A 72,089-nucleotide genomic window follows, 5' to 3' on the forward strand; every position below is an offset into this window, starting at 1 on the left:
CCTTATACAACCCAGAGAGCAAACATCACACCCTTATGTCTCAAAAATGCTTTCTCTCCTTAAAAGAAAAGTGTGCTCTTGACACATGGTCCTCTGCTACATGATTAGATTTTGGGTTTTTGGTGTTTGTTTTTAGTGGTAAAAATGATTTTACTTAACTAAAATGTAACTAGATAAATTTAATTTTAAAAGGTAACCAATAAAATGAATGACTAAAAACAGATTAATAGATGGTATTGAGAGTCACCCTAAATAGATGAAACCTTCATTCTCCCTGAAATCAAACTCTGTGGGTATAGGATGGTAATCTTTATGGATATGAAAGAAATATCAAAACATTACCTGATTATTTCAGATCAAAATGATCATCTTAACTCATGAAAGTTATAATTTCTCTGTACCTATAGTATCCTGAAAAGATAATTGTTGTATAATTGTTTAATATATTAAGAGCCATACTATTAAAGATGGCTCGTGTTTTATATACATATTCCTTAATATATATATATGTTTTATATATATCTATATATATATGTTTTATTAAAATATATGTTTTATATAATTTTTTTCTTTTTTTTTCAGTTTCAAGCTCAATGTGACTAATGGTTCCAGGACTGATTTACTTAATCCTATTTTATATCTGTATTTGTTTGTGTTAGAAATAAATTTACTAAACAAATTTATGGATCTTTCAAAGTTCTCCGCCATTTAAAAATATTAAAATATCTAGCAACTAAGCTTTGCATTTCCTTTACTATGTAACAGTATCACTTTAACCCAGACCACTGAGATTGTCCCAATACTGTGGAATTAGTTTGAATTACTTAATCTCATGCTGTTAAATATTTATTCAAATGTCTTTTAACTTTCTGCCCTAACACATTTAAATTTCAGGTTCTGTCCCTTTTACCTTAAATCTTTCATATTCTATTATCTTTCTTAATCTTTCTTATTCCAGGATGTAACTCATCAAGTCTCACTTAAATATTAACATTTGGGATATTCAATTACTTTGACAGACTGCATAGATTTTTCATCACAATTGTCTATAATTATTACTTTTGGGGAGGGTATTGGGGATTGATTCCAGGGGTCTGTTTTACCACTGAGTTATATCCCCAGTCCTTTTAATTTTTCAGGCTGCCACACCTAGTTTGTTAATTATTTTTTAAACTTCACTGTCTCTGATACTATTATGGCACATATTTTCTTATTTAGTGTATTTCTGGAAGAATGCATTACCGTCAGTAGAATATTTTGTAATGATCCATTCATCATCTTAAACATAACTATGTGTACAGGAAATAAATAATAGACTACTATATATTGATAATTTATAATCATTTTGATAACAATTATGGATTCAAATAATAGCCACATAAAATTAGTTCATAACTCAGTAGTTTACTCTTATTATAAACGTCAGTACCAATAGGGATATATCACTAAGTACAAAATTTTAGAAATATAACCAATGTCCTAGATAACTCAGTAGCAGTGGCATTTTTATCCAGGATCTTGGATGTTTTTACAACAGTTTCTCTGCTTTGGTTGATCTTGTGTGTTTGTAGTTGTATATTTGAAATGATGAAGTCAAGCTATAAAAACAAGCAATGTGTGACATTGTAAATCTCTACTGGCTTACTTCCCCACTCCCCAACAAAGTTAAACTTCATTTCGCATCAAACTCTGGCAATTCAGCTATCTTAATCATTCACCTTTTGTACAAATAAAATTGACTCATAAAATGACAGAACAGTTTGTTTCACAGCGAGCAGATGTGGGCATACATTACACGGCTTCCCATCTGTGACCTTCATATATCTTCATGACTCATAAAAAATCATTGGTTCTCCTAAAGAACTATTCACCAGTTTGAGATTTTTCACTAAGAATCCAGGACTGAGCTGCTGTTGAAGATCAGTGCCCTTAACACAGTTCATATACTGCTAAGGTACTGTGTTAGGAGCACCGAGTTTTCTTTGCTGAATACTAAGGACTTATTGAAGAACAAAAGAACTCTCACAAGTATTCTGTTGTATGTTTTAGAAAATTTTTTCAGTTGTCGATGGATCTTTATTTTGTTTTTATTTATATGTGGTGCTGAGAATCGAACCCAGTGCCTCACACATGCTAGGCAAGTGCTCTTACCACTGAACTGCAACCCCAGCCCTCTGCTATATTTTTTTCTGCTGTATTTTAATCAATACAAAAATAAATATTACAACATAGTATATGTATATATGTATACATGTATATGCATATATAAATCAAGTAAAATCTGTCAGATGAAAATTGAAAAGCATGTTTATAAAACAAAACATTAAGTAAAATACAAATTGCAATGAATAAAAATAAAAGGTTAAAAGAAGCCAGGTGCGATGGCACATGCCTGTAATCCCAGCAGCTCCCGAGGCTGAGGCAGGAGGATCTTGAGTTCAAAGCAACCTCAGAAACTTAGGGAGACCCTAACAACTTGGGAATACCTTTTCTCAAAATAAAAAAATAAAAAAGTACTGGAGATGTGACTCAGTGGTTTACCACCTCTAGGTTCAATCCCTGGTCTAAAAAAAATTGGTTAAAAAGAAAGCAATGAAATGTCAAACCAAGCTTTGTTTCCTTCAAATGAGTCTCCATATTGAGAAAAATTCTCATATTGAGAAATGTCTGATGGACTCAAAAAGTAAGAAAACAGAGTTAAAATTTTGCTCCTCTGTGGTAGGTTGGCTATAAAATCATCAGACCTCTTAGGTAAGAGTAGATTCTTATTTATGCATGTAGTAGGTGCATTATCGCCCCATTGATGTGTGCCAAGTTACCTAAAACACACACACACACATTTGCTTAAAATGCTAGGACTGGTGGCTGGGGTGTGTCTCAGTACTAGAGCACTTGCCTAGCATGTACGAGGCACTGGGTTCAATTCTCACCACCAAATATAAATAAACAAAATAAACATCCTTCAACAAAAAATAATTTAAAGAAATGTTAGGACTGTAGCTTATAACAACGTACCCCTCTAAATGTTTAGGAAGAAGTAAGGCCACAGATATTTCTACTCCCTGTATTTAATAACACAAATGAACACTTTCTTCAAAGGTACAAAAGAGAGAATGTTGTAGGAAATGAAGAGTGAGAATACAGTGAAAAAAACCACACACTTGTATTTCAGTTTCTGTGAGTCAAAGATCCGTAGATGCTTTAGTTGGATCTCTATATATAACTCATGGTGACTCATGAGGCTGAAATCAGGGTGTTGTGTCAGGGGCGGGCTCTGAGGGCCCCAGAGCCACACCCTGGCCTGATCTCTAAGATGGCGCCTGGCAGCTTGCCAGACATAGCTGCACTTATAAACAAGTTTTAGGAAGTAACTCTGGTTGGCTGTTGTACATGAGGTGATCCTGGTATCTGCCTGGAGACTGTTCCTTGATAGGCTGACTTTCCTGGTAGTCTACTCTCTGATAGGCTGATGTTCTCAATATAAGTCTGAGACTTGTGGAATAAAGCCCCTTTTTGGTTCCTGTGATCAAGAAGAGCGTACGTGTTGTGATTGCCCACTGCCTGCGGGCGGTGGGCGATCACAAGCGGTGCCGAAACCCGGGACCTCGAGTTATAAAGAAGAAACTGATCAGGTAAATACAGGGAAAGTAAAGTACAGTCTGGCCAGGTTAAAGTTCGCTGGATAAGTGACGAGTTAAAGTTCGCTGGGTAAGCAACGAGTTAAAGTTCGCAGGGTAAGCGACGAGTTAAAGTTTGCTGGATAAGTGACGAGTTAAAGTTCGCTGGATAAGCGACGGAGTTAAAGTTCACGGGAAGCAACGAGTTAAAGTTCGAGGGAAGCAACGGAGTTAAAGTTTGCAGGAAGCGACGGAGTTAAAGTTCGCCGGTTAAGCGATGGAGATTGTTTGTAAGTGCTTTCGCTTTTGTTTTGCTAGTTAAAGTGCTTTGCATTCTGTTAGTTTAATAGAGAAATATGGGCACTGAAATGTCACGAATGCGCATGGAAGGTCCCTTAAAGGATTTGCTCTGGGCCAATGGAATTCCTCTTGAAACTAAAACAGCCCGAACCAAATGCAGAGAGGCCATAAAACAAGGGGAAGAGGTTTTGGAAGAAATAAAAGAGGAAAGGTCTAAAGCACCAGAAAGGGCATCAATAAGATCAGAGACAGACAAGGAAAATGAAACTGGGTGTGAGGAACAACTTGTTAGGAAGAGGGAAATCAGTTTAGGGGAGGGTCCCCCATTAGGAGTCTGCCCTACGTTATCCGCCCTTAAGGCCTGCTTCTCTCCAGGACCTCCCAAAGGAGGCTCCAAGTTTCTCCCCAAAGAGCCATTGCCTAAAGAACCGCCGGCTCCTCCCCGTTGCATCTCCTTCCAGAAACTTACAAACTCTAACCTCCCCCCTCCCTGTAGGGCCTTCCCGGTAAATGTTAAAATGTTAGTTTGGGAAGGAATGACTACCAATAACAAATTGGCCTGTGCAGGGATGAAAGATGATTCCATGGGAAGGTGGATTGTGGCTACCAAAGATATTGGTACACAGCTTCTGCAAGTGAGTGGGCAGATGGAAAGGGATTCCTTATCTTCAAGTCTCTTCTTTCTTGCACTTCTATGCTAATTCCTTCTCCTCCTCCAACTTCGCCCCACCCAGCCCACCTAGTCCTCTTGCCATGAGGTCCCACATACACCAGTGGGTAGGGAGTAACCAGCCCAACCATCAGTGGCATGTCCTAGTAAGGAGTATGATATAGTAGCCCCAGGCCCCACAAGTATTGGGAGATAATTGTTTCACAATTTTCTGCTTCCAAACCTGAATTGATTACTAACCAGGATTAAGGATTAAAATGCCCTAGGCATCAAGTTTCTGCTGGAAAATTTCATCCCCTTTCAGATCCAAATCTCAGTCAAGGCTTACATTGAATGTAAATAGAGAAAGCCTGAAGGCTCAGTAGGAGACCTGTCTCAAACCCCCCCCCCAAATAAAAAAAGAGCAAAAAAAAGTCTTACCAGAACTCCAGCAACAGTAAATTTTATGGTGCTTTACTAAAGTAATTAACGGCCATATCACTTTTCCCGTATCATTTTTCCAGGACTCTTGTTTGTTTTTGAATTCTACATATTTTTTGAGCTAACTTACAACCTCTTTTCAGTTTTTGATCAGTTCTACGTTTTTATTCAACTAAAGTTTTGAACATCTGTTACATTGCAATGGAGATTCACCTATAAAGTTTCAAGGCCTTTGATTTTGTTTTATTTGTATGTTGTGTTGTCCGATGTCATGTTTTGTCTGTATCAAAACTGAGCACTCCTAAAATTAAAATTTAAAAATGGATCCAAATACTTTTAATTCACGTGATTTAAAGAGGTTCAATTTAAATTGGGTAAACTAAGAAAAGTAAAATGTCTTGAAAATAACTTGCAAGTCTCTAGGTGGTCAAACTAATAAAATGTTGATGTTTATAAAATGTCTAACATCAATTTTTCTAGGACTTTCCTCCAACAAGAAAAAGCTGGCAAATACTGTTCAGGACACTTGTTTAATATCTTGGGTTTTTTTTTAAGAAAATAAGTGAATTAGAATTGACATGCATAGGATTACTCAAATGTGTTTGTACAGAAAATCGTTTTGTGTCATCACTAAACTAAAAACAAGGTAACTAAAAGTTATGTCCTAACAAGTGCAATTCTGTATACAAAGGGTCCCAAAAGTTTCAACTGTGTTTCAATTAGAGTACTATAAACAACAAAATATTTAATCTTATTAAAATAGAGTAATTTATCTAAATTCAGAAATTTCATAAGAGTTGTTTCAGAATGTGAATAAAAAGGGGTCAACAGGAAAGAGAAAATAAAGGTTCTGGGTATGGAAATATATTTAGTGAAAGGAAAAGGAAATGTTTCTGGGTAAGAAAGTGCTTATGTGATAAAATACATGAGGGTCTAAATAAGCGCTAAGAAAGTCTGTAAATAAGCAAAAAGGGGGAATAGAGGAGACCTTCAGGTCCCCTAAAGATAAACTTTCTCTTTGCCTCTTTATTTTAAATTTTTTAACTCTGGATAATGAGGGTCGCTCTGCCGCTGAGAGTCATGGCAATCATAAACAACATGATAGAGCGACGGTAAAATGGAAGGATGTTCTTACAGGACAATGGAACGGCCCGGACCCGGTGCTTTACTGGAGCCGCGGCTCGGTTTGTTTGTTTCCACAGGATAAAACATCGCCTATTTGGGTTCCTGAGCGACTAACTCGACCAGTGCCAACGCTACCAACAAGTAACTCAGACTCCTTATGACCATGATGCTTGTAGCCTTTCCCCCCTTGAACTAACTTACAACCTCTTTTCAGTTTCTTAGGAGGAACAGTTCAATTATGTACCTTTCCACCTACCCCAGTTTGTGTGTTTCCCCCTTTTATGTTTCTGAACTAACGAAATAACCGCTTCTCTCAATTGTACTTCAGATTTATGCTATCCCTCTCAATGTTGGAATGCTTCTAGGTTCCCGCTGGCAGTCTTAATGTGTGTTCCTACCTTCCTACCAGTCCCAGTCTCTGTTACAGATGCGGAATTGCCAGTGTTACTATCAAGAAACAGGAGAGAATTTGGCATCACAGCAGCTATGGTCACTGCAATAGTGGTTTCTGCAACAGCAGCACTAGCAACTGCCATACCTACAGCAACAGCAATCACTTGGCCGAAAATACAGCTACAGCCTTACAGACTAAAGAGACCCTAAACCAACATCTAACAGCAGGCATACTCCTTGTAAATCAAAGAGTGGACTTACTACAAGAACAAGTGGATATCTTGCAAGAACTTTTGGGACTGGGATGTGTTTATCCTTTAAGAGCAGTGTGTGTCACCCCTATTGCTTATAATAACCTTAGCTCTGTGGTTATGTTATCTAAAAATCTCTCTGTCTACCTTACTGGTAATTGGTCATCTACGTTTGATAATTTAACCAGTCAGCTATGAGTTGAAGTACTCAGAGTCAATGCCACCAAGGTTCAAGTTGCATCGGTATCTAAAGCCCTGGGATTGACAAAACAGTGGGCTGGAACAGTAGCTGTTCTGATTATTATCTGCTTAGGGATAGCCTATGTTATACGCAGCCAAATCAGAGCTCGCCAAGATGCCCGACATCATCGATGGGCTATAATACAGGCTTTGACAGCCATTGAGACAGGCACATCCCCCCAAGTATGGCTAAGCATGCTGGACCAGTAGTCAAAGACGGGTAAGATCCGTGGAAATGCATACCAACCTAAGACAGGGTTCTGACGCCTGGAGGTCAGAATTCCAATGACAGGTAAGGATATAATTTGCCACGGACAACCTAAGACAGGCATGGTCCCAAGTCATCTTTTCTTTATTTAAAGAATAAGGGGGAGATGTCAGGGGCGGGCTCTGAGGGCCCCAGAGCCGCACCCTGGCCTGATCTCTAAGATGGCACCTGGCAGCTTGCCAGACATAGCTGCACTTATAAACAAGTTTTAGGAAGTAACTCTGGTTGGCTGTTGTACATGAGGCGATCCTGGTATCTGCCTGGAGACTGTTCCTTGATAGGCTGACTTTCCTGGTAGTCTACTCTCTGATAGGCTGATGTTCTCAATATAAGTCTGAGACTTGTGGAATAAAGCCCCTTTTTGGTTCCTGTGATCAAGAAGAGTGTATGTGTTGTGATTGCCCACCGCCTGCGGGCGGTGGGCGATCATAGTGTTGGTCAGGGCTAAGGCTGAGGTCTCTACTGAGGAAGGTCGTCTTCAAGCTCAGTCAAGCTTATATGATTGATAGCAGTGGCTAGCTCCTCACAGACCATTTGACTGAGGGCCTTGGTTACTTACTGCAGGATGGGTGGAGACTTTCTTCAGTTTCTTGATATCTGATCTTCTCCAGTATGGAAACTTACTTCATCAAAGCCCATACCAACATACAAATCTGTCTGTTATCAAGAGAGAACCAGATTATCTTGTAACCTAATCATGGAAGTGACATCTCCTCAACAGTGTCACATTCTACTTCTTAGCAGTGAGGTCCCTTACAGAAAGGAATCACATAAGGTATGGAATGCCCAGAGGTTGGGATTGTATAAGGTCATCTTAGAGGTTGCCTGCTACAAAACAAAAACCATATTATAAGAAGTCAGAGACTATTTGTTGATAATTTATTAAATACATTCTTTATTTTTTCTCCATGCTGCCCTCCTCTTGTTTATGCAACTGCTTATTATTAATTTACTATAATTTGGGGGATTCTTCAGAATAAAATTCAAATTAATCAAGGGTTATCCCTGTTAGAATGTTTAGGGAAAAACCTGAATTTTACTTACAAAATAGAAAATTTGTTAAGGACAAGAATCACAACTTTTTCTAACTTGATTTTTTTTTGTTGTTAAATAACTTAGAGTAATGTTTATCATTAATATTATGCACCAAATTAAATGGCCAAGGTTTGTATATTACATGTAGATTTGATTTTTCTTTTTAATCCTTTTTTTCACAAATGCATTAGAAAAGCCAAAATCAACTGTAGCACTGTAGTCTTACGGTTTTATTTTCCTTTTTTGATCAGTGGGAGTGGCAAAGAAATTGTCTTTTTCTTGTGGGGAATGTAATTATAAACTTAATCACCCTTTATCCTCAAAGTTTGAAGATATTAGTAATAACTAGCCAGGATGTGCTGAAGCCTGATCTCTCCTTCCCTGAAAGAGAACCATGCATATATTTTTAAAATTTCATTTTTGCTTTAAGTCACAGAACTATGCAATGGCACGTTTTAAATACAGTGATGCAAATCTTAATGTGAAAACCAACACCTTATCAAGCTACAAAAAGGCATTGGGCTTCCTGAGACTTTTGTCACAGCATAAGACAAGTTAATATCTAAAGAGTAAAATGGGAATGAATTATTTCTTTAGCTAAGATCAGCTTTTGTGCTCCCAGACTGTGAGACCATGAAGTAGCTACTGAATAGCCTCCTTGTGGCTTCACAGGTGCCCATTATTTTGTTCAAATATTTAAAGAGAAAAATATTAAGATAATAAGTTGTTAAAGATGTAGCCTATTGATTTAGGTTGACACTAAGATTAAATATTTATATTAAAAGTAGATTAGATGATAGATTGATAGGTTGGTAGATAGGAGAAGAGAAGATGATCTTGTGAACTTTAAGCGATTGTAAGAGATTGGGTGTGATAAGGAGAAGGAGGGGAAGTTGTACAAAAACTCTTAATTCAAGCACAACAGTGGTTCATCTGATAGACTCCATTTTTTCATCTCTGCCAATGCACTTTCAGGTGTTGGAACTGCAAGTCCAGTTTCCATTGTCTTAGTCCTGGAATATTAGTTAGTAGGGGATTAAATATGAGAAGAACATCTTACCTGAGAGAAGAAGCAGTGTTTCTGAAAGAGGAAGAAACTCATTATAACCAGAGCACAAAAATTAATGGAGTTGTCCAAATATTGGAACTAGTGTAAAGGAGGTGAAAAATAGAAACATGATCAGGGGACAAATTACATATCACCATCATATGACTTAGATTTTTATCTTACTTCTCTGGGAAAACACTGGAGGTTTCTAAACAACAACAAAAAATATTAGAATTTAAAACTTGAAAAGACACTAGGGCCTGGGAACTGGAAAGGAAATCCCTCTTAGGTGTTGCAGGAGGAAGCAGTATAACTAGTCACAACAGGAAGTCACATAGGAAGAGGTTATGTCAGCAAAAATGAAGGTTGTCCCCACAGACCTGGAAGATGTTGATATGGAGAATATTTTGGAAGCAGAGTGACAAAAGTCACTGGCTGATTAGATATACATGTGATAGAAATTTTCAACAACCCTAAAGGATTTATTTAGCCTGAGCAAGGGTAATGATATTAACTAATTCACTGTTTTATCTATTAAGATATGAGAGAGACTCAGCTTTGGCAAAAGGAAATGAAATCTAGAATTCTGTTTTACACAGTAACATTTGAGAATCTCATGAAGCATTAACTGTAGACCATTTCACAAAAAGTACATCATACTAAGGAATTGGGATTGAAGTCAGCTTGTGAGGTAAAGATTATATATTTTTGAAAGTCTCATAAAAATACCAATATTGAACACAAAAATATTTTTCTTAGCTACATTAAGCACGGCTTTTTCCAAAGTATAAAAATATTTTACTTTTTATTTTTGCGGGTTCCAGATAAAATATTTGACTTTTCATTTTTATGCTTTTCACATAAGATGTATATATTTCAAACAGTAGAATCACTCAGCAGAGTGAGATGCTTTTGTTTGAAAAGGCACTCAGAACCTAAGAGCAACTGGGGAACAGCTCCCTTACATTTCTTTAGTCATATGCACTCAGGATTTATGTTCATTAAGAGAAAAGACTGGCAGTATGTCATCTTCCATAACTGTCATGTCATTTTCTGATGTTCTGGTTATCCAGGGTCAACCATGGTCCAAAGATACTCAATGGTAAATTCCAGAAGTAAACCATTCATAAGTTTTAAATTGTGTCCCCTTTTGAGTGGTGTGATGTTGTTCTGTGCCTCCTTGTTCCCTCCTCCTCAAAACGTGAATGCCTCTCTGTCCTGCAGACCCATGCTTTAGAACACCCATCCTCCCCGACACTTCATTAGGCTCTGAGTAGTGGGCCTTAGAGCAGAAGGAAATGTTGGAAATCTGCAGTAACTTCTGTTCAGGAAGAATCAGGATGCATGAAGCTACATATTGCAGGAAAGATTCTGATCGTCCTAGGGATCCTAAGGCCAGACAGTTGGAGGAGAATGTGGGAGGACCAATGGAGGGAAGATGGCAGCCAAACTCTAGGGGAAGTACAGCTATGGAGAACTTTTGAGGTAATTAGTTAAGGATACTATAAAAGTTACCCCTGAAGTTAACACACTAAACAATAGACTGGTTACAGTTATAACAAAAGGTAAAGCTGGGTGGTATGTATGAATAATGTAGAAAAATCAAGAAGGCTCTTCATTCACTATTTTTATTTTTTCCTGATGTAAATGTGAAAAGTTAAAGAAAGCATTTTTAAAGGATTATAAGGATATAATTGTAGCATAAGGATTAAACATAATCCTTACATCAGAAAATTCTTTCTGAAAATAATATATGAACTCAGCATGTCTTAACAGTATAAGATTTTGAAAATCAAAACAAAAGGTAAAAGAGTAAAGATGGTTATTAACATGTATGTGACTACTTTCTGGGGGACTTGGAACACAGTTGGTCGTGCTCTGAGGCTTGTCAGCACTCATGGTCCAATGACCTTCCTTCAAGGGACTCTCCATGGGGTCTTCTTTAGGCACCTTTGCCAGCCCTCCTAGAAGAGCCCCTAGGAAGTGGGGAATCCCACTTCCCCTAATAAAGAAGACTTTGGAGAATGTACTTTTCTACTCTGACTGAGAGCATTTCTTACCTGTCCAATGTCTCCCAACCTGACGGAATCCATAAAACTGAAGGACACTCTTGACATGGAGCCACTTCCCATGCCTGTTCTGGATAAATTTATTCTAAGAACGCTGGGTTCACTTAGCATTTAAAAAAAATCAATCAATATAAACCATTATATTAACAATGTGAAAAAGAAAATATATGATCAATCTCAATAGATGGAGAAGGATCATTTGACAAAAACCTGAGGAGGAAAAAATAGATTTTGTAAACTATGTACAGAAGAGAAAATTCTCACCTGTCAAAAGGCATCTGTAAAACAAACCTACAGCTGACTTAATGTTTTGCCCCTAAGCGAGCGAATAAAAGATAAAGATGTCCACTCTTACCATGATATTTGTACTCAAAATATTAAGCAGAGTGCTAAACTAAACTAAGAAAAAAATAAAGAACTAAATCCCTCTTTATTCAGAGATGACATAATGTCTATGTAGGAAATTCTTTGTAAAATGCAGAAAGCTACTATAATGGGTAATTAAGAATAATTACAGAATACATTATAAACATACAAAAACCAATTTATATATACTGAAGAAAATCAATTGAGAATTGAAATGTATTTTAAGAAAACATCAAGTATGAAGTAGTAAATATAAACAAGACAAGATGTGCAGGGATGAAATTCTTCAGGTTGCCCTGTAGCTGTTATGAATTCTAATCAAAATCTCTTTAGACATTTTTGTAAAATTAAATGAAGGGATTCAACTCATCATTTGATATTGCTGAAGGACCTAGAACAGTCAAAACAACCTTATAAAATAATGACACACTTGGAAACTTTACTTGTTTCAAGACTTAATGCTAAAATAAGAAGAAAGTGTGATATTTGCTTAAACAGGGATAGACAAACCCACGAAAAAGACTAAGGAGTCTTAAAAGATTCGCAAATACAGGCGAATTTTGACAGAGATGGAAAGGAATTTCAGTGGACAAAACTCTTTTGCAACAAACCGTGTTGGAACATTTAGATATCTACATGCAAAGAAATCACTGTTTAAAGCTAACCTCACCATTGAAAAAATTAAATTAAAATTTTATCAATGTAGATTATAGACCTAAAAGTAAATTAGTAATACTAAAAAACTTCTGTAGATATAACAATCGTTTTGGCCATGGGATCATACAAACATCTCTTAGATATGACACTGAAAACATACCATAAAAAAATGATGTTTGATTTCATCAAAATTCACAATTTCTGCTCTTTGAAACACGTTATTGAAGACAAAAAGATAATTCACACAATAATAGTAATAATAATCTAAAAATCAAGAAAATTTAATTAAAATATAATGGATGAAAGATTTGAGCAGAACTTTCACCAGAGAAGATATACAGATGGCAGATCAGCACACAGAAAGGTGTTCACCACCGTTAGTCATTCAGGAAAGAAAAAGTAAAACATCTCTTGGAGAGAATGACAGATTATTGGCATGTGTAATGAAACTGTCATACCATACCAAGTCTTGGCTTGCATATGGGGTAACTGAGACTCTCAATTGCTGCCATCAGAATGTAAAATATAACAACCACTGTAGAAAATATGTTGGCATTTTAAAAATTTTTTTATTTCTTGTTTCTTTTTGTTGTTGTTGTTGTTGTTTTGGTTTTTTTGAGACAAGGTCTCAATATTTTGCTCCAATTGACCTCAGCCTCATAGTTCTCCTGCCTCAGCCTTCTGAGTAGCTGGGATTCCAAGCACACATCATCAGGCCTGACTGACAACTTTTTAATATGTTAATTATGCACATATCCTAGGACCCTGCCCCCTAATTTCATGGAATTTTATGAAAAAATATATCCACAAAGACTTAGCAACTTTATATGTGACAGCCAAATACTGGAAACAAAATGTTCACCAAGAGGTAAACAGATAATAAATCATGGCCAAAACCTTATAATGGAATACTATTCAACCATCAAAAGAAATGAATCCTGATATACAGAACAACATGGATGTATCTTAAAATAAATATTATGAATAAAATAAGCCAGAAAAAGATGTACATGCTGTGTATTTCCACTGCTACAGTAGTCAGTAGAATATAAACTCATCAAATGAAAATGAGTCACTATTTTACTGTTGATGGGGAGATTATTAATGGGGAGGGTAAGAATTATTAAATATTATGAGAAAGCTTTTAGTGATCAAATTATGCCAATTATAGTTATTTGGGTTTTGGCTTCATGAGTGTGTACATGATATCTCTTACCAAATTACATACTATAAATATATTCAGTTTGATATGTGAGAATTGCAAGTGAATTGATGCCAAAGACAATATAAAAATTAATTTTCTCCATGATTAAAGATCCCAAAATATCAAATTTAAAATATTACTTGCACTATAACTTTAGATACTTTTTAATTGACACATTAAAATTATACATATTTCTTTATCTCCTTTAATGTTTATCATTTCTTTGTGGTGAAAACATTCAAACTTCTTTCTCCCAGATTTTTAAAAAATATACACTTCATTGTTTTTATTAATAGTCACCCTACTGTACAATGCACACCAAAACCTTTTCTCATCTCTGACTATAAGTTAATACCATTGATCAAAATTTATTTATCTCTACCTTTCCCCTACTCTCTCCAGCCTCTGGTAACTACTAGTCTTCTATTTCATGAAATTAACTATTTTAGATTCTGCATATGAGTGAGATTATGCAGTAATTGTCTTTCTCATTTCCCTTAACACAATGATCTCCAGTTATCTTCATGCTTTCAAAAATGGCAGGGTTTTGTCTTTTTCATGGCCGAATAGTATTCTGTTTTGTATGTAGAAATTTTCTTTATCCATTATTCTATTCATAGACACTTAATTCTTTTCTTGGTTATTGTGGCTAGTGACTGCAATAAACATGGGAGTGCAGATGTCTCTTCAACTTACTGGTTTCATTTCCTTTGGATATATTCCAGTAGTGGGATTATTGGATCGTATGATAATTCTATTGTTTTATTTTTTGAGCACCCCTATACTATTTTCCAGAACAGCTATATTAAATTTATATTCTCACTGCTGGTATGTAAGGATTTCTTCTTGCATGGTCTTACTAGCACTTGTAATTTCTCTTTTTCTGAAGATAATCATTCTTACTGGTGTGAGTTGATATCTCACTGTGGTTTTAATTTTAATTTCTCTGATAATTGGTGATGTTGAGAAATTTTTCATACACCTCTCGGAAACTTATATCTTTTATAACTTTTATGATGCTTACAAATAAGCAACACTAAATAATATGGGGTTTAAGGATGCATATAAATGTGACCAAGTTATAAAAATATTAAAAAGAGAATGAAGAAAAGGAAAAAATACAAAAGCAAAGAAAATGGGGTAATAAAAAAAGTTCTGAATTGTTTCTCTCTGGCAATATTAGAAGGCAGTACAGAAGCAGGGCTCAGTGGCACATGCCTGTAATCCCAGGAGCTCCGGAGGCTGAGGCAGGAGGATTGGGAGTTGAGTCCAGCCACAGTGATTTACTGAGACCCTGTCTCTAAATAAAGTATAATAAAGAGCTGGAAATGTAACTTACTGGTTAAGTGCCCCTGGGTTCAATCCCCAGTGCCAAAAAAAAAAAAAAAAAAGAAGGCAATAGAAATATGGATTAAGGAGTAATCTATACATAGAGATATAACTATTTAATATTAATTTTTTACATTCTATTATGGTTATTTATAAATACAAAAGTAAAGGCCACCATAAGTTGTGTCATGAACTAAAGACTATGATTAATTCAATTATGTTTACTTGAGACCCTCTTAATAAAAATTTTAAATAAGTCAGAGAATAGGCAAGTCACAAAAAGAAAACATATTTCTACTTTTCAAAGTTCAATAACAGGCAAAACTAAACTAGATCATTTAGAATTGCTTACAAAAGGTAGAACTAGGTAGGGTAAGGATAACAAAGGAAAGGGTAAGTTGTCCTATAATTAGAGTAAGTATTGCCCTAGGAGGTGGGGAATGTGTTTGGGAAAAACAATGTAAAAAAAATTTTTTCCCCTTTTTTCCAAAAATGTTACAAATAAGAATAAATAGTCAATGGTCAGGAGGTCAGGGTAATGGGCCCCTTCAAGGTCCTTTTCAAACTGAAAGATCATGAGTCTGACTGGTGGGAACATTACAGCCAAATCTTTTGTCCCAAAGCTGAGGGAAAATGGAAGATGAGGGATGAACTCAGATGGGAGTTTCAGGAAGGGTTAAAAGTCAAAGGCTAAAGGGCACAGCCAGTAACCTTGAGACTTCTTCAATTCCTGTTTAACACAGATTGTTTTTCATAATTTTTTTGATTTTTTTATTTTTACAGACTGCATTTTGATTCATTGTACACAAATGGGGTACATCATTTCATTTCTGTGGTTATGCAAGATGTAGACTCATACCATTCATGTAATCATACATGTACATAGGGTAATGATGTCTGTCTCATTCCACCGTTTTTCATATCCCACCACCCTCTCATTTCCCTCTATGTAATCTAAAGTCTCTCCATTCTTCTCTCACCCCCAACCCCCCACTCACATTATATATCAACATCCACTTACTAGGGAAAACATTCAGCCTTTGGATTTTTGGAATTGACTTATTTCACTTAGCATGATATTCTCCAATTCCATCCATATATCTGCAAATGCCATAATATTATTCTTCTTTATGGCTGAATAATATTCCATTTTGTATATAGACCACAGTTTCTTTATCCATTCATCTGTTGAGGGCATCTAAATTGGTTCCACAATCTAACTCTTGTGAATTGAGTTGCTATAAAATTGATGTGGCTGCGTGGTAAAATTGATGTGGTATGCTAATTTTAAGTCCTTTGGGTATTAACCGAGGAGTGGGATAACTGGGTCAAAAGGTGGGTCCATTCCAAGTTTTCTGAGGATTCTCCACACTGCTTTCCAGAGTGGCTGCACCAATTTGCAACTCCACCAGCAATGTAAAAGTGTGTCTTTTTCCCCACATCCACACAAACATCTATTATTGCTTGTGTTCTTGATAATAGCCATTCTAATTGGGCATGGCTTTGGTACATTTTCAATAACTGTTTTGCATGAATTTTTATCAATACCCAGAAGCTGTGCCTCTAGACTAGTACATTAAAGTGGACACACTTACTCTCAGGTCCCCTCCTGCCTTGTGGGAGTTCTGTTTCTTATTACTTAAATAAATACTGCTCCATTCACTTCTGCATTCTGTTATTGTCCATAAATTTTATTCTGCAAATTTGGGAGACAAGAACCCAAAAAGAAATTGTTGAAGTGGGGAATCTAGTTTCATCTTACAACTCAGGTTTCAGTTTGCTAAGTCAAATCTGTAAATTGTGTTGTTCAAATTTTCCGTAAGTCTGTTTATTGTTGCTTGACCATTAGTAAAGAGAATGAACTTGAAATAAGCTCATTATGATGGAGAACTAGTCAGTTTCTCTCTGAGGCTCTTTCCACTTTTGCTTTTTATATATTAAGTTTGCAAAATTAGATGAATTAAACCTTTCATCATTATTTAGTGAGTCTATCCTTAAGAAAGTAATTTATTTTTTTAAATTTTATGTAGATACACCAGTTCTTTTTTAGGTTAATACTTGACTAGTACACATTTTACACATTTTTCCTTTTAAACTTTCTGTGAAGGGGTCTTAAGTGGCTATATTAATTTTCTCAGGCTGCCATGACAAAATACCACAGGCTGGATGGGTGGCATCAACAACAGAAATTTATTTTCTCGAAGTTCTGAAGTTCAAGATCAAGATGCCTGCAAGGTTAGTGTCTGGCAAAGTCTCAGTTCCTATCCCGCAGTTGACCCCTTCTTGTTACTTTCTTCATATGGCCGCTCTCTGTACGTGCATGGAGAAAAGGAGCTTCATTTTACAAAGGCATCAGTCCCATACAGTTAGGCTCCCACCCCTCTCACCTCAATTTCCTTCTTGAAAAACACTATTTCCAAATACAGTCACATTAGAGTTAGGGCATTGATATATGAATTTTGGGAAGAAACAACTCAGTTCACAACAGGATCCTTCTTATACATGGGATTATGAATCATTTTACTTCATATGCAGATTATTTCAATCTTTAATTGATGAGTAGAGTTCATTTAAATTTATTGTGATCATTTTCATGTTTTGACCTATTTCTGTTTATGCATCATTTTTCCATTCATCTGCTTATATATTCTTGCAATTTTGGACTCATTTTTTTCTATGCATTATTTCCTTTGTATTGGGTTAATAATAATACATTCTGTTATGGTTTCCTTGAGTCATTACTATGATAACTTAGGGTTAAAAGTCTAAAGTTGAACCTGGGGATAGAACTCAGTGATACTCACTGAGTGTTCACAAAATCCTGGATTTCACCCTGCACTGCACCCAAAATAAATAAATAAATAAGTTTGAAGTTCAAATAGTTCATTACTCTATAAATAACATACTGTCAAATATATTTAATTCCAAATAGATTTTATTTAAATGGTAGTCATAAAATATGTCTAATGTGGAATATTTATAAGAGAGATCACAAAAATGAAATAAGAGAGATCACTACCAAATTAACAATTAGTTTTAAAGAGCACAGACACTAGTACCAGATCATAGTTAAATTCCTGTGTTTAAATACTGGATTTGCGACTAGTAGCTATGTAAACTTAGAAAAAGTGCATAAATGCCTTCTGTGCCTCAGTTTGTAAAGTGGACATAATTTTACCCTCTATCACAAATAATTGGAAGATAATACGATGACTATATGTAAAATGCTTAAAATTTTGCTTACAATGAAGTAAATTTTACTTTAAATCTGAACTTGGGAATCCATGAAAGTTCTACTTTTTTGGAGTATCATCAATGGGTTGCTGACTCGCTACTATTTTTTAAAAAATGACTTCCTACATGGAATCTGAATTCAAAGTGTATCCCCTATTAAGTATACAGCTATGTATAATGACACATTCTGTACTAGAACAATACTGGCTCAGAATAGCATCTCCCACTGGAACTTGGGAATGGTTCAATTATTACTTGTGAAAAAATTACCATAGTCAAGCACAGTTACTCTTCTAAGCAAAAAGTTCTTTTTTAAGACATTTTATTATGTAGAACTTGAATACCTAAAGTTCAGTCCTTGCATGCTGTGGTTCTCAAACTACTTTAAGCAGAGAACTCCCTTTTCACAGGATATTGTTAACCATAGAAGGAATAGTCCTGTGTTCTGACAGTGATTTGATAAGTGTTGGTTTAGGTCATCAATTTAGCAAAGGCTCAGTAAGTACCTAACTTGTCCAGGACACCAGTTCTAAGTCCTGAGGATATAGTAGTAAACAGACAAAACTCCCAACTCCAAAACAAGCTTTTATTCTTGGGAACATAATATGATTTCACTCCCTAGGCAATTTAAATGCTTAATAACTGAAATTGGATATTCAATCCAATGTTCTGCAATTTAGTATAACTTTGTCATTTTTAATTGAAACAGAAGAATAAGTTTTACTCTGGGGATTTTTTTCTTTTTAAATATTACCATGATAGTTCCTGAGAAAAGTAAAATGACCTAGTAATATCATAATTCCAGGCCTGGCATTTAAAACTGTGACCATAAGTAAGATAAAGTAATAAGATAATGAACTTCATTTCTGTGCCCTTTTTTATTTCTACCCCCATATTTTATTTTTTTCGCTTTTTTTCTTTTCATCGATCAATTCAACTATTTTCTACTAACATATGTGTTATGACTCACTCTCACAGTATTTGATACCATTGAGAATCATTCTGAATCTGTTAGACTTGTTTCTCATGTGGATTCTCTAGTGTTTAATGTTAAACAGGGTCACTTTTTTTTTTTTTTTTTCAGAGAAAGGTATCTTATGTAGGGAAGAGAAAGTACAAAATGGACCTGCAGCCTTAAAAACCTCAGAAAGGTAGCTCTCAAAACATATAACTTACTAACAACCATAAAAATGAAGAATCTGCTGAAAGGTCAATGCCGCTCTAAGCTTTCACCTGTTCAAGGAGTAGCCCTGTGGGAACACTGGAATCTTAAAAGACAGTAATATCTTTATGACTCCAGGAATTAGGCTGGAAAGTGAAAAAAAAAATAAGAAACACTATAAGGACATTAGATTCACACTAAAGCTGGATATAAAAACAGCTATATGCTTCAGAACTTATGGAGTACCCTTAAAGTATGAAGATGTGAACTTATTGATGACACTAGAGTCTGGTACTTTCCAGGGTAGAGAACAAAATCTTCATTCAGATGACAGAAAAGATGAATGATGTTATGAATTAATTCCCTAAACATATTTCAGATCTATTTGATCAAGAAAGAATTTTTCATAGACTGACCAAAATGTGTGTGTGTCTATGGGTGGGTGTGTGTGTGTGTGTGTGTGTGTGTGCACGCGTGTATGATTTCACTAGTTGAATCAAATTCAATGTAAGGAAAAAAAAGATACTGATTTTCTGTTATGGTTTTATTTCGTTTTATCTTTTTGTTTTGCAGCTGTAACAGTAAGAAATACATATCTCATCTTGGCCCCCATTTCCTGACATATAACTCTTCAAGTCCTTAGAATTTCCTAGGTAATAAGCATCATTTTGTACAGTGATAACTGGCCTCCCCTAGGTAGCTTTTGGATGGTGCCTGGTCATAGGAAAGACTCAAGCTGGATTAGGAGGTCGGAACTTTTAGCTCTACTTCCTGATCTCCTGGAAGAAGGAGGCAGAACTGAAAGTTAAGTTGCTCCCCCTTGGCTGATCACTTAATCAATCACAACTATGTGTTGAAGCTGCCATAAAAACCCTGAAGGACAAGGTTATAAAATTTCCACATAGCAGAGCACATGGATGTCCCTGGAGGGTAGCATTCCTAGAGAGGTTATGAAAACTTCCACCCCTTCTCCTATATGGTCACCCTGTGCATCTCATCTTGTTATAAATACTCTATCTATTAATCAATACACATGAGTGTTTCCCTGGGTTCTTTGAGCAGCTTAACCTGATCAAGGATAGGGTGGTAGGAGCCTCAGTGTAGCAGGTTGGTCAGAATCACAGGTAAAATAACCTGGGGCTTGAGTCTGGCATATCAAAGGGAAATCAGTCTTGAGATTGAGCCCTTAACCAGTGGGATCTGACACTATCTCTAAGTAGTGTCTGAATCAAATTTGGTTAGAGGACACCAAGCTGATGTCCATTGCATAAGTAATTGTTTTCTTGCCAGTGGGTAGAAATTCCCACACCTCCTGAGGTCACAAAAGTGATCTGGGTTGTGAAGGAAAACGGAAAAATCAACTCCAAGTCTGAGTTTGTTTTTCTACTCAGAAGTCAAACTTTAAGTTTGTTTTATGTGAATCCAAGTGAGATGGTTAATTGCTTTTATTCTCCTTAATGCTTAATTCTCCTTTAATTACTTCAGTTAACATTTAAGCCAGGAAATCAGGAAGTAAAGCAGATATGAAAAGAAATGGAATTGTCTGTAAGCAGAGATGGTTCATTTGAGGGATTTCTTCACAGTTTAGTTCCTCTCCCACTAAAAGAAATGAGAATGTGCTGGTTAAGAGCTTCTCTAGTATGAGTAGGGAAAAGCTAACTGATAATCATATTGGATCACCTTCTTATAAGTTGTATAATTAAAGTCATTTTCATTCAGAAACAGACTGATATTCAGAATATGGCTTTTATTTGAACTGAATTAATCATTGAATTGTAATAGCAAAGCGCTCCTTCAGTAGCAGGTATCATGGTGGAGGTGGGGGGCATGGACAACGGAGTTAGCTCCTGGTACAAAAGATCCTCATCCTCCAAAACTAATCCCATCATAAGCAACTTTGAATTTCCACTTACTATTTTCTGTATTCTTCTTTTAAACCATAACTCCTAGGCAGAATGATCCATGCAGGCTATAATAAAAAGGGTAAATGTATGGAATCTTGGAATCTATGTGATATGATCAGAGGACACAGGAACAAATGACATAAAAAAGAAGAAAAATATCGGAAATGGAAAATCATGTTAAACTAATAGGCTAGAATTCCTCATTCATGATCTCATGTCTATCACTAACTTCTGTGTGATTTGAACAAAGCCACATATTTTATTCACATACAAAATAATAGGATGGAATTTTATAAACAAAAAATCATTTTTAGCCTAAAATGGTATGAAATTGGTCTACTTATCTTCCCTGGGTGAATTCTGCTTTCTTCAAGTCACCTAGGTAAATTTGGGATAGATAGAAGTACCTACCTACCCTGAAGAGAGGGGCAGTAAGTAGACAGAAATAAAGTACAGTAAAAGCTCAAATGAGTCTCTCCTCACATGGAAACTCAGATAAATTAAATTCTGTTTCTTTCTCTAGAAGAAAGAGAAATATTTGGTATCTACTAATAGGTATTAAGATGAGTCTCCAGCACCCTTCAGAGGGCCCTGGTGGCCTAACAAAGGTACTACAGATTCTAACTGCAGTTTCATAGCAAGCAAAAAACTAGCACATTAGAAGAAAGAGCCTGGCTCAGTGGGTTGCAAAAAGCTGACCAACATATTTATATAGAGAGCATAAATGCAAACCTGCTGATTTCAGACTGCTGTCAATCTCACCAAAATTATTCTCCAGATATTCTCTTTGTTATCACCAAGAGCAAAAAGGAACAAAAAAAATAAAAAAATAGAGAATTTTTTAAAACAAATTAATCATCTCTCTAAAAATATAATTTCATATGATTATGTCAAGTTAAGTTTGAGGAAGGATATTTTTGTGTTTAGTCTGTGTCAACACAAAAACTGCACTTCACAAATTTAGACAGGCAAAGATTTTTTTTTCAAGTTTATTGACATAGTGGACAGAAGCTAAAACTCAGTCTGAACTCAACTTCACTAAAATAAAGGGCTGGAGAAATTTTCTTTTAAAAAGTGGGGTAGTTATAAGGCATCTATGTTTTATTTGAAAACAAAAGCAACAAAAAAAAAAAGAGGGAAAAGGAAGTCTTAGCTATTTACTGTTGAGTACTTTCTCTCCACCTTTTCTCTCCTCTCCTCCCTACTTCACTTCCATTGTAAGTATGCAACCTCAAGCAAGCTACAGGCTGAATTGTCTTAACTGTTTTCATTTAAATGCCAAGGAATGTGAACAATCATACCACAGGAGTTTTCACATTTTGAAACTTTTGTTACAATGTATAATTCAAAACAATGACTCATTTCCACAGTCATAAGCACATGACTTTCAAACCTGTAAATGGAATCTTCCAACAAAGTTTTTGTATCATCAGAAACTTTAAACTGATGTTTTCCTTGACTAGAGAGTATGAAACTGAAGGTCAAAATACTCTCTTCAGACTTGATTTGAGAGAACCCAGATCTGCTTACCTTCAGAATTAACTTTCAGGCATGCCATTTTTAACTGATTTATCTGATAAGTGTCTTAATCCATTTTCTGCTGCTGTGACAGAATACCAAGGTCTAGGTAAAAAAATAATAGAAGTTTACTGAATTTGTATTTCTGGAAGCTGAGAAGTCCAAGAACAAGGGGCTGAGTCTGGTCTGATGATGACTTTCTTTATGCTTTTTCATGTGACAGAAGTTACCATGTGGGGAGAGGGCATGTGTGTGTGTGAGAGAGAGAGAGAGAGAGAACAAAAAGAGAAGGGGTTGAAACTCATCAGAATTTATCACTAACTCACTCCTGTGGTAACAGCATTAATCCATCCATTTAGGAAGGCAAACCCTTACAACTTAAATGCCTCTTAAAAGTCCCAATTGCTAATACCATCTGTTCAACCCCAGGGCTGCAAATGCCCCAATGTGCTATTTTCTAATCCCCAAAAAAGAACTCAGAGCACTCTTCCCAATGGTGGCAAAGCCAGGACACAATGGAAAACCATACCACTCCTCCAAGCAGGGGGATGTATAGGATAGGTTGCATGCCCACTGAGCAGTTGGATTTCTGCAGATGTTTTACAAGGACATTCTTCCACCATAATACCAAGGTCACTTTGATTCTTTGATCTGTTTATCCTAAGAGTGCAGATAAGGAAAATGACCAACTTCCTTTCTCCTTTTCCTTCCTTACCACATTTTTTAGAGACTTTCTTATCTTGCTAAAAGCTTTCCTAGACACTGATTACTGTTTTCCCCTATATCCCACTTCTTCAGTGCCTCAGAAACACCTTAATGTCTCTCAAAATCTCATACTATCCCATTCTTCCACAAAGTCCTTGAGATAGGGATCTGGAGGCACATTACATCCATACTCCACAACAGAGGTACTAATTCCAAAAAGCTCTCAGCAGGCATGCTAAGATTATTGGTACCATGTCAAGGGAAGGGAGGTTAACTATTTAGAGAATGGAATAATCTAATGGGCATCAACAGCTTTGATTTGTTTAGATACTTGGGTTAAAGCATGAGTGATATTGTATTGATTATCAGGTATATATACAAATATTCTGTCCCCAGGACTGTACATATTCCACCATCAGCAAACATAAGCATATCCAGTGCCATCCTATTTTATAAATCTATTTTTCTTACTTGAGTAGTTTCTGCAGTTAACAAGGTTATAGCATGTTTAGTCTGAATAAGAACAGTGTGGTGGACTGAAGCCAAGACCTGAGCTTCCACATCAATCCCTAAAGGCTATGGGGAAAGAATAGCTAATGGATAGAATTACTAGGGGGCACATGGCTGCCTTGTGTGAATCTCCTTCATACCATCCTATTCACCAGGTGCAACTGGTAAAAGAGGCAGAACTCTGGCTGGGATATAAAAACATCCCCATGTACTTTGTCCTGATCAGTGGTAAGATAAGTACGACCATCCATACAACCCACCTACCCTTGGCAGGAGGAAAAACCCATGAGTAATATTGGGTGAGGGGTGGGGATATCTGTTGAATTGACTGTGTTCTCATGCAGAAGGCCAGCAGCGATAAAGCCTGGTGTTATTGTCTTGACACAAATGACAGTTGGCTTTTTAACTATAACCTGAGTTGATCTGTTCCATGAAATCCCATTCCATATATAAGTATACCCAGGAACTTGAGAAACATTTAATGTCTCTCTAACCAAAGCAAAATCCTGTTTTTCTTAATGATGACCATTTTGGGCAGGTGAGTGTTCTTAGTCACGTTGTTTTATCAAAGTCCTTTCCATTTCCTTTGCAGGTCGGGTTACCCAAGCAAGTTCTTGTGCTACAGTCACCAGGAGATCTAAGCAGATCCGACAGTCAGTCTGGTGGATATGATACCCAGCTTCCGTTGTCTATTCCAGGAATAGGTTATTGTACAGGCACAATCTTGTGTTAGTAAAGTAGCCTACCCAGTAGGCTTGCCTACGCAAGTGTACCAGGTCTATCTGTTTGCACTTCAGGGGTGTAGAAAGATTAAGACACCTCTGGAATATGTAACAGCCATAAACTCAAGTGATGACTCTTGAGGATAATGTCACCTGGGCTTGTGAGGGCCAGGCTCTCAATATAGTAGCCTTTACTTGTAAATTTGGACATCCTTTCTCCCTGCAAGGGATCAGTAAGGCAATCTACTGGGGGCTTATTTGTATGGTTCATTGACTGATTAATACTGCTTGTCTCCTAAATGATGTCTTGAGGAGCCAGCAACAGTAAGCTGTTACTTGCGCCCGAGGTCAATATAAGAATGTTCAGTGGATGTGTCCTTTATCTATAACCTTAATGCTGGCTGCCATGAGTGAGATAATTGAAACAACTGCAGGCCACTGATGTCTGGCTTCTCATTTAGTGTCCTCAGTGCTTCAGGCAGATGAGCAGCCTACCCCCACATAGAGTTACTCTCAGTTCTTAAGATTCATTTCAGCAGGCCATTTATTCTTTCCATTAAGCTAGCTCCAATTGAATTGAATGGCAACTGGAAAATTCATAATTTGTCCTGGTCTTAAACCCACTGTTGAATGTCATGGCCTATGAAATGGGTTCCACAGTCACTCTCAAATACCTATGTTGTGCCATACATGGCACTCAGCTGGATCAGTCCCTTAATAGTTGTCATCTCACTGGCTCTTTTGCTGAAAAAGCCTTGTGTCAATTCTATAACTTAGTGCAGAGTTGGTCACTTCTGATAAGGGGAGAGGACCAATGTAGTTTATCTATCATTATAAAAGATGGATATCACCCATCTGGTATGTCCTTTGATGGCATTCAGTTGTTGTAGGTAGTGCTGAGAACAGGCAAGAGAATTGTGGCATGCTGCAAAAACCATCAGACATCTTTATGAGCAGTCCAGGCTCACCACAGCTGCCTACATGCTTTAATATACAATACAGCCAAGTGGCAATTCCTTCTGCTGAATCTGTCCCCAGCCATCTCATCTTTACAAGTTCGTCAGCCTCTTCATTGCCTGGAAATCGAAGAGGGCAATGAGCAGGCACATGGTACATTGAAACAGCTTTGGTTTGGATACATTGTGAAATATCTTTGCACTGCTGTTTTCACCGAAGAGGCCTGCCCCTAATCATCCACTGTTGTTGCTACCACTGAGGCAACCACATTGTAAGTCCTCTGAATAGAGCCCAGCTGTTGGCGCACGTAGTTAATGACCCTCTTTTGTGAATAATAGCCATCCATAGAGCTTCCAAATTAGCCTGCTAGCTGCTGTGTCCTTTTCCCTCATCACTTCACACCGTCTTACGTCACTGAATGACAGACTAGAGCTCCCCGCTGAGGGGTGGTGTGGGGTTGTTGATCCATCAGTGTCTCTCGATGACTCTGGTATTGGAGGTTGGCCTTCTTTTACAGGTAAAGGGAGTAAAGGTGTGTCTCCTGGCATTTTGCTCTTTTCTTCTACATATGTGATGGGTTCCAGGAACGTGTAAACTAAGAGGTAAAGTGCTGCTTATTCCTTGTTGCTAAAGCTGTTCGCCCCATTTCGTTGTGGTTTTCATGTCAGCTACTCCCAATCGTGGGACTTTGACTATTTGTTGTAACCATTCACTGATGGGTTAGGTTGCCATGACCTCAACTAGTTCCTCTTTGGTGAGGGGCTTTGTGGCAAGAAGGGCATCATAAGTATCACACAACTGATAAACTTCTGTTTGTTTGGGTTTTTGTTTTGTTCCATTTTGTTTGATAATAGGGATTGAACCCAGGGGCACTTTGCCACTGAGTTACATCTCCATTCCTTTTTCTTTTTTTAATTTTAATTTTAAGACAGGGTCTGGCTAAGTTGCTTAGGCCCTCAGTTAGTTGCTGAGGGTGGCTTTGAAATTGCAGTCCCCCTGCCTCATTTTCCTGACTCCTGAACCTTTACCTCCTCCCTAGTTATCCTACAACCAAGGACTCAGAGAATTTTCATGGGAGGCCAGGGGCTCTGCTTTCATTATATCTAATAGGAGAGGCTTGTCCTTGTCTCTGTTTGGAGTAGGAGGCCAGTTCAACTTTATGACTATGTCTCTTTTTTTTTGTTGTTTTATTGAAAAATAATAGCTAAAACCTTTTGTTATTTGATTTTTTTCATAATTGTACCAGGGTAGCATTAGATTATTTATCTATATTCCTTTCATCTACTTCTGCTGCCACTAAGTCCACCCAGATCAGTTTAAAGGAGACTTAGAGAGGTGGGGTTTATGGACTCCTGTTTTCTGCCCAAATCTCTCCATCTCACCTAGGTCCAGTATCAGTTGTGCTATTTGCTGCAGGGATTGTCCTACAAATGGGGATAATGTTGATACCAGGGTACCATAAATGGACAAAAGGATCATGTGTAAGACCATGTCTCTCATTTCTGCAATGAAAGTCATAACCTCAGGTCATGGGAAAGGCTGCACATAAATAGTACATTCCATTCTCAGATTCTGAAATAACCTGTAGGCTTCCATAGAGACCAAGGTGCCTCTGCGTAGGAATATTTTCTGAATTTGGCCACATATTACAAGAGGCAAAAAGCAGCCAACTTAGTAATGATCCCACATTTCAATCAGTGGCATTGGCATTAATTAGCTGACATAACACAGTGGAGTAAGTGATTCCTGAAGTCATTTTAAATAATTTTATAGTATTCAACATTATCCCATCTGCTCCAGTGTTCCATAAGTGAGGCATCCCCACCAATATTCTATATTTTGTTTTGTGCCTTGTACTTGTACTTGTCCTTGTACTCCAGTTCTACCAGCTCTGCCAGGGTATATGGTCTCATGATGCTGTGTGGATATCTCTGGAAAGGGGATCAGATCTGGATTATCCCCCTGAGGCTGCCTCTGCTGGGTCATTAACTTTTGGACCATTGGCAGTCTAGCTTCCATTATATCTCCCACTTTATTTCAAGTTCAGAGTCACTGGAAGTCATTGCAATTTGAGTGAATCCCACATTTGAGGATCCCAGTTTTCATTAGTCACCAATGTCCTAATTTGGACTTTTGGCCTGTGATGTCCCATCAGTTTAGCAGAATCATGTGTCATAACCTATAGATGCTCATCTGCAGGTTCAAAGCATCATAACAGAACATTCTGGTTGTCAACCTGTGCTAAACATAACTCTCTCTCTCTCTAGTTTAATTCTTCTTGTATTTTGCAGAGCTAAATAGTTGAGGAGTTACTAACTAGTAATAGTAGTCATAGTAGTAGTAGTAGTAGTAGTAGTAGTAGGGTTTAGCTGAGTAGCTAACTCCTGAAACTTGGCTAAATTTAATTGCACATAGCAGGGTCCATGCCACTGCTGTCATGGCATTTTTTTGTTTCCTTTTGCTTTCCTGTGACTGTGTTGAATGCTGCTTCCGATATCCTCTGTTGCTTTCGGGATATCACCATACTTATGCGGTGGTCTCTATCCCTCCTGTAGGAAAGTCATCCCAAACCACATTGAGACTTGTGACCATCCCAGAATTTTTTTCATAGACACCATGTCCTTTTTCAACTCAAGTCAACTGGACACATTCCTGTTTGGTATCCTGTTGCTTATGCCATGTGTTCAACTCTGGGGCTTCAAACACCCCAGCATATATTTTCCAATTCTAAAGAAATAACAGGAAGGACTCAATGGAAGGTCTTGGACATCATATTACTTATGCACTTTTCAAAGTTTGGGGCATTCTGTCCCTCACACACTCATTGGTGGTGGCAGGCAAGGATACAAGGGAAGGCCATATGGTTCCTACAAGCAGGGAAAATACATGGGAATGTCACATGCCCACACAGATGGATTTCTTCTGGTATTTTATGAGTACATTCTTTTACCGTATAATTAATGTCACTCTGCCTTGATCCTCACCTGAAGATAGAAGATAAAGAAAATGACCAGCTTCTCTTTTTCATTTTCTCCATTATCACATTCTTTAGAGTTCTTCTTATCTCACTGCAAGTTTTCCTGGGCACTGATGAGTGTTTGCCCCAAAACTATCATAGTGACAATTAAATTTCAACATCAGTTTTGGAGGGGACATTAAAATCATTGCAATACATACTTTCAATACTATTTGACATGGCTAGTTCTGTTTTATGTATCTTTTTTAACTGGTAGTCTTGGGTATTTGGTGTCCTATGTCAATTTTCTAACAAAGGTTGTAATGTATGAAAAATTCAATGAATAATTAACTTGTCAAAATGCAGTTTAGATATCATTATCTATCTATATTTTAGTAATGCTTGAACTTAGATTCTTCCCTATGTTCACTTTCAGCAATGTCTTTAAAGGGCCCAAGACACTTTAAAGTTAAGACTGATAATCAATGAAGGGAAATATTCTCCTTTCCTCTGGTTCTGTGGAGCATGGGATTGACATTCTTGTGTATGGTGAAGTGAGATGTTGTTGCCTGCTCAGACTAGGACACAAAATATATTCCTTCAGGAAAGGTCTTCCTTCTTGACCTTTTCATTTTGGAGAATGAATCATTTGATTTCAACTCTCACCTATTGTCTGTAAAGTAACATAAGGATCCCTGCTTGTACCTATAGGGGTACTGAAGGTGTTTTTTTATACTGAAAGCTTGGTCCATATCCTCAGTGCTGATCCAATAATGAGGACAAGGTTTTGAGAAAAAGGAAAAAGTTTTATTGATTTGCTAGAAAATGAGAAAAGTAGCAGACTAGGGTTACAAATGCTGCAATTCTAACTGCCAGGAGGAACAGATAGTTTTTAAAAGGAGAATACAAGGCTGGGCCTCAAGTATAATTATTATCAATAGATTAATGTCCACCAAGTGTCCCTGAGAGAGCAATTGCTCCAGTTTCCAGTTCTGGAAATTTTTTGACTCCTGTGGGCAGTGGGTCGAAGGATAGATAACTGGGCCCAGGACTGGAAGAATATTGATCTTGCTTCTCCCATAGTTAGCAAGGTGCAGAGAGAGAGAGAGAGAGAGAGAGAGAGAGAGAGAAGAGGAAACAGAGAGAGAGAGAGAGAGAGAGAGAGAGAGAGAGAGAGAGAGAGAGAGAGGAGGAAACAGAAAGAGAGAGAGAGAGAAACATATCAGTTTTAAATTAAACCACCAGTGAGAGAGAGAGAGAGAGAGAGAGAGAGAGAGAGAGAGAGAGGAGGAAACAGAAAGAGAGAGAGAGAGAAACATATCAGTTTTAAATTAAACCACCAGTGAGTGAACAGCAAGGGTTTTATCTAAAGCCTAGAGTAGATGCCATTACAATTTGGACATGTCCAACAGGCATCTCTTCCTTTGTGTACTGGATTTTCCTTGTCAATGGTGCAATCTGTATACACTGGAGTGAATTTGTAGTAGAAAAGTTGGAATAAGGACATGTACTTCACCTCTACCATTTCTTAACAAAACAAAACAAAACCCAAAAACCTTCAGCTGGAGCCTACTGCTCTGTGTTCCCATATAAATATATACTGGTTGAGTTTAGGCTAACGAAATATCCTATGCATAAAGGAACACTGAGAAAGTGTGTTAATTAGGTTTTTTTAAACATTTTAGTTCACTTACTATATACTCCTAACTATGCCATAGTTTACATCAATACAAATTAAAACTGAGATGCTTAATTCTCCTCGTTGAAAAATAAAGGATGAAATCTTTTCTGTTTTGTTAAACCATTTACTTTAGAAAACTTACCAATGTAAATTCTTCCCCCTCTCTTTGAAATGCACACATGCATGGAAAACTAAGTATGCCTTTTGTCACCTATGACACAGGAATAACATTCTTAAAGACCTTAATGCTGTTTCTTTGAAATGGAAATAAATATCAAGGGAGATAAGACCACTATATCAAGTTTCTGAGGAAACACAGAAATCTCGTTCCAAGTTCTAAAATTATCTTCTATTCCTAAAGATATGAATACTTTGTTTTTTTCTCTGGATAAATTCAACTATCGCAGTCAGGTAATCCAGTATTTAGATGAATTTAGGACTGACTATGTATGACAAATCCGCTTTCCAAATGAATGTTACCACTCTCAAGTCTTACAGTAGGACGATTATCATTTGTCTTACAAACATGTATGCCATGAGTTGTATTTGTTTGGCTCCATTAAATAGCCATATTTCTTTCTGTCTTTGCAATATCTTAGCTGACTGCCCATGATGCACACCGTATTCTGGTTTGATTCTAACTGAATAACCAAACCTTTTATTTTTCTCTATTACCTATGTTCAGAAGTTTTCAGGTGATGGGTTAAGAACATGCCCCAAATATGTCACCTTCACATACAAAAGGAAGTATGAGAAAAGTAAAGCTGAAGAAAATTGAGAAAACTGCTGAAACAGTAAGGTTTCTCCCGGACCTCCCATCTTTTCCCTCTGAAACCTGCCAACAAAAGAACTCTCTGACTTTCTCCCAAATAAGTGATTTTTCTATACCAGAAAGAAAGAAGCCACAAACACAGAGATCACAAGAGGAATGTAAATACACAAGCCGTACCAAGCTCCCCCCAGTTTGTACCATTAGGTCATGGCTTGTTCTCCAGTTATACTGCTGCATGACTGTCCCTAAAAAATATTCTATTCTCCTTGTTCCTTCAGATCTTCATTTCTGAAGGCTCACATGTCATGTAAAATGTATAATAAATAAATTTGCATGTTTTGTTCTTACTAATCTGTCTTTTGTTATAGGGGTCTTGGTCATGAACCTTACAATAGAAAAGGAAAAGATAATACTTTTTCTCCTCTACACTGGGTTGGGAGATTTTGTCTCTAGTTGTATTTCCTCAGCAACACCAACTACAGTTTGCCATTGCAGATAACTGAAGGAGCAATCATGTTTCTCACTGACTGGAGAAGTTAGATTCTTGGAATATAGTAGCACTATTACCTCTCAGGATTTCTCATATCCAATTCTTTGCTAACATATTAAGTTATAATGTTGAAGGATTCTCCCACAGAGAAACAGGACACCAGAGCTTTCAGCAGGAAGCAGCGTTTGTTAGTGCCAGCCCTGGTCCAGCAGATTCTTATCCAAAGACTGAGCCCCAAATGCTGCGGGCATTGCCTTCTATACCCTCTGCGAGTATCCCCACTGCATGTCAGTCCCTTTGTCTCCCCATATGGTAACATACTTTCTGATTGAGTATTCTATATTATAAAGTTGCAACAGAGTTGCCACAGTTACAACATACTTGCGCTGGTCCACATAGGCGCTTTCTCTTTGTTCTGGGAGAGCCCTTACCACAGTAATAATTAAAATGAATCTTTCATTCACATACTGAAGTTTATCAAATAATCTGTAGACCCAATCAACTGAAGTTGGGCTAGAATCATTGACATTTAAGTCCTACCTCTGAACCATAAACATAATGCTAAAGGTAAACACAATTATTTCAATAACTGCTAATTAACTCTACACTGTCATAGTCTGCAAAAGATTAAATGCTGGAAGTACATTCTAAATTCCAACTAATTTTGTGACCAATTGTTTTGAAATTCTCAGTAAACTGTGGTTCTTCATGAATACTTGCAATTTATAAAATTAAAGGAAACTGTTTCAAGTGAAAAGTAAAATAATAGGCAGAATCATGAAATCTTTCAGGACTATTCCAATACACAACTATCTTATTTAAAAGAACTGTTAAAGTTAATCAGAATTAGCATTAATTTTTATATCCATAATACATAACTTTGTACTACTTTAATTTTTATGCCTTCAGTAAATCTGTACTAATGGTATTCTAAAAATTCACTTTTCTCAATTTTACCATTTAGGGAGTCTATATATTTGTTCCAGAGATGCTGACCACACTTAGGAGAGTTTCATAACTCCAGAGAATTCAACACAAATCCCCTTTGTACCTTTTTTTAACTTGTTGACACTCTGGAATGAACTGTTTACCTACTGAAGGAGAATTAGAACCTGGGAAATAAACTTAATGAGGACTCTATCTGGTATATCAAGAGAAACAAGATAAATAACAATGTTTTTCATATAAAGATTTTAAAGCATGACTAATAAAACAGTTTCTTTCAATCATAAATATATATGTGTGTTACATACATACATTTATATTATATTATCTATTATTATTGGCTCTAAAGATGGTAATGTAAAAGCAGCCATGAGTTAGGTCCCATCCAGATTAGTTTCAGCACATTGTTTCATTAGGAATAGAGTGAAGGAAAAATAAAGGCAAAATTTCAACAATTGCTAAAAATAACAGGGTAATTTAGATATTCACATTCAAACACTTGGAAATTATATTCACTCATAAAACAACAACAACCAAAAACATCATATTTGAGACTTCTGGTTTCTAATGTGAGAAGTTGGAGAGTTGTCATTCTGTCCTTGTAACAAGTAAAAAACTGAACAAATTGAAAAAATCAACAATTTTTGTCAGAACCAGGAGAGAAGAGAGAATCATAGCGAACAGTACTACCTCCAAAATTGGAGAGACAGATCGGGAGATACGGGAAGTCAAAACACACTAAAGCAGAAACATACAACCAGTACTAGGATAGAAAACCCTAAAATGCAATTGATGAACTGCTGGAAGCTAAGTGTGAACAAAATCTGAAAGCTAAAATCTTCAGGGGAAGTGCAGTCAGGCCTTCCACATTATGAGTTTTACCTCTACCAGGTTTTCACCATGAAGATCATAGAAAAATCACCTCTGGCTTCCAGCAGGGGCAAAAAAGAGTGACTGTTTTGAAATACTAGAGAGCATTCTGTTCTTTTGAATAGAGCCTGTTCTCTAAAGAAACTTTATTAGCACCTAACCCAAAGTTTTCTAAGAGTCTAATCAAGCTGAGGAAGAGAAAAAGCCAAATTCAGGCCCTCTTGCCATCTTGTCCCACAAACAAAGGCGGGAAACCTGAGAAGCATTTGTGAGGTTCACAGCCCAGGGATATAGGCTTAATAAAAGACTGAGACCTAATCACAGGATTGGATAATGCTTCCCCTCCTACTACACTTTACCATTGTCTCTGATAAATCTTAGTGGAGATTCCATGATGCATTATATCACATCTGACTTTCAAAAAATTGCAAGGCAAACTACAGAACAGTAAAGTCACAGAAATTTAGATATGGCAAGGAAGTTAGAATGATCAGTCTAGGAATTAAAAACACATATAATTAACAGGCTAAGGAATCTCATACAAATTAATACCATACAAGGACAAATCAGTAATGTTAGTGAGAAGTGGACACTCTAAGAAAAAATAAAAACAAAGTGTTAGAGATTTAAAACAAAACAAACAAAAACTAACAACATCTATCAGAACAGCCAAACATAAAAGTTTTGGCCACACCAATATCTGGGGAGGGTATGAAAAAACAGGAAATCCCATTCATTGATGGAAAAATGCAAAATAAAACAGATACTTGGGAAGAAAATTCAACAGTGTCTTACAAAGATACACATCTACCGTACAATCCATCAATTGCTTTGATTGGTATAGAAGCCAAGAAATTGAAAATATGTTCACATAGATATCTGAAAACAGGTTTTATGGCAGTTTAATTCTGAATTTCTCCAGACTTGAAAACAACCAATGTCTCCCTTAGTAAGAGAATAGATGAATAGACTATGACACATCCTGTCAAGTTTAAATATATATATATTTTTTTCAAGACTAAACAGACATCCACTATCAAGTCATAAAAAGATAAAGAAAAAAATGCATATTTCTAAGTGAAAGAACAAAGTCTAAAAGTCTTATTGCATTATTCCAAACATCTGACATTCTGGAAAAAGGTAAAAACATAGAGAAAGATCAGAGTTTGCTAGAGATTTGGGGGAAAAGGAAACAATGAATAGGTAGACCAGGAAGAAATTTAGACAGGAACTCTCTGTATGATTTGTGATGATGCACATATGCTATTCTGCTGATTTGAAAGAAAGGAATGAAATTGTTCACAGTTGACAATAATTCTCTTTGAAGAAAATCAACAACAACAACAATAAGGATTCTGAAACTAATAAGCACTTGAAGTAATGTTGGAGGTTACAAGGATAATATACAAAGTCAATCACTTTTCTATATAATAACAACAAACAAATGGAATTTAAAATTAAAAACTCAATACCATTTGCATTATCATCATCAAAACGTGAAATACACAGTCAAGAATCTAACAAAATATTTATGTGGAAAATTGCAAAACTCTGATGAAGAAATCAAAGATGGACATTGCATGTTCATGGATAAGAAGACTTAATATTGTCAAGATGTTAATTTTTCCCAAATTGACTTACACTTGAAATACAATCCCACTCAAAATCTCAGAAAGTTATCTTGCAGCTATCAACACATTCTTTCTAAAGTTTAAATGAAGAGGCAATAGCCAACACAATATTGAATAAAGAAGAATAGAGTCAAATGACTGATCCTACTCAATTTTGAGGTTTACTAGAAAACTGAAGTATTCATGACACTGTAGAATTGAATTAAAAGTAGTCAAATTTATCAACGGGACAGAATAGAGAGCCCAGAAATAGACCTGAAGAAATGTAGTAATTGATCTTTCACAAAGAAGCAAATGAAAATAACAGTGGATTAAAGATATTCTTTTCAAAAAAATTAGTGCTGGAACAACTGGACATGTCCATGCAAAAAATAAAAATAAAAGAAAGATTAGAGACAGAAACCTTTTACTCTTTCCAAACACTAACTCAAAATTGATCATAGAAATAAATGTAATATGTAGAACTATAATATGCCTAGAAGATAACATGGAAAAGATCTACATGATCTTGGGTCTTGTATGTTATTTTAGATAGAACATTGAATACATAATCCTTGCAGGAAAGAAATAAGTCAGATTTCATAAAAATTTAAAACTTCTGCTCTGTAAAAGTATCAAGAAAAAGAGGACAGGTCAAAGACTGGGGGAAAATATTTGCAAAATATATGTTTTTGAAAAAAGGCCCCTGTATGAAATATGAAAGGAACTATTCAAATTAAACAATGAAAAGCTGTACAGCCCTAATAAAATATGGGAAGAGAACCGAGAAGATACCTCACCAGGAAGAATATGTAAATGGAGGATCAGTAAAAGAAAATGTGTTTCACATGATATATCATTGAAAAATTGCAAATTGAAACAATGGTAAGATGCCACTGTAAACTTATGGAAATGATCGTGGTCCAGAACACTTCAGGTACCATATGCTGGTGAGGATGTGTAGTGGCAAGAACTGTCGTTCATTGCACAGAGGAGTACAAAGGGGTACAGTAAATTGGGAGGACATTTTTGCAGTTTACTCAAAAACTAATTTTCTTTTGTCATATGCTCCAATATTTGCACTGTTTGCTATTTAACCAAAAAGAATGAAGATATATTTCCACACAAAACAAACTCATGAGTTTTTGGTATCATCTTTATTTATGATTAACAAGCTTGGATGTGTCTAGCATGTCATTCAGAATGTAAAAAGATGGTGAGACTGTCATATATCCAAATAATGCATATTCTTTTAACACTAGTAGAAGATAAGTTATGAAGCCACAAAGACAATAAGAAATGGGATCATATTGCTGAATGGAAGAGGCCAATCATATAAATACTATATGATTCCAACTATCTGACCTTCTGGAGGGTGCAGGACTATGGAGACAGTGAAGGGATTGGAGGATAATTGGGAATAGGGGTGGCAGAAGAAGGGAGGAACACACAGGATGAGCACAGAGGATTTGGGGAACAATTAACAATTTTGTATGATGCCCTAAGAGTCAATTATATGTTTGTTGAGATCTGTAGAATGTAAGCACCAAGACTAAGATTAGTGTGTACTGTTAGATTTGGGGTGATAATGACGTATGAATGTAGGTTCATCAATTATCATAGATTAAACACTCTTTGGGATTTTGATGGTGGGGCAATGCCTGTGTTGGAAAATATCTGTGCCTTCTGCTTGATTTTCCTGTGTACCTAGGATTACTCCAAAAATAGTTCAATTTTTTAAAAAATCTATTTGAATGTATACAGTTTTCTAAAAGTTCCAATGTTCTTCAGAAGAAAGTGGAAAAGGTTTTACCCAAGGAATACACATTACCATACAAAAACAAATTATTTACAGTCACTAAGATAGTGTTTGTAAATAATAAATGAAACATGAAAGCAAATAAGTACAAAAAATACTGTTTTCTGTTAGTCTTTTGTTTTAGAGGAAATAAAAATTTAAACCATTAGCTTCTAATATTATGATTTTTATTCATGCCATTAAAAATCTAAATATATTACCAATATTCAGAAATTATTCTAGATAAGTATGTTTTCCAAAATGTTTTAACAGAAGTTGCTTAAAGGATTTGATTTCAGTCATGCTGCAGGATAAAATCTTTGACTTCCAAAATGGAATATTAGAGTTCTTTGATCCTCAGAGAAAAGAATTTAATCAGATTGGCACAAGATAGCTGTGATGGACAGTTATTTATGTAAGAGTAATATCACTTTTTGGTTTTGATAAAGCAAAGTGCCCTCTTTGAATATTAAAGTTGACAACTGAAGTGAACTTACTTTTAAGTTCAGAAGGTAAGATAATGCATTTTTATAAAACCCTGGGAAGGTATTTATGTTTCACACTGGAAAAAAGGGAGTTAGGCCACCTAGATAACAATCAGACTCTATCATAGAATCATTTTCAGAGCATTTTAAAACCACTGCACTAAGCACCTTGAACTTGCCAACCAGTCTTTATCCTTTTTTATGTTCCTCAGTGCCTAACACAAAATCTGGCTCACACAACAAATTCAACAAATCATTGTGGGGGATAAAAGAACACAAGAAGAGCAGGAAGTTATGCCTTTTCATGGGAATGTACTTTTGTCACTGGAGGTGATATCTTTTTTTTATTTCCCATAAAATGGTGTGGAAGTAACTGAAAAGCTTTCTCTCAGCAAAGGAAACTATCAGCAATGTGAAGAGAGAACCTACAGAGTAGGAGAATATCTTTGCCACTCATACTTCAGATAGAGCACTATAATAATTTCCAGAATATATAAAGAACTCAAAAAACTCTACACGAATAACCCAATCAACAAATGGGCTAAGGATATGAACAGACGCTTCACAGAAGAAGATCTACAAGCAATCAACAGATATATGAAAAAATGTTCAACATCTCTAGTAATAAGAGAAATGCAAATCAAAACTACCCTAAGATTCCATCTCACCCCAATTAGAATTGCAATCATCAAAAATACAAGCAACAATAGGTGATGGTGAGGATGTGGGGAAAAAGGTACACTCATACATTGCTGGTGGGGCTGCAAATTAGTGCAGCCACTCTGGAAAGCAGTGTGCAGATTCCTTAGAAAACTTGGAATGGACCCAGCTATCCCACTCCTCGCCTATACCCAAAGGACTTAAAATCAGTATACTACAGAGATACAGCCACATCAATGTTCATAGATGCTCAGTTCACAATAGCCAGATTGTGGAACCAACCTAGAATGCCCTTCAATGGATGAATAGATAAAGAAAATATAGTGTGTGTGTGTGTGTGTGTGTGTGTGTATGTATATATATATATATATATATATATATATATATATATATAACTATTACTCAGTCATAAAGAATAATAAAATTATGGCAATTGCAGGCAAATGGATGAAATTGGAGAATATCATGCTAAGTGAGATAAACCAATCTCAAAAACCCAAAGGATGAATGATCTTGCTGATAAGTGGATGATGACTCATAATGGTTTTGGGAGGGGGCAAGAATGGAGGAAGGAGGGACTGTATAGGGAAAAAGAGGGGTGGGGGGAGGGAAAAATAACAGAATGAATCAAAAACTATTACCCTAGATAAATGTATGATTACACAAATGGTATGCCTCTACTTCATGTATAAACAGAGAAACAAGATGTATCCAATTTGTTTACAATAAAAATAAATTAAAAAAAATGGCGTGGAAGTGAGTCCTAACAAGATTCACAGCTTGTTTACAAAATTACTGAGTAATTGTCATTAACCAGTCCATAAGGCAGGGTTTTGAAATCAAACATTTTGATTTCATAGACCAGCTTTTACCTACCACATCGAACTGCCTCTCAATTTAATCAAGTTCTTCAATATAGATAAGAATGGTTTGCATATTGATGATCACTTTAAGATTTGTACATAAGATAGATTAGTGATTTTAATAGTGTGACATATTTGCATGATATGCCTCAAGTTAGGAAATTATGAAGGAAACCATGATTAGGATAAAAATTTGGTCTGATTTTAACTCAAATATTAGGCATATCACCTTATGAATAAAGCTAAAGAGAAAAAAAATGTGGAAAAATAATAAAACAATAGTTTTTTAACAATTTCTTATGACTGCCACTGATGACTATGCTTTTTCTAAGGTTTCCCTCAACTAATAATATTGTGCATTCAATTTCTTTACAAAAACAATAATGGATGACAATTTTTATTTTCCACACAATCATCATATTAAAGTAGCTAAAATGGAGTGACAATGTGCACTATTTTGTTTCCACCTTCCAAAAAAAAATGGTAAAGGGAAGTATATGTAAAAACTTGAGATGAAAATAATATTGTGACTCCAGCAGAGACACACCTTCGATAAAGCTGAGATGGAAGGTAGGCATTTCTCTTTTTTTTCAGAGTAACAGGCATGAGGTTATTGGAATAGATGGGAAAGGGGAAAAGGAGACATTCAAGGGAGACAGTGTGTCCTCTTAGAGAAGAGAGAGATCTCACTCCTGAAGATGGAAGAAATGTTGGCAAATGAGAGATGAGACTCAAAAATGAAGAGGATCATTCCCATCTGTGCATACATGAGATTTTATGTCCTAATGGGGTTGGCTCTAGGCATGAGACAAGGGAGACAAACTGTCATATCTATTTAGTAAGATACCATTGATATTGATTCTTCCAATGAAGCTTTTCAGTTAGACTTCTCCCTCTGAAACTCATACCCCTGGGAGATAGACAAATTAAGGCACTAAAAGTCAAGATTGAAAAGTCTCAGATGCTCAGGTCCTTTCCTAGTTCAGATGTATGGGAAGAGTACAGAGCATGATGTGAGAAACCTACTCACATTCTGCTTAAGACATGAGTCATTTTCTTTCCCTACGCGTGCTTCCTCTTCCCCAGCAAAAGACAGCTGGTGGCCTAGATAAAACTCTCAGATCTCCCTTCACATTAAACCCTCTGGCTGTAGGTATTCAGCCAGAGGATCTTGAGTGTATGTTCTTATACACAAATCTCATCTGCCCTACATCTTTGCTTCATAAGATTCTCTCTGAGCCTCATATTATAATCTACATTTCTCTCTTAACTGGATACATATCAAAGACCATATTAATCAATCTCTAAGGAAAATATATTCACTTTTTAGATATTTATGGTTAACTCCTGTGTCAATGTTCACATAGAAAAACCTTTCTGTTTATATGAATCTGAAGTGCAATAAATGTAAATCATATTATTTTTTCATGGAATGATATGTATTGTTTCTCAAGATTTAGGAGACTTTACTTAAGATTAAAACATCTAAAAATATATATTATAATTCTGCTGTGAAGACTTTAAATACATTAGTATTTATATCAAAATTATTGATTTTAGTGATTTCTCTTTTCATCTTCCTTCAAGAACAATAAGGTAGCTCTTAATCTTTTTTAGAATGCATTGGACTTATTTCTCAGAAATCATATGTTTATGATTGCATGTGGATATTTATAACATATATGTATCAAAACTAAAGTATATGTTTATTTCACTATTTCACTTGTCATCTTTTTATTAGGATTTGGGATCAGGTGGACAGTTGTTTTGTGTCACTTAAAAAATTGTGGATAGCATACATTATCTCTAAATATCACAGTTGACTAGAAACTTAATAGTGATTTTAGAATTAAAGGACTAGGGACTGGGGGTGTAGCTGAGTGGTGGAGTACTTTACCTAGTAAGTACAAGACCTTGGGTTCAATTAAATACCCAGTGTCAGGGGGAAAAAAACTAGAAGACCTGTTTCCCATTTTCTTTCAAAAAAAAAATGTGTACACCTCTTGCAATCTCATTTTGATATCTCTAAATGAAGCTAATTATACAGGCTGCTTTATTTACTAGTAAATTTCCCAGAAAAAAATCTTGACCGGGTATGGTGGCACCAACTGTAATCCTTGCAGCTTCAGAGGCTGAAACAGGAGGATCAAGAGTCCAAAGCCAGGCTCGGCAATGACAAGGCACTGAGCAACTCAATGAGATCCTGTCTCTAAATAAAATACAAAATAGGGCTGGGGATGTGGCTCAGTGCTTGAGTGCACCTGGGTTCAATCCTGTTAAACACTGCCTCCCCCCCACGAAAGAAAAGAAAGAATTATTGGCAAGTCAGTTGAACTCCTGATGATGATAAATTCTAAAGACAAAAGTACTTTTGTAAAAAGTAAAAAGGTACTTATGCTTCCAGTAAAATAATTAAACTAATGGATATTATTTTTAATTTAACATATATATTTAATATTGTGTAAGAGATGGTATTTGTAGGCAAATTGTACATGCATTTAGAAAAATTTGTCCTTGTTTTATAGCAAATAAAACATTTGATTCATGGATAAGCTGTTGCATATGACAATAATGTTTTAAATTATTGCCTTAAAAACATAATGCTTTATTTTTAATTCTGTAAAATTAATTGATTTATGAAACCAGTGCAATGGGTTGGTAATCATCAAGGTATTTTGAACATCACATATAATGCACTTAACTATGCTTGTTGTTTTTATTATAACTTTTACAATAAAGGAAATTGAAGCTATGACTGCTACTATAAATATTGCACTGCAATAAAATAAGAAGTAGAAAAAGATTGAAAAAAGTGAAAAAAGATTCAAGTAGCAAAACCTGTCATTATTTGCAGAAAATATCATTATGCATGTAGAAAACCTAAAAGGATATACAAATATAGATTGGAGTGAATAAGTACATTTAGCATTACATATCAAATATAACATTTAGCAATATATCATATATAGCATACAATCATATGGCATTTATATTATACACAATAATATCATATATATAAATGACAAATAATTTTAAATTCCAATTCCAATGGAAAAAATAACAAAATACTCTGGAATTAATTTAGTGATAGGTGGTCAAGACTTATACATAGAAAACTACAAAAATCATTGACCTCACTTATAAAAGTTCTAACAATGCAGAAGAGAAAATGATATAATTAGAAACTCTATAAACACAAGATTTATGAAAATGCTGCTGTAGTAAGAGGGAATCCTGTTTTACTCCTTTTTATAAACAGGAGTACCCTTTATATGATCAATTAATCATTTAAAGCATAGCTTTATAAATAAATGAACCAGTGACACAGCAATTTGGTATCATTATCAAGTGTTATGTACTGTACATAATTATATGTGCTGTACTTTTTATAGGACTGACAGCTTAGTAGGTTCATTTACAAGAGAATCTCTACAAATAGGTAAGTAAATTATTGCACTATAATGGCAAGATGGTATTATATCACTGGATGATAGGAATTTTTCATCTCTATTATAATCTTATTAGAACATGTCATATACATGGTCCATCTTTGATCAAATATCATTATGGCTCATTTGGTGTGTTAAAATTTCTATCTGCCAAATCTGTTCTTACGAGAGGGTTCAAGTTCAACTAGCTTTACCTACCAAGTTTTAACTTCATGGCCTGGTAACTTTTCCCAGTGTTATGCCAAGCTCAAGTGATCTAATATTATTATAAAGCACTAGTGTAATACTGCAGTCAGTGTGTCATTATAAAGGTAAGAACTTCCTGTCTTCATAAGATGAAGATATTTTATATTAACTTCATATTAGCAATTATATCAGGATGTTCAAAATATAAAAATAATCCAATTGTCTCTTAGACAATCCTCTTTATTCTATATGTTCCACTGTTGAGTTTATCTTTATTGCAACAGTTACCCTGATGAAATTCCCAACTACTCTGGGTAACTGTGGTGTCATTTTTTTATATACTTGCTATCCTAAGCCAAATGATGGAAAGGGAATCTAGAATAAATCTACCTTTGATTTTGCCTATTGTAACTCTATCAGTTTAAGCTGGGCATAGGCTACAGGAGTAAACAGAATTATAATGCTTATACATTAGATTATTTTGTTTCCCCTTCCAGAGGCCAATTTAGAATGTACCATTTCCATATCAGAGAATTGAGGCACTGCTGACTTTTCAATTGCTCACTAACATGAAACACATAATCTCTTCAAACTGTTCTGAAGTACTTTTGTCAACCATCCAACTGCTGAGGAGGCTCAAGTGTAGGTTTTAATTAACATACTTTATTGAAGTCTTTCAGAGCAATCAACTTTCCTGTGGTTATTTGACATAGGTCCCTTGTTGTTTCAAATATATTTCTCATCTCAGAGTTCTTTGATCTGTGAGCAGCTCCTGCAACTCAAATTCAGAGACAGACAATGCCAAATTATAATTCACTTTTATATTTGTAATAATGGATCTACCTGCTAAATGTCTGCTCAGAAAGAAGAGGTAAAATATAAAGATATAGTATTGCATGTGGGTAAAATAAGATGTTCAAAATAGTTGTCTTTTACAGGAATATTTAGTATTATTAGTTACTGAAATTTCAATTAAATGTGTTGCTGTAAGGTTTAATTTGAATAATGATGTTATCTCAGGAGGTAAACGAGAAGGAAAATTAAGCTTAATCATATGAGGGAGTCTAATGAGAAAACATTGAGGGAAGTTAAAAGGAAATATGGTATAATCATAAACTCATCTCTGTGACTGTTAGATGGTTAGACTGCAGTACAAATTCTCCAGCGGCATAAGATCACAATTAGGGATTTTAGAGCACTGGATTAAATAGGAGAGAACCACATAAGAGACTAACTGAAAAGACAAGTTAGGGAATTCTTTGGTTCTATTACTTCCTAAACTCATAAAAAGGTTTTTCCTAGTTGTTTAAGGTGTTTCCTAGTTGTTTGCCTGGATCAGGAATAAAATAAATAGAGATATGTCCATAACTATAGAGGACTGATGAGTACTTAGAATAATAACATCTACCATTGAATGATCCAAACCATAGATCACTTTAACAGCCAGTGTCCTGGATGTTTTTCATGTTTCATTGCATTTAATTTTCACAGCTAATGAATTATGACTTATTAATCCCCCCAAGAGGATAGAGGCATTCAGGCACAGGCAACTGGGAACAATAACCTAGGAAACTCCCAAACTAGACCAAGCCTTGTTCAGGAGTCTAGTGTAATGAGAACAATAATTATTAAAATAGTTCAGCATCACTGTAAAATTATTTATTGCATAACCTCCAGTCAGCATACTATTTAGAACATTTACGATTTTCTTTGAATGTATTTTAAGAGCTTTTCTGGAAGATTGGGAGTGGACATGAATACTTTTTCATGATCACATATCAGTACCACCACCTTTACACCTTCCCCCATTAATTTGACATCTCCTTTTTACACTGAGTATTTAGGAACACATTGAATATATGTTTCTAGTGGAACATGTTTGAGGATTATTAATCTAAGTCATTACCGAGAGAGAGATTCTCTCATTATGGATTAGTATATCAGTTTGGATCTCAGTAGCAAAGAAAAAGAACAGTCATTTGGAATTTAGACAATGTATTGAAACGTGGGGAGTTTAAAGATGTTGCAGAATCCAGAGACTAACAACCTGGAGATCACCAATAAGTGTCTATGCAAATGGAGGAGAATTTCTACAGGAGAGTTGGGAAGTAGAGGGAGGGATGCTCAACAGAATACATGGTCATAGAGGAGGCAGCCACTGTCAGACCTGAGGCAGGGTATGAAGAAGACATATCCTGAACACTCTCTTCACCTGCCCTTCAATTTATTTCTGCTGTCCTTCATTTGCTGAATCTAGTCTGAAGTTGGAACGCAAGAAGGTTCAGGTCATGTAGTCCACAGATGTCCACTCTTTAGAACCCAGAGCAAAAAGAGAGTCACAGAAAATTGATGTAGGGGCCATGGGAAAAAAATGGAAATTGGAGTTTAACCAAGAATCCTCATACACATTACAACTCAGCATCCATTCTTGCCTAACAGAGAGGAATTCACAGAACTCATCTATCACCAAATCATCACAAGGTGATGTTGACACAATCATCCTCTCCATGGGTCCTAAATTACAACATTAGCTGTGTAAGCTAAAAAGTCTTGGAGGGAAAGTGAATCATCTGACATAAGACACAACTATTGTAGTACCTATCTTTTTAGCAAATCACAAGAGCAAATTAATCATTACAGCTTCCCTCTTCTATCTAATTCCCTTTACCTTGCACAGAGTCCTAGTTGTTCAGGGTTCTTTACATCGTGGGGCAACTCAAAAATTTATTTCCACAGAATTCAACTGTCTGTTGGCCTTGACCTCATTGAGATGTCCTAATCCTATTACTATTATTATTATTGAGCATGAAAATATAAATAAATTCCTCATGACGTCCCCAGGTCCATGCATACTTCTCCTTTTCTGCTTTGTGTAATTCAATTTTGTTTGGTAATTTGGATAAACTACCAAGTCATGAAAATTGATCCCCTCATTTTCTTTTCAGTTCAGTAGGAAGTCCAAAGCAGCTAGCCAGAAGTCTCATGTTCCAGTTTAACAGAATCGTAATCTGGTTGTTGGCTTAGGCATCTCTCGCTTTCTCTCCCTGCCCCTCTCTCTCCTTTCCATACTGACAGTGCCAATTCAACTTTTTATGGCTGGGAACAAAACTATTATGAATCGATTATTAGACAATATAGTGAGAGGACAGACCTCTTCTCCAATCATTGACGGAGAAACAATACAATATATTCTGCTATCTTAAAGTATATGCTTCAATCTGTAGGACGGAACTCCACATTTTCTGGGTTTATCTTTTCCTCTCCAAGAAAGTACTGCAATTGAGTCATCAGTTGGCCATTTCTAACATTCTATCAGCCAGCTGATTTTGAGAGATGGGTACATAGAAACATCAGGGAATTCTGTGGTGTGTTCCCTGGCACTCTCCATGAGTGGTAAAATGAATTCCTTAATTAGAAGCAATGTTATGTTGGCTATGTGACAACAAAGAAGGCATTTTTTTAAGTGCATGACAACACAGGCAGAAATGTCACAGGAAGAAATGGCAGAAGTATTGTAGGAAGGAGTCAGTCTGTCTCCATAGAAGCTTTTTCTATATCTAGCCTAACTCCATCCCTTCATGCAGGAAGGAATTCTTTGTAATCAATCAACTGCTGAAAAAATATATCATATTGCTTCAGTATTAGCCTCTTCTTTTAGCATTGGGCACACAATCAGTGTTTTTGAGCTCGGGCACATCTCCATCCTTGTCAAGACATTCACTTGGTATATGGTCTCACTGAACAGGAACCAAGAATCTGAAAACAAATATACTGAAAGCCCCAGAATAGATCTTGTTTGTCTTATTATTGAGATCATCCTCTGTGGTAGATGTTCTTTTAAAGGCACTGAAATTTGATACAAATATTTTGGCATATCATGCATATTTCAATAGATCAAGCCATATTAATATATTCCTAGCTTTATTTTTTTTCAGTTTGCTATGTGTTTACTATAAATTGAATTTAATTTTTGCAGATACTTTTTCTATATTATGCAAATTTCTCCTTATTAATAAACTGAGTTACAGTGACTGATTTTTAATTGTTATATTGATCTGTCATTCCTTAAATAAATTCAGCTTGGCCTTGATGTAATCTTTTTTCTTCTTCTTCTTCAGTGCTAGGACTTAAACATAATGATGTTCTTACCACTGAGCTACACCCTAGCCCTTTTATTTTTTAAGATGTGGTTTCAATATGTTGCCCATGCTGACCTGAAATTTGTGATCCTCCTGCCTCAGCCTCTTGAGTAGTTGGAGTCCAACTGATACATTATCATTTGTATATGATGCCAGATTTGATTTTTTAATTTGTCATTTTATTTGTTTAGGGTTTTTTTTTTTTATTCTGTGTTTCTGAGAAGGATTGGTGAGTTATTTTCCTTTTTTTCTTTTCTTTACTTTTTTTTTTTAGCTTTTGTTGCAATATCCTTTCCAGACGTGGGGGTAAAAGTTGCATGACCTATGGGATCTCTAATGATGCCCCCAATTTGTTCCTGCTATTGGTAATTTGTGCCTTGTCTATTTTTATTTTTCTTTTTCTTATTAAAATACTTTTATTTTTGTAGACTGCATTTTGATTTAGTGTATACAAATGGGGTACAACTTTTCATTTCTATGGTTATACACAATGTAGATTCACACCATTCATGTAATTATACATATACATAGGGTAATGCTGTCTGTTTCATTCTACTGTCTTTCTGTCCTCCACCCCCTCCTACCCCATTTTCCTCTACACCATCCAAAGTTCTTTCATTCTTCTCTTCCCCCTGCCACCTCCCCTCGTTATATATTTTCATGCACTTATCAGAGAAAACATTCAGCCTTTGGTTTTTTGGGTTTGGCCTATTTCACTTAGCATGATATTTTCCAACATCATCCATTTACCAGCAAATGCCATAATTTTATTCTTCTTTATGGCTGAGTAGTATTCTTAATTTTAGAGGGTACTTCCTCTCATACCTTATACCACTGGATGGTTGGAAACTTCTAGATGGGACAGTTTTCTGTTTGGTAGAGTTCATTTTTCACCCTCTGGCATTCTTTATTTTTTTTTTAAGTATAGAGGGTAATTGTTCCTTCTTAGTCATCAACTCTAGTGAGTAAAATATCATTAACATGCTGACACTGTGGTAATAGTTTCTGAGTCACATGATTTTTAAGAAAACTCAGGACTACTATATGTTAAAGAGCAAGTTATATACATAAACAAGATTTTGAAAATGTACTGTCACATGAGGTGAATAACTTTTGAATATATGTATATATATATATATGTGTATGTATACACACATGTATATCCAGAATGTATGTATTTGCTTAATATATATGAGAATATATATTACATACATACGTTTATACACATACATACATATATATTCTCATATATTGAGCAAAATAGAGAATAAATATGTATTAGATATTAGGACATGTGATTTAATTTCTCCAGTAAAGATATCATGTAGGCACTAAAAATAGTTAAAATTCCTAATAAACCACAATAATCCCTATGATCCATTTGATTTTTATATCAGTCAAATAATAGAAATAAACAGAGATAAATGAAAAATGAACCATTTCCTCCGTACCACTCTGGTCCTTGATGATGGCTAAAATTTCTTTATGGGGTTAAATTTTGCTCTTCAGTAACTGGAAAGTAACTATAATTTTTTTAACCCAAACCACAAAAAATGGTGTATCTCCATTCATCACCAGACCTCTATAGCCTTATCCCAACCAAGTGTGAACCAAGGGCAATAGAATTGTGAATTTTTAGGATTTATTGTCTAACTGTAGCCTCTATCTAATAATCACTTGAATGTCTATGTATTCTTTTTTGCTCTGGACACATTTGACCCAATGTATGACAAAAAGTTCCCTGGAGAAAGGTTTGGAGGGAAATGTACATCATACACTATAGTAATATCTTCAAGTTTCTTCTTCATTACAACCTTCATCCTGTATAAAGTAGCAGGTCTGTGAAGGTACTTAGTAAGTCCAAGAACTAGTTAATAGCCATGTGTGCCTAGTTTGTTGGTAAGAATAAGGCGTCTGACCTGTGAACAAAGGTTTGTTTGGATTTTATAGATCAAATAATTCTTCTGCAATCTCTGTGCTTTGTGGATAGAAGACTATAATCAACTAACTGACTATGACCACAGATACCTATGAGTGAAAACACTGTTTTGTACTCTCTTCAAAAATTCTTATTTTGGTAATTGCATCACTCTTTGAGGGTCAAAAACTAATATTCCAGAAACCAATTATTTCCACTCAAATCTGAAGCCTAATTCTATGGTAACATGTTTCAGGGTCTTTTCTAGGAAGATAGTGCTCTCTTCGCAATATGTTTTTACTCCTAGGTGAAAATAACACCCTCAAAAACTCTGTCTTGAATGAAATATTCAAGATAAAATTAACAGGTTGCCCATAATTGATGCAGTGAAACATTCCCATATTCCAGTGTCTTTAGGTTTTTCCTCTATTGTATTTCTAGAAAATGCAAATTTATCAAACTCATTGACTTAAGCAAAATCCAGATTTCAATTAATCAAACTTACAAATTATTAACATTGCTCTAGGTACTTAAAAATATATTTACAACAAATTCTTATTGAGGGCATCTAAATTGATAAGCTCTGCTGGGCCAGTCTTTTTATTTAGATCTTTTGATTTTAAATCCTTGGATTACATTTAAATAGTGTTCTTCAGCAGGCTAGTTGATGGTCAATTTTGACAAGTGCTTTCCATTTTGTTGGCTTTTATTATGTCTTTTCTAAGAATACACACTACAATTCTTTCTCTGGTCCATGGAGAATAACTAAGAAAATAGGGTAAAGAAATAACTGGTGGAACCACTGGGTTTGTTGAGATGGTCATATTGATTCATAACCTCAGGAGATTCAGCAGAGAAATTGACAACCAGTTAATCTTGAAATGATTTTAACTGGTCACCTATTCTCTTACTCTGACAGGATGTCCTCCACCAATAAAATTGATGCAGTCAAGTGTTATCGAGACTCCAATCTTCCTGATATCTGGAAATAATGGGACATAGGCAATGCCCTAGTCATTTTTTAGTAGCATGCTGTCTATTAGGCATGACTCATATCTCCATTCCTTTGTACCACCTATGCTAATTTTAGCTAACGCTTTAAATTTTATCTCACTTTTTACAGATCTACATGCTGCGACCTTATCTAAAGCACTTATATCTCTGAAGCATAGCTTTGCCTACTGGCTGTGTTTTTTCTAAAACATAAAATAAGTTCATAACTATAATCTTCAGATTTATTCATTTCCACTTAACAGTCTGTTATGCATGTAGCAGTGAGATTAAATTGTCCATCTTTACATTCATCATATGGAAACTTTTCATAAATGCTAAAGAAAGAAAAAAAAAACACATCCAAAAGAGTATGTACTAAAGAGTCCCATTTTACTTATTAGCATTAATATACAGAACAAAGAAATAATTCAAGATTTTAAAAGGTGACACAGTTAGAGAAGAAACTGCATCAGTAAAGGCAATAAGGGTATATCTTTTCTTAATTTGAATGATGGTTCCAAAAGTATGTCTAGTGTATGAAAAATCAACTTGTGCACATACATAAGTACTCCATGCATTACCACTGACTTCCTTTGCTGCTAATGTTACTGGGTTTTTCTACCATTTTTCCTACATTTTAAATGTAGGATGCTCTGCCTGTTGCCCAGGGCACTGCCTCTTTATATCATCCTATAATATGTCTGGGACCCATTACTCTAACTTTCACAGCATGTTACAAGGAAATAAAGCAGAAGTGCCTGTACTCTCAATGCAGGGTTTTTAATGTTTTAGAAAGTTTTTTAGAGAAAAGTGGTTTTTAAACATTTGTTTTTAATTTGGACCCTTTAACTTCCATCTCTCTCTAAAATTCTCTCAGAAGAGTACATAACACTATACCCAATTCTTCCTCCTTTCTGGTTCTGGGCCAGGAGGTGTTGTCTATATAAGTGTGCCAAGACACTCTCTCCACTTTCTCTCTGAACTCTTTCTCAGAACTCTTGTTCACTTTCTTCATTGATTTCCATACTTGTCTAAATTAAAAGCCAAAAAGAATTATCCAAAATAACTGTTTCCATTATTACCATTACACATAAAATTTGGATGAAACAAATTATAACATAAGGTATACCTGAGTTCTAAAAGTCTACGAAGTATTATTTGTATAGCTAAAAGAATATTTCCTGAGTATTACTTGTTTCCTGAAAGCTTCCTTGACCCTTAGATCCTTTATTCAAAGCTTGAAAAGCTCCCAGTAAGTACCTGGTAAATAATTATTCAAAATAACATCACTTGAGTAATTAATTTTGAAAGGTTTCTTCAAAGATTTGCAATGGTAGCAACTTTCTGCACATTGTCAACTAGTTTTTATTACATTTAAATTAGTTGTGCAGGACCCCGGCGGTGGGAGGTGACTCTGGCGCTAGGACCCTCCCACACAGCCAGCTTCTCCAGGTTCTTAGAGCAGGCCCCCTACTGAGAGCCCTTCTGATCAGAACAAGCTCCAAGTCCCAGAGCCAGCGTGGCATACTCTGACCCACAAGTGGCTTCAGGGACCAGGACAGGGCAGCCAGAGACCTCCCCAAGCAGCCTGGACCCCTGTGGTGGGAGGCGCCTTTCAAGGCTAGCTTCTTGGAACAGACCGCCCAGTGAGAAACTTTCTATATAGAGCTTGCCACAAGTCCCCGAGCCAACGGAGAGCTTCGATCCACAAGCAGCCTCTGGGATCAGGGCAGGGCAGCCAGAGACTTCTCCAGGCGGCTCTGCCCACTCCGGTCGCAGGCTCTTTCCACGGGGTGATCCAAGATGGCAACCTAGAGGGTGACTGCATCTCCAGTTGCTCCAGAACCCACGACTCAAGAAGGGTAGGCATTGAGAGACTTGGACAAAAATAGAGTCACGGGGTGAGTCTCCCCCACTGGGCGAAACTTGACCTGGGCGCCAGGAACACATAGGGGTGGCTTATCAGAGCAGGGCAGGGCAGCTAGAGTCTTCCCAAGGTAGCCTTCCACACTCCGGCGGTGGGCTCCCCCCACACGGCCAGCTGCACGGTGCAGGCCCCCAGTGAGAGACTTTCTGCACAGAGCCAGCTCCAAGCCCTGGAACCAGTAGGGTCTAGGGGCAGCTTTCTTCAGAAGCACTGCATTATCAAGTTCCTCCAAGACTTCAGGCTGAAGGCTGGGAGGTGATACACTGGAAATCTACCAGGACACTATAAGCCAACAGAGGAAATCTGCAATATCTCAGATTCCCACTGACAGCTGACCAATATGAGAAAACAAGGGAAGAAAATGCCCTAAACAAACCTAGATACTACATCAATAAAACCCAATGACAGCACTGCAGAAGAAATGTCAGAAAGGGAGTTCAGAATGTACATAATTAAAACAATCAGAGAAGCAAATGAGGAGATGAAAGAGCAAATGCAGGCATTGAAGGAGGAGATGAAAGAGCAAATGCAGGCATTAAATGATCACACTAATCAACAGTTAAAAGAGCAAATATGGGAAGTAAGAGATCATTTCAATAAAGAGTTAGAGATACTGAATAAAAAAACAAACTGAAATACTTGAAATGAAGGAAACAATAAACCAAGTTAAAAACTCCATAGAAAGCATAACCAATAGGATAGAACACTTGGAAGACAGAACCTCAGACATTGAAGACAAATTATTTAATCTTGAAAACAAAGTTGGACAAACAGAGAAGATGGTAAGAAATCATGAACAGAATCTACAAGAATTATGGGATATCATGAAAAGGCCTAATTTAAGAATTATTGGGATTGAGGAAGGCTTAGAGAAACAAACCAAAGGAATGAACAATCTATTCAATGAAATAATATCAGAAAATATCCCAAATCTGAAGAATGAAATGGAAAACCAAGTACAAGAGGCTTATAGAACTCCAAATATACAAAATTACAACAGACCCACACCAAGGCACATTATTATGAAGATACCTAACATACAAAATAAAGACAGAATATTAAAGGCCGCGAGAGAAAAGAATCAAATTACATTCAGAGGGAAACCAATAAGAATATCAGCAGATTTTTCAATCCAGACCCTAAAAGCTAGAAGGGCCTGGAACAACATTTACCAAACCCTGAAAGAAAATGGATGCCAACCAAGAATCTTATACCCAGCAAAACTTACCTTCAAATTTGACGATGAAATAAGATCCTTCCATGATAAACAAAAGCTAAAGGAATTTACAAAAAGAAAGCCAGCATTACAGAACATTCTCAGCAAAATATTCCATGAGGAACAGATGAAAAACAACGATACAAATCAGCAACAGGAGGCGCTAGCCTAAAGGAATAGCCAAATAAAGGAGAAACCAAATCATGTCAAAAAACAAAAATGAGTCAAATGACTGGGAATACAAATCATATCACAATAATAACCCTGAATGTTAATGGCCTGAACTCATCAATCGAAAGACATAGACTGGCAGATTGGATTAAAAAGAAAAATCCAACAATATGCTGCCTGCAAGAGACTCATCTCATAGAAAGAGATACCCATAGACTAAAGGTGAAAGGATGGGGAAAAACATACCATGCACATGGACTCAGCAAAAAAGCTGGAGTATTCATCCTCATTTCAGATAATGTGGACTTCAAACCAAAACTAGTCAGAAGGGATAAAGAAGGACATTACATGCTGCTTAAGGGAAGCATAAATCAGCAAGACATAACAATCATAAATATCTATGCCCCGAACATTGGCTCATCCAATCCTTCTCAATTCCAGAAATCAAATAGACCACAACACAATAATACTAGGCGATTTTAACACACCTCTCTCACCACTGGATAGATCGTCCAAACAAAAATTGAATAAAGAAACCATAGATCTCAATAACACAATCAACAATTTAGACTTAACGGACATATATAGAATATTCCATCCAACAAAGAACGAATACACTTTCTTCTCAGCAGCACATGGATCCTTCTCCAAAATAGACCATATTTTATGCCGCAAAGCTACTGTTAGCAAATACAAGAAGATAGAGATACTACCTTGTATTCTATCAGATCATAATAGATTGAAATTAGAAATAAATGACAGAATAAAAAACAGAAATTTCTCCAATACCTGGAGATTAAATAATACACTATTATATGATGAATGGATAACAGAAGACATCAGGAGGGAAATAAAAAAATTCTTAGAAGTAAACGAGAACAAAGACACATCATATCAAAATCTCTGGGACACTATGAAAGTAGTACTTAGAGGAAGATTTATTTCATGGAGCGCATTCAAAAAAAGAAGTAGAAATCAACACATAAATGTCTTAACACTACAGCTCAAAGCCCTAGAAAAAGGAGAGCAGACCAATACCAAAAGTAGTAGAAGACAGGAAATAGTTAAAATCAGAGCCAAAATCAACGAAATTGAAACAAAAGAAACAATTGGAAAAATTAATAAAATAAATAGTTGGTTCTCTGAAAAAATAAACAAAATTGATAAACCCTTAGCCACACTAACAAAGAGAAAGAGGGAGAAAACTCAAATTACTAAAATTCGGAATGAACAAGGAAACATCACAACAGACACGAGTGAAATACAAAACATAATTAGAAGCTATTTCGAAAATCTATACTCCAACAAAACAGAAAACCTCGAAGACATCAACAAATTTCTAGAGACATATGAACTATCTAAACTGAACGAGGAGGACATACACAACTTAAATAAACCAATTTCAAGCAATGAAATAGAAGAGGTCATCAAAAGCCTACCAACAAAGAAAAGTCCAGGACCAGATGGGTTCTCAGCCGAGTTCTACAAAACCTTTAAAGAAGAGCCCATTCCAATACTTCTCAAACTATTCCATGAAATAGAAGAGGAGGGAACCCTACCAAACTCGTTCTATGAAGCCAATATCACCCTGATACCTAAACCAGACAGAGACACATCGAGGAAAGAAAATTTCAGACCAATATCCCTAATGAATATCGATGCAAAAATTCTCAACAAAATTTTAGCAAATCGCATACAAATATATATTAAAAAGATAGTGCACCACAATCAAGTGGGTTTTATCCCAGGGATGCAAGGTTGGTTCAACATTCGGAAATCAATAAATGTCATTCACCATATCAACAGACTTAAAGTTAAGAATCACATGATTATTTCAATAGATGCAGAAAAAGCATTTGATAAAATACAGCACCCCTTCATGCTCAAAACACTAGAAAAAATTGGGGTAGTGGGAACATTCCTAAACATTATAAAGGCAATCTACGCTAAGCCCATGGCCAATATCATTCTAAATGGTGAAAAACTGAAAGCGTTCCCCCTAAAAACTGGAACAAGGCAGTGATGCCCTCTTTCACCACTTCTATTCAACATCGTCCTTGAGACTCTAGCCAGAGCAATTAGACAAACCAAAGAAATTAAAGGGATATGAATTGGAAAAGAAGAACTCAAACTATCCCTGTTCGCTGATGACATGATTATATATTTAGAGGAACCTGGAAATTCCACCAGAAAGCTTTTAGAACTCATAAGTGAATTCAGTAAAGTAGCAGGTTACAAGATCAATGCTCATAAATCCAATGCATTTTTGTACATAAGTGATGAATCTTCAGAAAGAGAAATTAGGAAAACTACCCCATTCACAATAGCATCGAAAAAAATAAAATACTTGGGAATCAATCTCACAAAAGAGGTGAAAGACCTCTACAATGAGAACTACAGAACACTAAAGAAAGAAATTCAAGAAAACCTTAGAAGATGGAAAGATCTCCCATGTTCCTGGATAGGCAGAATTAATATCGTCAAAATGGCTATACTACCTAAAGTGCTATACAGATTCAATGCAATTCCAATTAAAATCCCAATGATGTACCTTGCAGAAATAGAGCAAGCAATTATGAAATTCATCTGGAAGAATAAAAAACCTAGAATAGCTAAAGCAATCCTCAGTAGCAAGAGCGAAGCAGGGGGTATTGCAATACCAGATCTTCAACTCTACTACAAAGCAATAGTAACAAAAACGGCATGGTATTGGTACCAAAATAGACAGGTAGATCAATGGTACAGAATAGAGGACATGGACACAAACCCAAATAAATACAATTTTCTCATACTAGACAAAGGGTCCAACAATATGCAATGGAGAAAAGATAGCCTCTTCAACAAATGGTGCTGGGAAAACTGGAAAACCATATGCAATAGAATGAAATTAAACCCCTATCTCTCACCCTACACAAAACTCAACTCAAAATGGATCAAGGACCTCAGAATCAGACCAGAGACCCTGCATCTTATAGAAGAAAAAGTAGGTTCAAATCTTCAACTTGTTGGCTCAGGATCAGATTTCCTTAACAGGACTCCCATAGCACAAGAAATAAAAGCAAGAATCAACAACTGGGATAGATTCAAACTTAAAAGCTTTCTCTCAGCAAAGAAAACTATCAGAAATGTGAAGAGAGAGCCTACAGAGTGGTAGAATATCTTTGCCAACCATACTTCAGATAGAGCACTAATTTCCAGAATCTATAAAGAACTCAAAAAACTCTACACCAAGAATACAAATAATCCAATCAACAAATGGGCTAAGGAAATGAGCAGAACTTCACAGAAGAAGATGTACAAGCAATCAACAGATATATGAAAAAATGTTCAACATCCCTAGTAATAAGGGAAATGCACATCAAAACTACCCTAAGATTTCATCTCACCCCAATTAGAATGGCGATTATCAAGAACACAAGCAACAATAGGTGTTGGCGAGGATGTGGTGAAAAAGGAACACTCATACATTGCTGGTGGGGTTGCAAATTAGTGCAGCCACTCTGGAAAGCAGTGTGGAGATTCCTCAGGAAGCTTGGAATGGAACCACCATTTGACCCACCTATCCCACTCCTTGGCCTATACCCAAAGGACTTAAAATCAGCATACTACAGAGATACAGCCACATCAATGTTCATTGCTGCTCAATTCACCATAGCCAGATTGTGGAACCAACCTAGATGCCCATCAGTTGATGAATGGATAAAGAAACTGTGGCATATATATACAATGAAATATTACTCCGCAATGAAGAATGATAAAATTATGGCATTTGCAGGCAAATGGATGAAATTGGAGAATATCATGCTAAGTGAGATAAGCCAATCTCAAAAAACTAAAGGACGAATGATCTCGCTGATAAGCGGATGAGGACATATATTGGGGAGTGGGAGGGGTTAGCATTAGGTTTAGGGTTAGGTTTAGGGTTTGTGATAAGGAGTGTGGTAAGAATGAAGGAAAGAAGGACTGTATAGAGGGAAAAGAGGGGTGGGAGGGGTGGGGGGAAGGGAAAAAAATAATGAATCAAACATCATTGCCCTATGTAAACGTATGATTACACAAATGGTATGCCATGACTCCATGTACAAATAGAGAAACAACATGTATCCCATTTGTATACAATAATAATAAAAAATAATTAAAAAAAATAAATTATTTGTGCAAATCAGATGGGTTCTGAAAGGTTGTTTGTGTGTGTTTGGGTGTGTGTGTGTGTGTGCATATAATCCACAATTTAACAGTGAGTAATTCAATGATGACAAGAAAGTCACATATGGTACTAGAATAAAATATTTTTGACAATTCATACCCTTTGAGTCCTAGTGACATTTGTTTTTGCTTCATTGTGAAGGAAAAAATATAGTATTTTAGGTAGGGAGTGAACAGCTACTTTGTAACCTTTATGATAAATTAGTAAACATTAGAGTAAGTCAACTGAATTGGATCAATTCCATGATCATTATAAAAAAGAAAAAAAACCTGAAAACTGAATGAAAATTGATTCATTTCACTCAAAACTACAATAACATCAATAAAGAAAATTAAAGAATACGTACAGAAATAGGAGAGTTCCTGTATTCATTTTGGAAGTGTTAATATTGTTAAAATATTAAGGACCCAAAGAATTCTATAATGTGCTATTCATTTAAAAATATCAATGTCCTTTCATCTCCAGAAATAGCAAATATAATCCCAACATTCATATGAAATCATAAAAGACTTTGAATAGTCAAAGCTTTCTTGATAAAGAAGAAAAAAGCTAAAGCACCACATTTTCTATTTCTAGTATCTTATAAACCTACAGTAGTTAAAACAGTGTAGTACTGGCTTCAAGACAGACATAGACAAATGGAGAAGAATGGAGTCCAGAAATCAGCCTACACCCATGATAAACTGATCTTCAACAAGGGGGCCAAGAATACACAATTGGATAAAAATAGTCTCTTCAATAAATGGTGCTGGGAAAACTGAATATTCACATATAAAAGAAAGAATTTGGATTCTTATCTTATATCTTACACAAAAAATCAACTCAAAGTGGATTACAATGAAACAGAAGACCTGCAACTGTAAAACTCCTACCAGAAAACATTGGAGAAACTCTTCTTAAAGTTGGTCTTGGCAATAATTTCTTCAATATAATACCAAAAGCGAAGGCAAAAAAAGCAAAAGTATGCAAGTGATACCATATCAAATTAAAAACCTTCCTGAGAGCAAAGGAAAGAATTTACAAACTTAAGAAGTAATCTACATAATGTAAGAAAATATTTGCAAACTCTCTATCTGATAAGGGTTAACATCCAAATATATGAAGAAATCCTACAATTAAATACCAAAAAGAAAAAAAAAATGTATGCCCAATTAAAACATGAGCAAAGGACTTAAATTGATATTTCCAAAGTGGTTACACAAATGACTAATAGGCATATGAAAATATTTTTGACAGCACTAATCACCAGAGAACTGCAAATCAAAACCACAAAAATGTATTGCCTCACACCATTTCAAAAGCAATTACAAAACAAACAAATAGTAAATATTTGCAAAAATGTGGAGAAATTAGGAGCCTTATGTACAGCTGAAATGTGAAATACTGCAGTGACTATGGAGGTGAGTAGGAGATTTCTTAAAAATTTAAAAATAGAAATATACTATTATCTAGCAATCCCACTTCTGCGTATATGTCAAAAAGAATTAAAACCACAATTTCAAAGAAATAATCTGCAGTTCTATGTTCATTGCAGCACTATTCCCAATAATGATATTATGGATACAGCACAGATGTTTCTTGACAGATGATTACGTAAAGAAAATGTAGTACATACACATACAATGGAATATTATTCAACTCACCAAAAAGAAAAAAAAAATCCTGCCCTTAGAACATTAAACCAGATGTAATAAATCGATTACTGAAAGACAAATACAGAAATATTTCACTTATTCATGTTATCTAAAATAGGCAAACTCAAAGAAGCGTAGAGTGGAATGGAGATGGAGAGTGGAAAATGGTGTGCCATGTTTAAGAGGAGTAAAATTCCACTTCTGCAAAGTGTGTTAGTTCTAGATTTTTGGTGTTCAGCATAGTTCCTGTTATGAACAATACTATAGTATGCACTCACAATTATGTTAGGAAGGTAAACTCATAGTATGTGTTCTTACTAAAAACAAAAAATAAATGGATACAAAGAATTTCTAGAGATGATGTATATGTTTATTACCTTCATGTTGCAATGATGACTTCATGGATGTATACAAGTGTCCAACTTCAACAAACTGAATATATTAAATATTGTACATCAATTGTACCTGAATAAAACTGTTGGTTTTTATTAAAAATGGTTGAGTCTATGATTTGGTATTGATGAGCTTTATTTATGATTGGATATGAAGATAACATTAAAAGCACACATAATGTTTCTAGAGATCTTTTCTAATGGAGAGCAATTGAAATGTGATTTTTGGCAACTTGTACCTTGAAATTAGTGTTGACCCTTTAGTTAGTTATTTGACTACTTGTTTAAAAACAGCCTGGATTGGTCCATTTAGATCAATTAGTAGAATAGAGCTATTATTTTTGCATCATTGTCAACCTTTAGTTTTTATGTTCCAGAATTCATTTTTGGACACTGGAATGTGACATTCTTGAGGGGAGGATCTATGCCTTCTTCTACTCTGTGACACAGTGCCCAGCCAATTATGACACCATGATAAATGTTCAATGGCTTTGTGTAGGAATCCCTAAAATGTCTGCTAAGGTCTAATGAGGCCCTGATGTAGTGTGTAGAGAAGAGATTTGTGACTTTTCTAGGACAACTTGGTTGTTTAACTTTTATCAAAGTTTTCAAGTTTTCTGCATGACAGGGTTCCAAGTGTTTAAATTTTTGGCAAAGTGACATAAATCAAAAATATAAATTAAAAAGAGGCTCAACTTATCCCTTTTAAATGAAGAAACTGACAATTTTGTGATTTATAAGTATTTAAGCTGTCGCTGGCCACCCAGAGTCTTGCTAATGATTTTCCCCTTTAGATGACAAATCCCACTGATTAACTGTCCTAATTGCTACTGTGCACATCCTTCCTTAGCAGGAGTCTGAGTAATGTGGAAGATATTTTTTAACTAGAAATTTGTTTGAGACTTTAAAATACACCCAAAAAATCCATATAAATATACTCATGATACTTATATATACTTTGTGGCTTTGTTGAGAGGACAAAAAACTTAAGATGTATTCAGTAATTTATGTGATAAACTTTAGGATAAGTGTCTATTATCTACTATAACACATATAAAATAAACATATTAAAGAATGATTATAAACATAACTGAAAGGTTTAGCATTTCAAAGAAAAAAATTTATTTTTGATTCATTTAAAAAATTAATCCTCTTATAAAATTAAAATTCTGTGTACCATATTCATGACACATATCAATTTATACATGCAGCTTCCAAAAATAACACTGATTGGTTAAGTGTTATACATAAGAAAGCAAAATTAATTGTTGAAACAGTGTTTGTTTAGTTTCTTCTGTTTTTATATCAAAATAAAAGATTATATTTCTTCATCATTTCCTGTTAATGAATATTCTTATAATTTGTTTAGTGTAACTTTTAAAATTATACTAACTTATATTTTTGATTGATTTAGGAATGGTATTCAGTGAATCTATAGACAGTATACCAAATAGATAAATTAGGTTTTAGTTATTAATTAAAATTATGGAGTTATAAATATATTTTCCAATTCTGTTCTAATGGAGTTATTCTTAGTAGGTCTATTTTGGAAATAGAAAGATCTCTAAAAGGTAAAGGTCCAAAACAGGAAGCTCAATTAAATGACTGTTGTGATAATTCATGTGAACAGTGAAGGTCACCTGATCCACAGTTTGAGTTAAAAAAAAAAAAAAAAAACATAATTTCAATTGAATTTTAGAATGAGAGAATTACTGCTTTGTGGAAGATGCAGTAGACATATTTTCTCTATTTCAACACTAAGTAAAACCTAAAATCCCAAATATTACATGTAAAACAAACATAAGAAGACTCAGAAAGTAGGAGGGAAAACATAGATGGACTAGTAAATGCAGACCTGAGAAATGACAAGATGGTGACTTCTCAGAATTTTCTTTTTTTTTTTTGTTATTGTAAACAAATGGGATACATGTTGTTTCTCTGTTTGTACATGGAGTCAAGGCACACCATTTGTGTAAACACAAATCTACATAGGGTAATGTTGTTTGATTCATTCTGTTATTTTTTCCCTTCCCCCCACCCCTCCCACCCCTCTTTTCCCTCTATACAGTCCTTCCTTCCTCCATTCTTGCCCCCCTCCCTAACCCTAACTCTAACCCTAACACTAACCCCTCCCACCCCCCATTATGTGTCATCATCCACTTATTAGCGATATCATTCGTCCTTTGGTTTTTTGAGATTGGCTTATCTCACTTAGCATGATATTCTCCAATTTCGTCCAATTGCCTGCAAATGCCATAATTTTATCATTCTTTATGGCAGAGTAATATTCCATTGTATATATATACCACAGTTTCTTTATCCATTCATCAATTGAAGGACATCTAGGTTGGTTCCACAATCTGGCTATTGTGAACTGAGCAGCTATGAACATTGATGTGGCTGTATCTCTGTAATATGCTGATTTTAAGTCCTTTGGGTATAGGCCAAGGAGTGGGATAGCTGGGTCAAATGGTGGTTCCATTCCAATTTTTCTAAGGAGTCTCCACACTGCTTTCCAGAGTGTCTGCACTAATTTGCAACCCCACCAGCAATGTATGAGTGTACCTTTCTCCCCACATCCTCGCCAACACCTGTTGTTACTTGTATTCTTGATAATCACCATTCTAATTGGAGTGAGATGGAATCTTAGGGTGGTTTTGATTTGCATTTCTCTTATTACTAGGGATGTTGAACATTTTTCCATATGTTTGTTGATTACTTGTATATCTTCTTCTGTGAAGTGTCTATTCATTTCCTTAGCCCATTTGTCGATTGGATTATTTGCATTCTTGGTGTAGAGTTTTTTGAGTTCTTTATAGATTCTGGAGATTAGTGCTCTATCTGAAGTATGATTGGCAAAGATTTTCTCCCACTCTGTAGGCTCTCTCTTTGCATTGCTGATAGTTTCCTTTGCTGAGAGAAAGCTTTTTAGTTTGAATCTATCCCCGTTATTGATTCTTGCTTTTATTTCTTGTGCTATTGGAGTCCTGTTGAGGAAGTCTGGTCCTAATTTCTTTTTTGTGTCAGTTATATCAGAATGTCTTCAGGAGAGGTTGACAATTCCTTAGCACCAACAAAGAAGACAAACACACACCAAGAAATACCCTTTTATCTAGCTAAAGGACAGAAAAAGATGGCCATGATGAACTGGAAAGAAAGAAAACTTTGGACAGGAATTACTCTACTCTAATGTAACACTGCAGGAAAACAAAAACAAAAACATAATAGCCCAATCCACACCATCATGAGCAAAATGTGAATAGAATGAATAGATGTCCACTCTTGCCAGGCAACATTAAACATTCAGTTCTTTTTCTTCCAGGGTAGTATCAAAAATAACTTTTTTCCCTCCAAAAAGTACCTTTACCCCATTGTATCAATGGAGAAATTTAGAAGGGATGCCTGCACATTCACCCCCACCCAGTAATCACAAGGGAACCCACTAAATCCTCACTAAGGTCATATCAGGGAAGAACTAGTGTAGAGTCAAAGCATGTACCACCACTCAGTGATTGAAAGGTCACCTCTCCCTTGTGTTGTCAATGAAGGCTCCATGTGAGGTGTGGAAATGAAGAAATTCTCCTGGTCTCAACCAAGGTGGTATCAGTTGAAGTCTAATAGACAGCTTGAATTCTTACCTTCACTATTAACAAGGAACTCCTCCTCATCTCAAAAGTCAGTGGAGACAGAGTGAGGACCTCAACTTCACACTTTCCTGATAGTATTAGAAGACGAACACACACATCCTCCATTTGCTATAGAGTTGTTGGAGGAAACATGCTAAACACAAGCTTTAAATCCAGAGTCTACAAAGTGGATCAAAGACTAGACCAGAGAGAGCTCTTGCATCTAATAAAAAAAGTAGGCCCATATCTTCACCATGCCAGCTTAGGACCTGACTTTCTTAACAAGACTCCCAAAGCACAAAAAGTAAAATCAAAAATCAATAAAAGGGGTGTGGTTGCATTACTGTAATATGCTGATTTTAAGTACTTTGGGTATAGGCCAAGGAGTGGGATAGCTGGGTCAAAAGGTGGTTCCATTCCAAGCTTTCTGAAGAATCTCCATATGCTTTCCAGAGTGATTGCACCAATTCGCATCCCCACCAACAATGTATGAGTGTACCTTTTTTCCCACACCCTCGCCAACACCTATTGCTGCTTGTATTCTTTTTTTTTTTTTTTTTTTTTTTTTTTTTTTTTGGTGCTGGGATTGAACCCAGGGCTTTGTGCATGCAAGGCAAGCACTCTACCAACTGAGCTATCTCCCCAGCCCCGCTGCTTGTATTCTTGATAATACACATTCTAATTGGGGTGAGATGAAATCTAAGGGAATGATTTCACTGATAAGAGAATGATGATACATAATTGGGGTGGAGGTAAGGTAAGAATGGAGGAAGGGTGGATAGTATACAGGAAAATTAAGGGTCTGGGGGAGGAAAGATAATAGATTGAGACAAACATCATTACACTATGTACATGTATGATTACACAAACAGTGTGACTCTATTTCAAGTTCAACCAGAGAAATGAAAGTTGGACCCCATTTGTGTACAATGAATCAATAATAACAAAATAAAAATAAATAAATAAAATAAATGGGATGAATTCAAACTTTTAAAAAAACTTCTTTTCGGCAAAGGAAACAATAACATGAGGAGAGAGCCTATAGAATGGGAAAAAAATCTTTAATGCATTCACCTCAGATAGAGCATTAATCTCCAGGATATATAAAGAACTCAAAAAACACCAAAAAAGCAGCTAAAAAACTGAACAGGCACTTCACAGAAGAAGAAATAAAATCAACAAGTATAAGAAAAATTTTCAACATATTTAGCAATTAAGAAATGCATATCAAAACTATCTCACCCCAGTCAGAATGGCAATTATCAAGATTACAAAGAATAATAAATGTTGGTGAGAATGTGAGGAAAAAGTCTCATATATTGCTGGTGGCAATGTAAATTTGTGCAACCATTATGGAAAGCAGTATGGAGATTCCTTAGAAAACTTGGAATGGAACCACCATTTGACACAGCTATCCCACTTCTTGGTTTATACCCAAAAGGACTTAAAATCAGCATTATAATTAATGCAGCCACATCAATGTTTATATTAGCTCAACTCACAATAACTAACTATGGAACCAACCTAGGTGCCCTTCAACAGATGAATGGGTTAAAAAAAAGACATATAAACTAACAAACATATATATATATATATATATATATATATATATATATATATATATACACACACACACATATATAAAATGGAATATTACTCAGCTTTAAAGAAGAATGAAATTATGGTATTTGCCTGTAAATGAATGGAGCTGGAGAATATCATACTAAGTGAAATAAGTCAATTCAGAAAAAAAACAGAATTCAAATGTTTTCTCTGATATGTGGATACTAATTCACAGTGGGGGTGGCCTGGGAAGAATATAGTTACTTTATGTAGAAGGATTGAAGGGAGGGGAGGGGGTATGGGGATAGGAATGATAGTAGAATGAATCAGGCATTATTACCCTGTGTATATGTATAACTCCACAACCAGGGGAATTCTACATAATATATAACCAGAAGAATGAGAAATTATACTCCATTATATGTGATGTATCAAAGTGCATTCTACTGTCATGTATAACTATTAAAACAAATAAAAAATTTAAAAGTCTTATAAAAAGTCTTATGAACTTCAAACATTCAGATTCAATTGAAAGCTTACTTGCCACACATAGAATGAGGATCAATCATTGTACCGTGACCCTAAAATTAGATGGGTGTTATTTTCTGACAAACCACCTCAAATAGCTCACAATGCTTCAACAACTAATCCCACTGACAACAAGACTGAAGAAAATGTTAGAGAAAGAATTTTAAAAGTTCATATTTTAAATGTTTGGTGACCTAAAGTATAAGGTAAGGTATGAAACTCAGAGAAAATACAGGAAGTTAAAGATCAATTAAATAAAGAGAGATTCTGAAAAAGAAACGTGCAGAGGCCCAGAAGTGTAGCTCAGCTGTAAGAGCACTTGTGTAGCATGCGTGAGGCCCTGGGCTCCATTCGCAGTACCACTTCCACCTTAAAAGAAAAACAAAGCAAAAAATGAGAAAAAACTATACAGAAATCCTGGAAATGGAAGACTCGATAAATCAAATTAAAAATTCATTGAAAGCATTACCAACAGATTAGGACACATACAAGATAGATTCTCAGACCTTGAAGGCAAAGCACATAAAGATGTAAAGAAACTATGACCAGAATAATTAGGAAATCTCAGATAAACAGATTAATAAAAAAAAAATTGGGGATACTATTAAGAGATCGATTCTAAAAAATCATTTTCAGAGATGAAGGTACTTAAAATCAAATTAAGTAAATGTGCAAACTTTTCAATGAAATAATATCAGAAATTTTCCCAAAGCTTAGGAATGAGATAGAATCCAAATATAAGGTGCATTCAGAACCCCAAATGGGCAAGACCAAAAAAGATCCTGCCAAGATACATTAAAATTTAAAGAAATTACTAATATACAGAACAAGGATAGAATTTTCAAAGCCACAAAAATGGCAGGTCACATTTAGACACAAACCAATTAGGATTTCAACTAATTTCTCAACCTAGACTCTAAAAGCCAGGAAAGCCTGAAATAATGGATAAAAAGCCCTGAAAGAAAACAGGAGGCAACCAAGATTAATATAGCTAGCAAAATTTATCATTTAGAATTGAAGATTAAATTAAAAACCTTTCATGGTAACAAGTAACTAAAAGAATTCATAACCATTAAGCCCGCAGTGCAAAACACAGTTAATGAAATAATCCATGCATAAAAAATGAAAAATAAAAATCAGAGCCAACATAGGGATGAATCTCACTAGAAGAATAGTCAAAGGATAATCAAGTCTGAAGTAAGCATTACAAATAAATCAAAATGGCATGAAAAAAAATCATCTCTTTATAATTAACCCTGAATATAAGTGCTTTAAACTATCCACACAAAAGACACAGACTGAAAGAATTGATTAAAAAACAAGATCCAATGACATGTTGTTTAAAAAGATTGACTTAACAGAAAAACACATACATAAGTGGAGGTTGAAAGGATGAAAAAAGATATACCATGTAAATGGAAACAAAAAAAGTAGCATTAGCTGCTCTCATTTCATACAACAAAGTTGACTTCCAGTCAAAATTAATAAGAAGAGAAAAGAAGGTCACTCCACATTGGTTAAGGGAATCATGCAACAGCAAAATAAAATTATTGTAAATTTTATGCTCCAAATACCGGTGAACCTACAAACATAAACTCTTCTCAATATAAGGACTCAAATAGACCACACTACAATAATACTGGGTGGGGTGATACAATAATATGGGATGCTTCAACACATCTTTTTCACCTTGAGATAGATCATCCAGACATAAACTAAGACTCTTCAGAACTAGAAAACACTACTAATCAAATTGACCTAACAAACATCTATGGATAATTTAATCATTGATGGTTGAATTCACTTTCTTTTTAGCAGCACATAGAACTTTCTTTAAAATAGATTATACTTGAGGACACAAAGGGAGTCTTAGCAAATTAAAAAAAAATAGAGATATTTCCTTGAGTCCTGTCAAATCATAATGGAATAAAATTAGAAATCACTGTAATAACTTGAGATTAATACACTTTACAATGGAAAATAGAAGAAATCAGAGGAAAAAAATCCAGAAATTCTTAGATACAAATGAGAATAGTGTTACAACATATCAAAATTTCTGGGACAGTATGAAACAAGTTCTAAGAGCAAAGTTTATAGTATTGAGCTCCTTCATTAAAAAGAAATAGAAAAATACAAAATAAATAATCTGATGTTACACCTCAAGATCCTAGAAAAAGAACAAACTAATTCTAAAATTGGTTAAAGACAGGAAATAATTAAAATCATAACTGAATCTGATGAAATAGACAATTTTAAAAACTTAATGCTACAAAATGTTGGTTCTTTGAAAAGACAAACAAGATTGATTAATCCTTAACCAAACTAACTAAAATAAGGAAAGAGAGGATGCCAATTAATGAAATTACAGATGAAAAAGTTATCAGGCAGCTCTGAAATCCAGAGGATCATGAGAAACTACTTTGAAAATTTATACTCCTACAGATTGGAAAATCTAGACACTATTTACAAATTTCTAGACACATATAACATATCCAAATTAAATCATGAAGACACAGCAAACCTAAACAGACCAATATCAAGAAATGACATTGAAGCAACAATAAAAGCCTTCCAATAGAGCAAAGCACAGGACCAGATAGATTCTCATCTTTAAAAAGGAATTCATGCCCTTCTCCTCAAATTATTCAATGAAATAGAAAATGAGGTAACATTTCAGAATTCAATCTATGAAACTAGTGTTACACTGATATCAAAACCAAAGACACATCAGGAAGAAAACCTCAGATCAATATCCCTTATGAAGATAGACACAAAAATTCTTAACAAAATATTGGCAAATTATATTCAAAAACATATCAAGAAGATAGTACACCATGATCAAGTGGGTTTTATTCTAGGATATGAGGTTGGTACATTTATGAATTAACAAATGTAGCTCAACATAAGAATCACATGATCATCTCAATAGATACAGAAAAGCATTCAACAAAATCCAGCACCCATTCATGTTAAAAAGGCTAGAGAAACTAGGAATAGAAGGTATTTACTTTGACATGTACAACAAACCCAAAGCCAATATCATACTGAATGGAGAAAAAAACTATGTACAACAAACCCAAAGCTAATGTACTGAATGGAGAAAAAACATTTCCTCAAAAATCAGGAAGAAGACAAGGATGTCCACTCTCACCACTCCTATTCTGCTTGAAACTCTAGCCAGACCAATCAGGCAAGAAAAGGAAATTAAAGACATACAAATAGGAAAAGAAGAAGTCAAATTACCTTTTGCTGATGACTTGATCTTATATCTACAAGACCCACCAAACTATCAGAAGCATTTTAGAGCTGATAAATTGAGCAAAGTAGCAGGATCTGAGATCAGCATACATAAATCATTTGCTTTTCCATATTTCAATAATGAATCTGCTCAGGAAGAAATTGTGAAAGCTATTCAAAATATATATATATACATATACATATATATATATATATATATATATATATATATATATATATATGTATATGTACACACTTGGGGATAAATCTAACCAAGGAGGTGAAAGACCTCTACAATGAAAACTATAGAACACTGTAAAAAGAAATTGAAGAAGACCTTAGTAGATGAAAAATCCTCTCATGTTTTTTGATAAGCATAATTAATATTGTCAAAATGGTCATCCTACCAAAACTATTCTAATGATTCGATACAATTCCAATCAAAATACCAATGACATTCTTCACAGAACTACAATAAATAGCACTAGATTTCACTTGGATGAATAAAAGACCCAGAATAACACAGCAATCCAGAGCAAGAGGAGTAATTTAAGGGGCATCACAACACCTGATCTGAAATTATACTACAGAGCTATTGTAATAAAGGCATGAATACCAATGAAGAAGAGAAGGCACAGAGACAAACCCACCTAGTTATAGTCATCTCTTACTTGACAAAGGTGCCCAAAAACATATGTTGGAGAACAGATAGCATTTTTAACAAATGGTATTGGGGAAACTGGATGTTCACATGTAGAGTAATGAAACTAAATATCTATCTTTCACTCTACACAAAGGTCAACTTAAAAGGGGATAGAAGATGTAGTAATTAAACCAGAAACTTTGCAAGTGCTAAAAGAAAACAAGCTCAACTCAACACTCCCATATATTGGCCCAAGAACCTACTTAAAAAAACAAAACAAAACAAAACAAAACAAAAAAAATAAAGCATAAGAAACAAAACCAAGAATCAATCAATTGAAACCAAGTATCAAATTTAAAAGACTCTCTACAGCAAACAATTAAGAGCATGAAAAGAGAGCCTACATAATAGGACAAAATCTTTGCCAACTGTTCCTCAGATAGGGGTTACTGTCCAGAATATATAAAGAACTCGAAAAACACCACCAAAAACAAATGAATCAATCAATAAATGGGTGAAAGAGCTAAACAGACATCTCTCAAAAGAATGAATACAAAGACAACAAATACATAAAAAATGTTCAATATTCCTGGAAATCAGAGAAATGCAAATCAAAACTACACTGAGAATTCATCTTTCTCCAGTTAGAATGGCAATAATCAAGAATACAAATAATTGTAAATGCTGGCAAGGATGTGGGGGAAAATGTACACTCATACCTTATTGGTAGGACTGCAAATTATTACAACAGCTTTGGAAAACAATGTGGAGATCCCACAAAAGACTAGGAATGGAACCACCATATGATCCAGCTATCTTATTTCTTGGTTTCATCCTAAAAAACTGAACTCAACATATTATAGTGATACATATATATCAATGTTTATAGCAGTGCAATTCACAATAGCCAAGTTATGGAACCAGCCCAGGTGCCTCTCAACAGATGAATGGTAAAGAAAATATGGTATATTTACACAATGGACTTCCACTGAGCCATAAGAAAGAATGAAAATGTGGCATTTACTGGTAAATAGATGGAATTGGAGAACATCAGGTTGAGTGAAATAAACCAGACTCAAAATGTTATGAATTGAATTTTTTCTCTCATATGTGAAAGCTGAACAAATAAGAGGAAAAAAAAAAGTGTGGAGGGGAATCCCATAAAAATAGAAGGGAGACCACAGAGTAAAGGAAGAAGAACAAGGGGAGAGAAGAATGGAGGGGAAGATAAAGTACTGGTGAATGAAATGGAGCATGTTATATTTTATGCATGTATGATTATGTCAAAATGAACTACAATATTATCTAAAACTATAATGCACTACTGTAAGGGCATCTGTAAGAAAGAAATTCACATTGGAAATGAAGAAATAAGACTATTTCTATTCACAGATGACATAATCTTATATTTTAAAAAATCCTAAGGAATTCATTAAAACACAATTAGAAAGAGTAAATAAAATAAGGTTGCATGATGTCAAATCATTTAGAATAAGATGTATTCCAAGTTACAAATGAATAAATTTATCAAAATATAAATATATCAAAATATACTGTCATGTACAACTAAAAAGAACAAATTAAAAAAAAATAGACATAAAAAGATCAACATACAAAAAAACCAAAGATACTGGGAATGATGGTTCACGCCTGTAATCCCAGCAACTTGGGACGCTAAGCAGGAGGATCACCAGTTCAAGGCCAGTCTCAACAACTTAGCAAGCCCCTTAGCAACTTAGTTAGGCCCTGTCTCAAAATGAAAAACAAAAAAAGGGGCGGGGATGTTCCTCTAGGTTTAACTGCCCCTGGGTTCAGTCCCTGGTACCAAAAAAAAAACCAGCAAAAAACCTCATTTATGTTTTTTTACCTATATCTTATTTTTCCAAAGGTTAGAAAATATTTTAGGTGTAATAAATGAGAGTATGGACAAAATGTTTCCTTACTTCATGAACCACAGTAAAGTCAGCGCTAAGCCTTTTGTTCTCTCCAAAATATAACTTGGGGGATCATCAACAATTATCACACATATGTCCACAAATGCATAAATCTATTTTTTATGTGTGTGTGACTGTGTGTGGTCTTGGGGATCAAACCTGGGGCCTCTTGCATGTCAGTTTTTTCCCACTGAGCTGCATCTCAGTCTGCAAACCTGCCTTAATGGCTGCCATTTTGCAGCTCCAGCCCCGTTCATATTCTGGTTCATACATTGACACCTGTGCTGCCCACAGCATCCCTTGTGTAAACCCTAGTATGACCATGGATTATGCAAGAACAACAGTGTTTATTTGGACATAAAAATTCAAGAACATTCTTTGCCCACAATGTATAAGATCACACGTTTCATTATCCTAAACTCACCAAAACATTCTTTAAGCTTTTTGATCCAGGCAATGTAGTGAGCTTAAAATATTCCATATTTCACTTAGTTGAGGATATCTATATTAGACCTTATCTGGTTTTGTATATACAATAATAATAAACAATGAGAAAGAGAGAAAGTGAAGTTAAAAAGTTCAATCAAACAAGTGTTTCATTTTTGGTTTTTGGTTGTTTCGTCTGTGGTTTTTAGTTGTTTTTGAGCTATAACTTCTTGGAAAATTAATTCTGTGGCCCATTTGAAGCTTTGGACTGTCTTTTCCTAGAGAAGTACAGGAATTTATGATATATAAATTATATGACTCAGATAGTAGTAGGTGTTTCTGTGAAATAATAACAAAAAGTTAACCATATTTTAATCACTATGCCAAATGTTGCTCAATATAATATAATTTTTATTTTTTAACCATGTCATAATCTAAGGAATACAAAAAATTGATTATTGCATAAATTAAAAGTAAATTTAAAATTGTGGATGTGTTTTACAAATTTCTTTTAATTAATTAATGACAAATGATAAAGTTAAAAATTTTGTAATGCTATACAAAATCTGCATAATCTTAATCTTTCCCAATTATGAAGAAATGTAAATCAATTTAAATAACTTTCAAAATACATATACATTATTATCTTTTATAATAATATATTATTTAAGTATTATTCTACATATACACATGTATCAATCATTCCTCATATTTTTGTTGGTTATCTGGCAATAAGGTAACAAAAATACAGCTAAGGTTCATGTTGAAATTTTAACCAAGATGCCAGCATAGACCTAAAACAAACAGATGTTTCACTCTGAAAGCTCTGAAACTGGAAAAACGTTCTATTTGAACTGCACATGCACATAAAAAGGAGTGCAAGAAGCTTTAAGCAGTTGCAATGACACATCATTCCTGGATGAAAATGTTGATTGAATAGAGAAAAAGTTTGTTCTAAAATGGGAAAATATTTTATTAGTAAGAATTTCTCCATTGCAAGCAATACACCTAAACAATAAAAGTCTATACATACTCAAGCCAAAATATAATGGCAATTTGTAGTATA

At 35.3% G+C, this 72,089-nt stretch overlaps 1 long non-coding RNA gene across 1 annotated transcript; it reads left to right on the forward strand.

Annotated features, from left to right (window-relative positions):
• Nucleotides 1–3,849: 3,849 nt before the first annotated feature.
• LOC124981912 (uncharacterized) lies at nucleotides 3,850–31,407 on the forward strand. The gene is made up of 5 exons (XR_007108128.1): nucleotides 3,850–3,907; nucleotides 17,131–17,227; nucleotides 24,618–24,729; nucleotides 26,222–26,306; nucleotides 31,027–31,407. It is a non-coding gene; the product is annotated as an uncharacterized LOC124981912 (long non-coding RNA).
• Nucleotides 31,408–72,089: the final 40,682 nt, after the last annotated feature.

The sequence above is a fragment of the Sciurus carolinensis genome, chromosome 4 (assembly GCF_902686445.1).
Source record: "Sciurus carolinensis chromosome 4, mSciCar1.2, whole genome shotgun sequence".
Taxonomy (NCBI): Eukaryota; Metazoa; Chordata; class Mammalia; order Rodentia; family Sciuridae; genus Sciurus; species Sciurus carolinensis.